Source organism: Spinacia oleracea, chromosome 6, assembly GCF_020520425.1.
Source record: "Spinacia oleracea cultivar Varoflay chromosome 6, BTI_SOV_V1, whole genome shotgun sequence".
Classification (NCBI taxonomy): Eukaryota; Viridiplantae; Streptophyta; class Magnoliopsida; order Caryophyllales; family Amaranthaceae; genus Spinacia; species Spinacia oleracea.
In genome coordinates this window covers 1,880,013-1,948,804 of record NC_079492.1, presented here as the reverse complement: position 1 = coordinate 1,948,804, position 68,792 = coordinate 1,880,013, and the positions used below count along the sequence as shown (strand labels likewise).

The window sequence follows — 68,792 nt, the reverse complement described above, 5'->3', positions numbered from 1 at the left end:
ACTTGCACGCACGAAGCAATGGACGCTTCGTGTTACCCTTAAGGGGTGTTGTATAATGCGGGCATGCGATGACGAGCAAGGGAGCTCGTCGCCCATGCGGCACGAATGCAATGAGCAAGGGCGTAGTGCACGAGCACAAGGCAGCAGCCCTGCCTTGTGTCGTGTGCCACGACCAATGGACGAATGGGCATGGGCGTAGGGCGAGCCAAGGCAGTCGCGTGTGGGCAGCAAGCGAGCTGCGCCACAAAGCGCGCTGCCTCGCACAAGAGCGCGCAGCCTCGCGCGCAGCGAGCGCAAGCTCGCGTGCCACGAGCGCTGCGCCTAGCATTGCTCGCGCGCACAGCGAGCGATGTCGCCCGCCCAGCGAGCGATGTCGCGCGCACAGCGAGCGATGTCGCCCGCCCAGCGAGCGATGTCGCGCGCCCAGCGAGCGATGGCTCGCGCGCCCAGCGAGCGATGTCGCGCGCGCACTGCGAGCGATAGCCCGCGTGCGATGAGCGCTGGCGCGCGCAGCGAGCACCAATGCGTGCGGAGGCTTGCGATAGGGATGCAGCAGCTATGCGACGAGCGCATGGGCTGCGCGCGCATGGCCAGCAATGGCTGTGTGCGTGCGGCCCATGGGCGTGCAACGCGTAGGGTGTTTGCGTTACGATTAGATCGTTTTGAATGTTTAATTTGAAAATTTCAGTTCACGTAATTTTAATTAATTTTAAAATTAACAATTTAAATTATTTTCTTGGATTTTAATTTTGAATATTATAATTATAATAAATGTTATTTATTCTAATTATTTTACTAAAATTAAAATCATGAATTAATTTAAATGCGACTGAAATTAAATTAAACTTTTTGGATTCAATTATAAATTTATATGAGCTTTAAATTTGTATGTTTCCGGTTAGACTAGAAATACATTTTTATGTTTAAAATTGGTAAAGCATATGAATTTATTGGTTTAAGTGGGAGCGCTTTTTAGTCATAAACTCTTGATTAGGTCTACAAATCCTTAAGGTTAAAACAACTTGATTAGAATTAATAAGGACTGAATAATTGGTAGATTATTGGTGCCCTTGATTAATTGCTGCAAATGTTTACGTGATGCATAATGTGTTTTACTAACCAGCTATGTGGGCCATTCATGATAATGAATGGGTGAATGGTATATATTGTATATGTACTGTTTTGCAGGTTATGAAGTGACTAGTATGGCCCAAATAGGATAGAAAATATGGTCTGCGTACCATTAATTTGAATGTAATTGGTCTAAAGTACCAAAGTTATTTTTCAATTCAAATATGGTCTGCGAACCATCAAATAGTTGTAATTAGTTATAGCTTATCCTATTTGAAGAAAATGGTGCCTCCCACGGAGATTTTCAAGACGGACTTTGAAGTCAAAGCTTCAAGATGAAGTCGGGCCATACTAGATCACAAATATCTTATGCATGTTTTAAGTTATTTATTGTTTTAAATATGTCTTAAAATGCATGAGATCAAAAGCTTGATTATGTTGCATGATTAAGGATTTTAGTTCACTTAAAATCTAACCAACATAGTAAGAGCCTTAAGTTCCAAACTTAAAAATTGAGTTAAAAGGTGCCATGCCAAAATATACACTTGCTTGGATATCCTTTACATCAATCTAGTAATAGTTTTCGCTCAGCGAGGTGTTACTTATTGGTCCTAAAGGGGCAAGGTACACAAATAATTGTGAGTACATGTTAGTTTTGGTGAAACTCAACGATATAAGTAAGGAGTCCTTTTATGTCGTGGCAAATTCGATAGGTTTACCTAATAAGTTCTTAGACGTACCTATCAACCAAGAATAGTTTTTAGACTATTAGAAAAAGGCTTTTGCTTTCCTAAGATGTTCTAGGATTAAGTCGACAAACTGTGCTTAGTTCTTCAATGATTTTAGGATCTTGGAATCATTTTATTCACACCTGCCGGAACACATAAATTGAATAAAATGCTTAATAAACATTGAATTATGCATGTATGCTAGAATTTAAGTTTATTAAGAGAAACTGTGAATGGTTATTTATTTGTTTATTCTTTTCAATTGTAGTTTTTAATATGGCAAACAACAATTCATTCAACATTCGATCAATTCTCGAAAAGGAGAAGTTGAACGGGAAAAACTTCCTTGACTGGCAAAGGAACTTGCAAATAGTTCTTATGCAGGAAGAAAAGGAGTATGTCCTAGATGAGGCGATGCCCGAAGCTGCAGGCGACGGGGTCACTCAGGCAGCCCTCAATCGTTGGATTGATGCCAACAAGGATGTGAAATGTCTAATGCTCGCCACCATGAGTGCGGATCTGCAGAAAACGTTCATCAACTCAGATGCTTTCACAATCATCAGTGAGTTGAAGAACATGTTCCAAGATCTGGCTCGAGTCGAAAGATTCGAGACTCATAGGCAAATTCTTGAGACCAAGCTTAAGAAAGGCGAGCCCGTAAGTCCACATGTTCTCAAAATGATTGGACTCATTGAGAATATGAGTCGGCTGGATCAGCAATTTTCTCAGGAATTGGCTATAGACACCATCCTCCATTCTCTTCATAGCGGGTATGATCAGTTCAAACTGAACTACAGTATGAATAGTCTGGACAAAACGCTCACTGAGCTTCACGGTATGCTGAAGACCGCTGAAAAAAACGCTCAAAAGTGATAAGCAGGATGTGCTTATGGTGCGTGGGGGCAAGTTCAAGAAATCTGGAAAGAAGAGGAATGCTAAGAAAGGTGGCAACAAGGCCAGCCCAACTAAGAAAACTGGCGCCAAATCTGCAAAGAGGAAGGTCAGTCAACCCACTTCTGAATCCGAATGCTTCTACTGCAAGAAGAAGGGGCATTGGAAGAGAGATTGCTTGAAGCTAAAGGAAGATCAGAAGAACGGAACAGTCGTTCCATCTTCAGGTATTTTCGTTATAGACTGTATACTTGCTAAATCAACTTCTTGGGTATTAGATACAGGTTGTGGCTCACACTTATGTTCCAATCCACAGGGACTAAGAAGAAGTAGAAAGTTAAGCAAGGGTGAAGTCGACCTACGAGTGGGAAATGGAGCACGGATTGCTGCATTAGCTGTAGGAACTTACTATTTGTCGTTGCCCTCCGGGCTAGTTTTGGAACTGGAAGAATGTTTCCATGTTCCAAGTCTTACTAAAAACATCATTTCAGTTTCTTGCTTAGATGCTAAGGGATTTTCCTTTATAATAAAAGACAATAGTTGTTCGTTTTATTTTAAAGAGATGTTTTATGGATCTGCTAGATTAGTCAATGGACTTTATTTATTAGATCACGACAAACAAGTATATAACATAAATACCAAAAAGGCCAAAAAGGATGATTCAGATCTCACCTATCTGTGGCATTGTCGATTAGGCCATATAAACTTGAAACGCTTAGAAAGACTTCAAAGGGAAGGAATTCTAGAACCATTTGACTTAGAGGATTATGGTAAGTGCGAATCATGACGAAGCAACCTTTCTCTAAAGTTGGAGAAAGAGCAAATGAACTATTGGGTTTAATCCATACAGATGTATGTGGACCAATGAGTACAAATGCTAGAGGTGGTTTCAGCTACTTTATCACTTTCACTGATGACTTCAGTAGGTATGGTTATGTCTACCTAATGAAGCATAAGTCTGAATCCTTTGACAAATTCAAGGAATTTCAGAGTGAAGTAGAGAATCAATTAGGCAAGAAGATTAAGGCACTGCGGTCTGATAGAGGCGGTGAATATCTGAGCTATGAATTTGATGACCATCTGAAAGAATGTGGAATTCTATCAGAATTGACTCCTCCTGGAACACCACAATGGAACGGTGTGTCAGAACGGAGGAACAGAACCTTGCTAGACATGGTCAGGTCAATGATGGGTCAGGCCGAACTTCCATTAGAATTTTGGGGACATGCACTAAATACAGCTGCACTCACTATAAATAGAGCTCCGTCTAAAGCTGTCGAAAAGACTCCATACGAATTATGGTTTGGAAAGCCTCCAAATGTGTCTTTTCTTAAGATTTGGGGAGGTGAAGTATACGTCAAACGATTAATTTCAGACAAACTTCATCCAAAATCTGACAAATGTATCCTTGTGGGCTATCCAAAGGAAACAAAGGGGTATTACTTCTACAATACATCTGAGAACAAAGTGTTTGTTGCTCGAGATGGTGTCTTTTTGGAGAAGGATCACATTTCCAAAATGACAAGTGGGAGAAAAGTAGACCTCGAAGAAATTCGAGTCGAACAACAAACTCTAGAGAATGCTCAGGATGACATTCAGGATGAAACTCAGAGATCTTTAGAAGAATCTGGTGAGAATCATGGTCAATCTAGAAATGTTACCCCGCGTAGATCGCAAAGATATAGATCTCAACCGGAAAGGTACTTAGGTATTTTGACGAACGAGAGCTATGACGTTCTATTACTTGAAAGTGATGAACCTGCGACTTACAAGCAAGCTATGACGAGCCCTAGCTCCAAGCAATGGCAAGAAGCCATGCAATCTGAATTAGACTCCATGTCTGAAAACCAAGTATGGGATTTGGTCGATTTGCCAGATGGCTACCAAGCCATTGGAAGCAAATGGGTTTTCAAACTGAAAAAGGACAAGGATGGGAAACTTGAAGTTTTCAAAGCTAGATTGGTTGCAAAAGGTTACAGGCAAGTCCACGGTGTGGATTACGATGAAACCTTTTCACCAGTTGCAATGCTAAAGTCTATTCGAATAATGTTAGCAATCGCTGCATATTACGATTACAAAATATGGCAGATGGATGTCAAAACTGCTTTCTTAAACGGTGTTTTAACAGAAACTGTGTTTATGACACAGCCTGAAGGTTTTGAGGATCCAAAGAATGCTAAAAAGGTATGCAAGCTAAAGAAGTCAATCTACGGATTGAAGCAGGCATCCAGGAGCTGGAATATACGTTTTGATGAAGCAGTCAGTGACTTTGGTTTCATCAAGAACGCGGATGAATCTTGTGTATACAAGAAGGTCAGTGGGAGCAAAATTGCTTTCCTAGTATTATATGTCGACGACATATTGCTTATCGGAAATGACATTCCTATGTTGAACTCTGTCAAGATTTGGCTTGGGAAATGTTTTTCGATGAAGGATCTAGGAGAAACACAGTACATATTGGGCATCAAGATTTACAGAGATAGATCTAAAAAGATGATTGGACTTAGTCAAAGCACTTATATCAATAAGGTGCTTGATAGGTTCAAGATGGCGGACTCCAAGCGAGGCTACCTACCCATGTCTCATGGAATGACTCTAAGCAAGACTCAGTGCCCAAATATTTATATTTATATTTCCGTTTCCGGCAACATCTACGACTTGGATAATATTTATATTTCCGATACGATCCATATTTCCGTTTCCGGCAATATTTCCGATTCTGGCAATATTTCCATTTCCGATAATATTTTCCGACACGTACCATGTTTCCGTTTCCGGCAACATCTACGACTTGGATAATATTTATATTTCCGATACGATCCATATTTCCGTTTCCGGCAATATCATCGTTTCCGGAGTATTCATTCCTTGCCTGTGACGATCTTAGCTCCCACTGAAACCAAGATCCGTCGGTTCCGAATATTCATAGATGGAGTATTTAATGCTATTAAATACTTGATCCGTTTACGTACTATTTGTGTGACCCTACGGGTTCAGTCAAGAGTAAGCTGTGGATTAATATCATTAATTCCACTTGAACTGAAGCGGCCTCTAGCTAGGCATTCAGCTCACTTGATCTCACTGAATTATTAACTTGTTAATTAATACTGAACCGCATTTATTAGACTTAACATAGAATGCATACTTGGACCAAGGGCATTTTTTCCTTCAGTCTCCCACTTGTCCTTAGGGACAAGTGTGCATTTCCTAATTCCTTTGTCGCTCGATGCTTGCTCTTGAACATAAGGTAAGAGTTGTCATCCTTATTATGTCCAGAGGTGTTCCTCGGTTTCAGAGTTCAACTGATCAAATAAACAGATAATCATAGCCTATGATTCATCCGAGCACGGCCATGCATTTCACAGTTTCTAGCTCTCCGAGTGGCCTTGTACAACTTTTAAGCATCTCATCCCGATTTATGGGAGGACAATCCCAATCTTGCGATCTTGAGATTAGACTTCGTTTGATAGGTGATTACCTGAGCGTTGCCTTTATAGCCTCCTTTTACGGTGCGACGGTTGGTCAACGTCAAAGCAACCAGTTCTCAAACAAGTAATCTCAAATCACTCAGGTATTGAGGATTTAGTGTCTAATAATTTAATGAAATTTACTTATGACAGACTTTCATCTCTTACAGTAAAGTTTCATAGGTCTCGTCCGATACTAGTCTTCCCAAAGTAAGTATCTATGCAAATGATTATGACATTGCCATGTCCACATAGTTCAAGAAACAGAACTACTAGTCATCTTGCATTCTAATCGTCTAACGTTTTCTATGCGTCCAATTTTATAGAAAACTCCGATTAGGGACCATTTTCAACCTTTGACATTCAAGTTCACTTGATAGACATTTCTTAGTCACAGGACTGGTCCTGACAGTCTATCTTGAATATATCGTCAAATTGAAGGGACTCATCATTTAATAAACCACAAATTAAATGGAAAAATAAATTCTTTTCATTTATTGTGAATGATTAACCAATAATGTTTTACAAAGATTTAAACTCTAAAACTTTAAAACATTAAACAGAGACATCAAAGCCATTCTCCAATATGCTTGATTCCCATAGCTGCAGTGTGCGAGTTGTGCTTCGCCTGCGGCAGAGGTTTAGTTAATGGATCTGATATGTTGTCATCAGTTCCAATTTTGCTTATCTCGACTTCTTTTCTTTCAACGAACTCTCGTAGAAGGTGAAATCTACGAAGTACATGCTTGACTCTCTGGTGGTGTCTAGGCTCTTTTGCCTGTGCAATAGCTCCGTTATTATCACAATACAGGGCTATTGGTCCTTTAATGGAGGGGACTACACCAAGTTCTCCTATGAACTTCCTTAGCCATATAGCTTCCTTTGCTGCTTCATGTGCAGCAATGTACTCCGCTTCAGTTGTAGAATCCGCAATGGTGCTTTGCTTAGCACTTTTCCAGCTTACTGCTCCTCCGTTGAGGCAGAAGACAAACCCAGACTGTGATCTGAAATCATCTTTGTCGGTTTGGAAACTTGCGTCCGTATAGCCTTTAACAATTAATTCATCATCTCCACCATAGACCAGGAAGTCATCTTTGTGCCTTTTCAGGTACTTCAGAATGTTCTTGGCAGCAGTCCAATGCGCCTCTCCTGGGTCTGACTGGTATCTGCTCGTAGCACTGAGTGCGTACGCAACATCCGGGCGTGTACATATCATAGCATACATTATTGAACCAATCAATGATGCATATGGAATCCCATTCAGTCGTCTACGCTCATCAAGTGTTTTTGGGCACTGAGTCTTGCTTAGAGTCATTCCATGAGACATGGGTAGGTAGCCTCGCTTGGAGTCCGCCATCTTGAACCTATCAAGCACCTTATTGATATAAGTGCTTTGACTAAGTCCAATCATCTTTTTAGATCTATCTCTGTAAATCTTGATGCCCAATATGTACTGTGCTTCTCCTAGATCCTTCATCGAAAAACATTTCCCAAGCCAAATCTTGACAGAGTTCAACATAGGAATGTCATTTCCGATAAGCAATATGTCGTCGACATATAATACTAGGAAAGCAATTTTGCTCCCACTGACCTTCTTGTATACACAAGATTCGTCCGCGTTCTTGATGAAACCAAAGTCACTGACTGCTTCATCAAAACGTATATTCCAGCTCCTGGATGCCTGCTTCAATCCGTAGATTGACTTCTTTAGCTTGCATACCTTTTTAGCATTCTTTGGATCCTCAAAACCTTCAGGCTGTGTCATAAACACAGTTTCTGTTAAAACGCCGTTTAAGAAAGCAGTTTTGACATCCATCTGCCATATTTCGTAATCGTAATATGCAGCGATTGCTAACATTATTCGAATAGACTTTAGCATTGCAACTGGTGAAAAGGTTTCATCGTAATCCACACCGTGGACTTGCCTGTAACCTTTTGCAACCAATCTAGCTTTGAAAACTTCAAGTTTCCCATCCTTGTCCTTTTTCAGTTTGAAAACCCATTTGCTTCCAATGGCTTGGTAGCCATCTGGCAAATCGACCAAATCCCATACTTGGTTTTCAGACATGGAGTCTAATTCAGATTGCATGGCTTCTTGCCATTGCTTGGAGCTAGGGCTCGTCATAGCTTGCTTGTAAGTCGCAGGTTCATCACTTTCAAGTAATAGAACGTCATAGCTCTCGTTCGTCAAAATACCTAAGTACCTTTCCGGTTGAGATCTATATCTTTGCGATCTACGCGGGGTAACATTTCTAGATTGACCATGATTCTCACCAGATTCTTCTAAAGATCTCTGAGTTTCATCCTGAATGTCATCCTGAGCATTCTCTAGAGTTTGTTGTTCGACTCGAATTTCTTCGAGGTCTACTTTTCTCCCACTTGTCATTTTGGAAATGTGATCCTTCTCCAAAAAGACACCATCTCGAGCAACAAACACTTTGTTCTCAGATGTATTGTAGAAGTAATACCCCTTTGTTTCCTTTGGATAGCCCACAAGGATACATTTGTCAGATTTTGGATGAAGTTTGTCTGAAATTAATTGTTTGACGTATACTTCACATCCCCAAATCTTAAGAAAAGACACATTTGGAGGCTTTCCAAACCATAATTCGTATGGAGTCTTTTCGACAGCTTTAGACGGAGCTCTATTTATAGTGAGTGCAGCTGTATTTAGTGCATGTCCCCAAAATTCTAATGGAAGTTCGGCCTGACCCATCATTGACCTGACCATGTCTAGCAAGGTTCTGTTCCTCCGTTCTGACACACCGTTCCATTGTGGTGTTCCAGGAGGAGTCAATTCTGATAGAATTCCACATTCTTTCAGATGGTCATCAAATTCATAGCTCAGATATTCACCGCCTCTATCAGACCGCAGTGCCTTAATCTTCTTGCCTAATTGATTCTCTACTTCACTCTGAAATTCCTTGAATTTGTCAAAGGATTCAGACTTATGCTTCATTAGGTAGACATAACCATACCTACTGAAGTCATCAGTGAAAGTGATAAAGTAGCTGAAACCACCTCTAGCATTTGTACTCATTGGTCCACATACATCTGTATGGATTAAACCCAATAGTTCATTTGCTCTTTCTCCAACTTTAGAGAAAGGTTGCTTCGTCATTTTGCCAAGTAAACATGATTCGCATTTACCATAATCCTCTAAGTCAAATGGTTCTAGAATTCCTTCCCTTTGAAGTCTTTCTAAGCGTTTCAAGTTTATATGGCCTAATCGACAATGCCACAGATAGGTGAGATCTGAATCATCCTTTTTGGCCTTTTTGGTATTTATGTTATATACTTGTTTGTCGTGATCTAATAAATAAAGTCCATTGACTAATCTAGCAGATCCATAAAACATCTCTTTAAAATAAAACGAACAACTATTGTCTTTTATTATAAAGGAAAATCCCTTAGCATCTAAGCAAAAAACTGAAATGATGTTTTTAATAAGACTTGGAACATGGAAACATTCTTCCAGTTCCAAAACTAGCCCGGAGGGCAACGACAAATAGTAAGTTCCTACAGCTAATGCAGCAATCCGTGCTCCATTTCCCACTCGTAGGTCGACTTCACCCTTGCTTAACTTTCTACTTCTTCTTAGTCCCTGTGGATTGGAACATAAGTGTGAGCCACAACCTGTATCTAATACCCAAGAAGTTGAATTAGCAAGTATACAGTCTATAACGAAAATACCTGAAGATGGAACGACTGTTCCGTTCTTCTGATATTCCTTTAGCTTTGGACATTCTCTTTTGTAATGGCCTATTCCATCACAATAAAGACAGCTTGATGTGGACTTGTCCTGCTTTGATTTAGCATTGCCCTTGGACTTTCCACCTTTCTTGAATGGTCTCTTTCTAGCCTTGAGTAAATCTTTGGCTTCACAGTCCAGTACTATTTCAGCCTTTCTGACAAGGTGAATAAATTCTGCAACTGTTTCTTCTCTTGGTTCACTTAGGTATAGTTGCTTGAAGCGACCAAACCCACTGTGTAGTGAATTGAGCAAGACAGAGACTGCCATCCTTTCGCTTATTGGTGTTCCTAGTAGACTTAGGCGATCAAAATATGAACACATAAGATCCACATGGAACCTCAGTGGGACGCCTACCCTTTGTTTAGTGCGAAGGAGCTGAACATGTGTTTCTTGGACCTCCATCCTATAACACCTGTTGGGAGAACTAACCTTTAGACCAGACATTGATTCAATCAACTCATGGACGTTCAGGTCCCTGTCCTCCGTACTTCCACGACAGATATCCCTCAGATTCTTGATGAGCGTAAAAGGTTCATAGGCTACAAACCTTCTAGCCCAATCATCAGGGATATTGTTCAGCATGAGACTCATAACCTTTTTGAGATCCGCATCCCAGGCGTAAAATCTCTCAGGGGTCATGTCTCTGGCATAGTAGCTTGGCATGGGATGTGACAGTACATACTCAAGTCCATTGAGTTTGACTATTTCAACTAGCTTAGCTTCCCATTCAAGAAAATTTGTCAGGTTCAGCTTGACCATAAGCTAGAACCCATGATGATGTTTTGATTGTTGTTTGCCATATTAAAAACTACAATTGAAAAGAATAAACAAATAAATAACCATTCACAGTTTCTCTTAATAAACTTAAATTCTAGCATACATGCATAATTCAATGTTTATTAAGCATTTTATTCAATTTATGTGTTCCGGCAGGTGTGAATAAAATGATTCCAAGATCCTAAAATCATTGAAGAACTAAGCACAGTTTGTCGACTTAATCCTAGAACATCTTAGGTAAGCAAAAGCCTTTTGCTAATAGTCTAAAAACTATTCTTGGTTGATAGGTACGTCTAAGAACTTATTAGGTAAACCTATCGAATTTGCCACGACATAAAAGGACTCCTTACTTATATCGTTGAGTTTCACCAAAACTAACATGTACTCACAATTATTTGTGTACCTTGCCCCTTTAGGACCAATAAGTAACACCTCGCTGAGCGAAAACTATTACTAGATTGATGTAAAGGATATCCAAGCAAGTGTATATTTTGGCATGGCACCTTTTAACTCAATTTTTAAGTTTGGAACTTAAGACTCTTACTATGTTGGTTAGATTTTAAGTGAACTAAAATCCTTAATCATGCAACATAATCAAGCTTTTGATCTCATGCATTTTAAGACATATTTAAAACAATAAATAACTTAAAACATGCATAAGATATTTGTGATCTAGTATGGCCCGACTTCATCTTGAAGCTTTGACTTCAAAGTCCGTCTTGAAAATCTCCGTGGGAGGCACCATTTTCTTCAAATAGGATAAGCTATAACTAATTACAACTATTTGATGGTTCGCAGACCATATTTGAATTGAAAAATAACTTTGGTACTTTAGACCAATTACATTCAAATTAATGGTACGCAGACCATATTTTCTATCCTATTTGGGCCATACTAGTCACTTCATAACCTGCAAAACAGTACATATACAATATATACCATTCACCCATTCATTATCATGAATGGCCCACATAGCTGGTTAGTAAAACACATTATGCATCACGTAAACATTTGCAGCAATTAATCAAGGGCACCAATAATCTACCAATTATTCAGTCCTTATTAATTCTAATCAAGTTGTTTTAACCTTAAGGATTTGTAGTCCTAATCAAGAGTTTATGACTAAAAAGCGCTCCCACTTAAACCAATAAATTCATATGCTTTACCAATTTTAAACATAAAAATGTATTTCTAGTCTAACCGGAAACATACAAATTTAATTAAAATTTAAAGCTCATATAAATTTATAATTGAATCCAAAAAGTTTAATTTAATTTCAGTCGCATTTAAATTAATTCATGATTTTAATTTTAGTAAAATAATTAGAATAAATAACATTTATTATAATTATAATATTCAAAATTAAAATCCAAGAAAATAATTTAAATTGTTAATTTTAAAATTAATTAAAATTACGTGAACTGAAATTTTCAAATTAAACATTCAAAACGATCTAATCGTAACGCAAACACCCTACGCGTTGCACGCCCATGGGCCGCACGCACACAGCCATTGCTGGCCATGCGCGCGCAGCCCATGCGCTCGTCGCATAGCTGCTGCATCCCTATCGCAAGCCTCCGCACGCATTGGTGCTCGCTGCGCGCGCCAGCGCTCATCGCACGCGAGCTATCGCTCGCAGTGCGCGCGCGACATCGCTCGCTGGGCGCGCGAGCCATCCCTCGCTGGGCGCGCGACATCGCTCGCTGGGCGGGCGACATCGCTCGCTGGGCGGGCGACATCGCTCGCTGGGCGGGCGACATCGCTCGCTGTGCGCGCGAGCAATGCTAGGCGCAGCGCTCGTGGCACGCGAGCTTGCGCTTGCTGCGCGCGAGGCTGCGCGCTCTTGTGCGAGGCAGCGCGCGTTGTGGCGCAGCTCGCTTGCTGCCCACACGCGACTGCCTTGGCTCGCCCTACGCCCATGCCCATTCGTCCTTTGGTCGTGGCACACGACACAAGGCAGGGCTGCTGCCTTGTGCTCGTGCACTACGCCCTTGCTCATTGCATTCGTGCCGCATGGGCGACGAGCTCCCTTGCTCGTCGTCGCATGCCCGCATTATACAACACCCCTTAAGGGTAACACGAAGCGTCCATTGCTTCGTGCGTGCAAGTTATATGAACGAATCGCATAAAAAATTTAAAATTTATATTTAAAATTAATGACAAATTAATAAATAATATTAATTTCATAATTTTAGGGCGAAAAAATCGAAAATTTATTATCCAATTGATTTCCGATTGTTATGGATTCAAGTCTAGGTCATAAAAATTTAAAATTTATCGTAAATTTACAATTTTGTGGTGGTTTTTAATCATAGGTTTCTAATTAAATTACAATTAATTATGAAAATCAAATTAATTCTAAATTATTCTAATTTTCAACAAATTAATCATAATTACAAATTAGATTGCATAATTAACAAGATTAGGCATTCAAACTTGTTAAACATATGCAGTAGGTCAATCAAAAATTCAAGATTTATCAACAAGAATCGCAAATATTTAATTTAACATCTTAAATTTACGAAATTTTGCATTCGAAAAACTAAAACCTTCGAAAAGTCATAGTTAGGCTTCGAATTTGAGAATTCTGGGTTCGGCAGAAAAAAATTATTTTTGTCAAAATTTTAGAATGCCTTTTACATGCGGAATTGACACAAAAATCACTCAATTCGGATGAGTAACGAAGAAACTGCCGAAAAACTGCGTACGTATAATTAAATAAACGCAATTTGCAATTAATTAACAATTACGAAAATTAATCACCCCTTTTAATTCTTGCAAATTTGTAATATTTAACCATGTTCATGCAATTTAGATTATGAAAATAATAAGGGGCTCGTGATACCACTGTTAGGTTATGATACATATTCATAAATCATGCGGAAAAACCCATAAACCCAGGAAAACATATTATTTACACATAATCATTTAGCATAGATTAGATGCATACTCTTTGTTGCGTGCCTTCCCTAGCTGCGCCCGAACCGAACAAGAACAAGTCTTTAGGACTCCAAGTGTCGTCCCTCCGTAGATAGTCCACAGCACGTCCGGATCCGCCTTAAGATTGACCAACTAGAATCGCCCTTAAGGTACTATTATTTTCGGCACTTTATAGGCAAATGTGTGACTGAATTTTTCTCTCAAAAACTCACTTTGAATACTTTGAAACTTGTGTTATAAATTGTGAGCCCTAGCCTCATATTTATAGCGGTATGGAAAGGGAATCGAAATCCTATTCAGATACAAATTAATTAAACCTAGAATCCTACAAGAACTCTAATTTAATTAATTTATCAAATAGAATTAGGAATTTAATCATTAACCGAACTCTGCATGTTTTAGGAAACGTGCACGAACACAAACACTTGCACACACACGCACGGCAGCCACGATGGGCCCCATGCGTGCGCGCGAGCAGCAGCCCACTCAGCGCCCGCGCGCGCTGCGCGCTGCGCGTGCTGTGCGCGCTGTGCGCGCTGCGCGCTGCGCGCAGCCTGCTGGGCCTGGCCTTGCGCTGGGCCTGGCGTTGCTGTTTGTGCGGCGCGCTTGGCTTGCTGGGCGATGGCCTGACTTCGTGCTGGGCCTCGTCCGGCAGGCCTCGTCCGATGCTTATTCGTACGATGCGCTTCCGATTAAATTTTCCGATTCCGGAATTCATTTCCGATACGAACAATATTTAATATTTCCGATTCCGGAATTAATTTCCGTTTCGAACAAATATTTAATATTTCCGTTTCCGGAATTATTTTCCGATTCCGGTAATATTTTCGATTCTGACAATATTTCCGTTTCCGGCAATATTTCCGATTCTGGCAATATTTCCATTTCCGATAATATTTTCCGACACGTACCATGTTTCCGTTTCCGGCAACATCTACGACTTGGAGAATATTTATATTTCCGATACGATCCATATTTTCGTTTCCGGCAATATCATCGTTTCCGGAGTATTCATTCCTTGCCTGTGACGATCTTAGCTCCCACTGAAACCAAGATCCGTCGGTTCCGAATATTCATAGATGGAGTATTTAATGCTATTAAATACTTGATCCGTTTACGTACTATTTGTGTGACCCTACGGGTTCAGTCAAGAGTAAGCTGTGGATTAATATCATTAATTCCACTTGAACTGAAGCGGCCTCTAGCTAGGCATTCAGCTCACTTGATCTCACTGAATTATTAACTTGTTAATTAATACTGAACCGCATTTATTAGACTTAACATAGAATGCATACTTGGACCAAGGGCATTATTTCCTTCAGTTTGAATATGAGCCTGTCATTAAGTTTCTTGGAATTAAGGAGTATACAATGACCGTATGGGTTTTGAACAAGAAGAATCGATCATGGTTTAAATTGATTCATCGTCTCTCACTCAAACAAGCTTTAGAAACTGAATTGAAACGTGAACGGACTTCGTCAACCTTATATAAATACTATCCGCCATCGCTGTGTGCTTATTCCGAGGATGAATCGGAAATCTTAATAGGGTTAGGTGATACGTGTCGTTTACCGTATTAAATTAAAAACCTATCACCTTCAAAAATATTAACAAGTAGTAAAAAGGGTAAGAAATAGTCGATCCCACGAGGAGACTCATTAACTACTAAACCTCAAAGCTTAGCCAATTGAACTAAATTGAACATTATTTACCTAAACTATATACATCTATTTACCTATTTACATAAAAAATGGGGATTTTGAGATCATACTAACCAAGACACACATTGGATAAACATTTAATACTACTAGTACTACTATTATATACAAGACTGACAACACAAATCGACCCATCCAATTTTCATGACTTTCACCAGATTGAGTTCTATAATAACTAATATAACCAATCGTGAGAAATTAACCAACATAATCCATTAGACTAATTGTAGAGACTTAAGTAACAAAGACTCCCTGTACTCCCTTAAATCGTAGTCAATTATGAACTAAGCCAAATTGACTCTAAACCACTCTAACTTACACAAATATGATCGCAACTTGTATAATTTAGAAAATGACAGCATTATAAACTAGGAGCCCTAATTAGTCCTAATTAATCTAATCACATAAATACTTAGACTAATTAGATTGAGTTTACTCATAATCTATACTATAACCATAATCGCAGGCTCCAATATAAATTAAGTGCTACTCATTATACGATCTAAACTAACCCAAATCATATAATTAGCAATAAAAAACAATCGTACATAATGAAAGATAACAACCAAAACATACGAATGTAATCTTGACAATGAATAAATAAGAAAACCCAAATAATAATTAAAATCGAATAAAACTCAAACAGATTATAAAATCCCAATCAATATTTCATACTGAAAACTCAACCAAAGCAATCTAATAAATAAGCAAGTATACAAAAAAGGTATGAAATTGGAGTAATTGAGTAAGAAAAGAACTCATGAATTTGCTCAAGAACACCCGAACGAACTTGGCTTCGACCCCGCGACTCGTTGTTGCTCTTGTTCGACCTTAGATTCGAGACTAAGCTTTCTTCTAATGGTTGTCTTCTCTCCTTAATTACCCAATTCAAAACCCAATTGCAACCCCTCAACTCACGAATTTATGGTTCGATCTCCTTTGTGTCGTATGCTTCTGTCTATCTTTTTGAGGGATTGAGCTGCAAATTTATATATGATAAACCCTAATTTTCTTGACCGGAAATATCGGAAGTAAAAGATTAATATGGTGTGATTCTGTTGTTGTTGCGCCGAGAAGGAAGGCGAATAGCTTGCTACTGGTATGAAGAAGTCATTCAAAACCCACCCACGTATTGAATATTTAGGTGATGGTTATCTCCACTTAATTTGGAATGTAGTGGGGTTTCTTCCCTTAATTCCACGTATTGATTGTGTGGGTTTAATGGGCTGTGCAATGACTTGAGTGGAGATTTGGTTGTGCTTCACAATTTCTTTTAACGTAGCCTTATACTTGACAACCTTGGACTCTTCTACACTTTCCTGTATTAGTTGTAACCGTTAATGTCTCGTTTGAATCCAATGGGCTTCGGTTTTCTTCTCGAGCAATTACTACCTGTAGCATAGACAAGTACTATTTAGGCTAATTTAACAATAAAATCTAAAAATAAGAAAAAATATACTTCTAATTATTAAAAACGGCTATATAACTAAAATAAGGAAATAAATATATGTTAAATAATGCACTTATCATTAGGTCATCATATTAGAGCTTTTGTTCGTTGTAATCTACTCACTAGGGAGTTAAAACGAGTCAGAGTAAATGGTGTACTAGATGATTGGCGTTATGGATATCAAGGGATGCCATGGACTGCTTCACTTGTTTCCATCTCAAACTCGAGTTCTTAATGAGACAGAATACTAAGGATATACTTGTTATTGTATTATTGCACGTACGTACCATTATTTGCTTTTTTTAGGCTATTTAATTAATCATGGTCTAATTTTTATTCACGTACAAATGCCATTAAAGTAATCGTCATGCTATTATTTGCTTCATCATTCATCCTCTTTCTATAGGTATAGTTATTATAGTACGTTATATATTCATCATATACGAAGTATGTCGGTATTTGACACCTTCCAACGGTTTAGCGTGTTAACTAAGCTAACCAACTTAGCCGTTCGACGACATAGAGCTAATCAAGTATTCAAGTCAGGCATGGGCCATTGTGATTTCTAATTTCTTGTCGGCAGACTTGTTAAAAATCGACCCGGCCAGAAAATCAACCCGAATCGAAAATAATGGATCTTGAATAAGATTTTTTGACCCGGATCTCGATTTTATCCGAACCCGAGCAACCCGAAAAGTAATGGGTCAAAACCCGATCGAACTCGTTTTGGACCTAACAGATTGAAAATCATAGTATTAATAGTAATAAATGAGATTATGAGAAAATTTATGCATAATAAACACGTTGTTTTACTATTGTTGTGTGTAATATAGTTTTAATTTGAATTATACGCCATTTTGTGGTTAAAATTTAACTAAATATACACTTGTGTAGGAAAATTTGTTAATTTGTGCCCATATTTTGTATAATTATCACCTAAATTAATGAAAATATAATGCGCGTTTTAAAATCTTTCAACCCGTTGGGTCGACCCGAACCCGAAAGTGACCTACCCGATTCAACTCAAACCCGAAAATAATTTTTTACAACCCGACCCGACCGATCCGTTTAACAGGTCTACTTGCCGGTAATCTTTTCTATACCCATTTTGTATTAGGCTCACACGACCAATCTAGCCTGATCTTAATTTTTCTGAGCGTGAGACGACTTCTGTATGTTTGGATGCGACCCAACCCTGATCAAATCTAGGTAGAGCGCAAAAATATAAAAAAAATAAACAAAATAGGGGATGGAAACAGATAAAACAAAATCACTCTATTTTAAATAAAAACAGATTAAAAAGTTTTGGCACAATATTAGGCTTTTTGTTAGCATGTACATTTGACTTGGTTTATTTCCCATAAAATTCAGATTTGTTGCCCTAAAAACAAAACAAAGTTTCGCATTAGATTTGGAATTACAACAAATCCAACAAAAAGCTTTTTGATTTCAAAAAATCTTGAAAACATGATAGGTAATTAATTGATCATATGATTGTTGAAATTCTGAAGGAAAGCATGGGACATCAAAAGAGAGGAGGGAATAGGATATTCAATTTGAGCCCAAGAGTTGTGAAAATGGCAACAGGAATTCTTGGAATGTGTGTAATTGGTTACATTGTGGGTCCCCCACTCTATTGGCATGGTCTTGCTGCTTTTACTCACTCTTCTTCTTCTTCTTCTTCTTCTTGCCCTCCTTGCCTTTGTGATTGCTCTTCCTCTTACCCTTTTCTCTCCCTCCCTCAAGGTAACTAATTAATCATGTTTACACTATAAGAAATTGTACCATTAACAACGGGAAATTTCGTCGCTAAAGGCCAAGAATCGTTGATTAACGACGGGATTTTCTGTCGCTAACCCGTCATAAAAGGGGCCGTCGTTAACTCATTGTAAAAGACATTTGCGACGGTTGTTCCCGTCTTTGTTTGGTTGTTAGCCCCGTCGCAAAAGCCTTTTGCGACGGGATTTTTGACCTGTCGTTATTAGGTTGTTATTAAAAATACATATTCTTGTAGTGTTATAATCCAAAAATTATTACTTTGATTGCATTATAATCTACTAATTAATCACATGATCCGGTTAGGCGTTATGATACGTAAATTTGTGTCTTAAATCGCGTCTATGGTAAGATCTACACATACCCTAGCTAGGTGTTTTTGGAAACACATTATTCTCCCAATTATCTTGGACAATTGATTAACAAGTTCTTCGATAGGATAATACTACTGAATGTCCGCATTGTTATAAGTTTATTAACAAGTTTTGGTATTTTAAGGAGAACAAAACTACTTGATAGATCTATTTTAGGGCATGGTATATTGGTATGTGACTTTTGTTACCTTAAATTTTATGGTTATCATCTTCGGTTGATAAGTTTTGGATGCTTTGATCTCAATGGCATCAACTATTTTGTTCTTTTTTAAAGCATATTTTCACATGCATCTTGCTTCATGTTTCATTATTGGCCTTAAACATGAATCTCTTGATCGTCTAGAATATGGAAAGCCACCGCTAATTTTCACTAATTTCGCAGTAATACTACTCCGATCCCACTACTAGAACTTGGATCATTAATGACAACCCAATAATGACGGGTCAAAAATTCTGTCGCAAAAGACTTTTGCGACGGGCAAACACCCTATAAAGAAGGGAACAACCGTCGTAAATGTCTTTTACGACAGGGTTTTCTTTCAATGATCCCCCCGTCATGACATGAAATCCCGCCACTATTGGCCTATAATGTCCGTAGTATCAGTCAAACTTGTACGTATGCTCGTGAAAACTGATAATCTGCTAATTACTTCAACTAATCTAGCTCCTGAAATATATGACATTCTTGGAATTCTTGTGTTCTTGACCTAGCTGATGCATTTGTATATTTTTCTTGCAGGACTGAACCAATCATTTACAGGTTAGGCTCTAAAGATCATTAAAATTCATGATTTCTTTCGAAATGGCTAACTGTCCAAGGAATTATTTTATGATATGCTACCACTACCTCCGTTTTAAAATGATATTTACGCTTTCTGTTTCATAATGTTCTTACATTGTACAGAGTACTTCATACTATTTTTCTTTGACATAGAAATTACTATTCTATCCTTCTCACCTCACGATATTTACAACTTTCTACTCAGTTTCTTTCACTTTATCCATTTTTCTATTCTTACACCCACTTTATACTAACTGTAAAGATCATTTTGAAACGGAGGTAGTATTATTGTTGATGTTTTTACACTGGATCGTTTCAGATTGTATGAAGCATGATCCAGATGTTAGTGAAGAGATGGAGAAGCACTTTGCAGAACTTGTTGCAGATGAGCTGAAACAAAAAGAGGCGGACGCCTTAGAAAACCAGAGAAGATCTGAAATGGGATTGTTAGAAGCTAAGAAGATCGCTTCTCAGTATCAAAAGGAAGCTGATAAATGCAACTCCGGCATGGAAACTTGTGAGGAAGCTAGAGAAAGATCCGAACAAGCTTTAGAAGCGCAGAGAAGGATAACCGTTATGTGGGAGCAAAGGGCGCGCCAGAAAGGATGGAATCAAACTGTTGCAATTAGAAGAAGAGCGAGCCAAAAGAAATGATCAGGGCACAATTTTGAAAGATCTGACGAGTTTGGTTCAATCAAGACGAGGATCATTTTCGTGTAAAATCCTGATCATGACACTAAGTTTAGGTTGGTGAGCGTGCATTTTAGAACATCATCTTCGTTGAAATGCAGGGCACAATTTTGATATTTTTAAGGGAAAAACCAATTCATGTATTCATCAATTACACAGAGTTTTTATTTAGTACACATATTCAGTTAGCTAATTAAGTTTTATTCATTAAATTCAAACAACAGAAGAAGAAGAAGAAGAAATCTGAATGAATGAGCTGTTTAAGCAGAAATCTGAGTATCATCCAACCTTGATTCTGTTTCTTAAGTTGCAGAAATCTCAGTATCATCCAACTCTATCTAAGTTATTTGATTAACGATTCAGTTAGCATAACTTAATTAGCAGTTTAGCACATAATTAACCCTTGATCTTCAGAAGGACAAAGTTGAAAAATAAATGCATAACAACATGCTTCACCTGTCCAACAAACTGACTAGACAGTTCTAACATACAAATTCATACATCGTCCGTGTCAGATTAGCTTTTACACTTTTCATTTCCATGCGTCCAAAATTAGTTTTTATACATTTTAGAAAAGACCCTATAATTATTTTAATATCTCTATTCGCACTACCCTGAAAAGTAAAAAAAGAAAAGTAAAAGGCCTACCCCCTATCGCATTCCATTCAAATAATACTCACTATCTCCTTTCGCATCTACTTTTCAGATATATTAAAGTTTGATAACCAAACAATAATTTATTTTCTAAAACTTTGTGTCATAATAAGTGTAAAAACTAATTTGAGACGGTAAGTAATAAGTTTTGCTGAATTTGGGGTGCTTTTGCTGTGTTCTAGTTTTGTTCACCAATAAATTTCCGACAAGTAAGATAACAATCTCGTTTTCAACTCTATCCCTAAGTCAGTCACTAACTCACTACGCTTCCAAATATTTCCAACTCCATCCTCTATTATTCCTCCACACAATAAACATTATGGTACGGCTACACATTTATTTACACGAAATCTCCGGAATTTCGGTTTCCGTTTCAATATGTTCAGATAAGTTAAAATGATGTATAATCACATCAATAAAGTCTAATAAATTTTAATAAGATCCATTAAATTTTCTCTCTTAAGTTTATTTCCATGCAATCAAGTCTGCAATAATAATTGGAAACTCGCCCCGAATTCGGATTAGCTCTAAGGGTGAACCGGGTGCTAACACCAAAAAAACATCAATAAAGTCCAATAAATTCTAATAAGTTCCATTAAAATTTCTCTCTTAAGTTTATTTCCATGCAATCAAGTCTGCCCACGTCCTATATGTTACAATCAAGTCAATCTAGTTTAATTAGTTCACTTCAACGGACTTCTTGGTCATATAGATCGCGATCAATCATTTTGACTCGTCGGGATATGGTATCGGAGGGACACTCGTAGTCGTCTCCCTTCCAATAAGTTTCAATATATTAAGTTTGGATAAGTTCAGATCCTAAATATATACTTCCTCCGTTCTTGTTTACATGACACAATTGAGTTTTTGACACTATTCATACAAGCTCCTTTGACTTCATTATGTGATTTATACATAAGAAAAAACATAGTCGTGTGGGGTATTATTAGATTATTCTCAATGAATAGTTTCTAAATATCAATTTTTTTATCATTTTTTCTTATCCATAATTGAAGATATTAATGTTTGAAATCGTGTATTGACAGACGTGCCTAAATAATTGTGTCATTTAAAAAAGAACAGAGGAAGTTTATTATTACGAGTGTATTTGAAATTTATTTTATCCCTACCTAGTCTCTTGAAATTGGCAAATACTAGCATGTACCAAGCCAAGTTGGAAAAAATAAAGGACATTTAACTCTCCCTTTAATTTTATAAAACTATAATAACAATAATAAAAAAGGAATTGGACTGCCACCAGTACCACTATATAAACAGACCTAAAAAAGTAACAGAAAGTCATAAACACATCCTCTCTGTAGTTCTGTTCTTCTTGTAATAGAAATTTCAAAGATAAAAAAAATGGAAAAATGGAGAATATATGTAATTACAGTGATTCTTGGATTATGTGGTGCAAGAAATAGTGAAGGCAATCAATTATCTTACAACTATTACGAATCTTCATGTCCATTTCTTGAAGACATTGTTAGGAAAGAGATGTTAACCATCTTTGCTACTGATGTTTCTGCACCTGCTGCCTTTCTTCGCCTGTTGTTCCATGACTGCCAAGTTCAGGTAATTTTCCTTTCGATTGTACAATGTCGTAAACGTTACGTATGTACGATGTCTAGTTTATAACCATGATATACTTAAAATTAAAACGTTACGTATGTACGATGTCTAGTTTATAACCATGATATAACGGATCTTGAACAATTTTTTGTAGAGGGGCCCGTAATTTTTCTTTACAATGTAATACAAAACATATACAATTATATTCAAAGTTAATTTAGGGGGCCGAAATCAAAGTTACGGTACGAAATATTTCGACAGGGAGGTCAGGCCCATCCCCACTATAGGGAAGATCCGCCCCTGACTGGGGTGCTTAATTAAGATATCTTGGAGATTTTTTGGTTGTAATAACTAATACTTCATCCGTTTTCTTTTAGTTACACCGTTTCTATTTTGGGAAGTTTTTTTAAGTCACAATTTTTGACAGCTTTACCCACTTGAGAAACATATTGAATATGGATGAGAGTTGCCAAAAACAGTAAAGATTGCAACTAAAACAGAACAAAAGAATTAAGGGGTACTCAATATTAGTTTGTTAGGGATTGCCATTTCTTGAATTGGATTTTGGGTTTCCATTTATTTTTGGTTTATTGGGGTTATGACATACATAATGTTATAAGTTTTCCATTTCCTTTCCTAGTTGGGAGTTTCATTTCCCACTCTATCACCTGATTTGATTACCCAAACTTATTATAATTAGTTTAGTTGTAAATTGAATTTAGATAACCTTTATTTCTCCTAAACTAATCTACATTTAACTAATCCAAACTTGTATTTTACCTGAAACACGTGTGGAATTAGGTGAACATAACATTGAAACTTAAATAATAACACATTTTTGGCTCCTCTTCTAACCTTTAGAAAAATGCTTTTAGACTTTAAGGTGCCAACTAACAACAACTACTACGTAAAAGTGAAAAATACAATGTATTAAGTAACTCCGTACTTGGTAGAATTAATGTCGAACTTCATAGGCTTATTATAGCTAGTCGGCTAAATATTAAATGGAGCTTAAAGTCAAGTGTAGCTTTGGTAGGTTATTAGTAGTATAATTTCAGGAGAAGTTTTATGGTTTACTAGCCTAGCCTAACCACATATAAGGAATCAATGCGTTGTAATAGACTTGGAAAAACTTACTCGCATCCGATTAATCGACCCAAATTCTACACGAAATTGTATACATAATCCAATTTATAACATGAACAAAGTAGTACTCGGCTCGGCTGAGCTCGCTTATACCCCTGTAAACAAAGAATTCACTTTTCCGAAATATTGATTAATTTATCATAATAAACTACTCGTACTTCCTAATTGACAATATATCCAAATCCAATTTGTCACACTCTGGCTATAACATATTAGGTGCACCTGGGTACACCTAATAATTTTTACGCTCCGGCTGGTTTAGACTTTTGAAAATTGAATCAAACCGAATAAAGAGTAATTTAAAACCTAAAAATAACCTTATCTAAAAAACTTACTACCTCCCTTTCAAGATGACTTTTACATTTTTTGTTTTAGTCCGTTTCATAATATTATTTACATTGTACTTTAATCAGTATTTGGACGTACATGCAGATTTACCATCTCACTTCTCTTACAGGTATACCCCAAAACATATATAACTTTTCACTAACTTTCTCATACTCTATTCATTTTTTTTCTTACACTCATCTACCTTCTTACACGTCTATTTTATTTTATCATGTTTTATTTTATTCACCCATATTTTTACATACTCTTACTCTTATGTGTTAATATTTGTGTAAATAGTAACTATAAAGATCATTGTGAAATGAAGGTGGCAATTGTTAATCGATAGAGAGTATCACTGTGTCATTGTACAATTTGGAACAGGATAATTGAAAAAGGTCAATATTTACAGAATGAATTTGCGGTCCTAAAACAACAAATTAAATGCTCAAGTTCTAATTGATTTATGTCCATACATTCAACTATTCAAGTGCATCCCGTGAAATAATACAACTAAAAATCAGTTGACCAAATTTACCATTTCACATTAACATATGATCCGGTGCATGTCAACTAGGTTAACTGATAAATTATTAAGGGTGGTACTTAATACCTGAGATTAAATTTTGTTTATATCATTTTCTTATTCTAGTGATAATAGTTTTATCACCATTTATCTTGTGGGTCCACAATTATAAATTATACTCCATATGAAGTAATTTTTTAAAGGGTGTGTTATAAAGTTTTTATTCGTACAATTACCCTTTTTAATGTTAAGATTAACAACTACTCGGTGATGGTTGATTAATTCCATTTCTATAGATAGTTTTTCAAGCCCTCGATGAATCAACTCAACAAAGTTATCTAATGCACAAACAAAAAGATGAAGTGTTTTCGGGCTAAGCAAAGCTTGACTCTTACTACATACGCCGGATTTCATCATATTAATTGTCTCGACTCATTGTCACCCATAATTGGATAATTGAAAAATTATATGAAATGCATTCGAATTAGAAACATGTCTTATGATTCATGAACAATGTAACAATTGTCTCAACTCATTATCACCCATAATAGTACGATTGAGGAGTTAGATATACGAAATGCATCCGGATTAAAACATGTCTCGTGATTCACGAACATTATAATATAATGCAGGGATGTGATGCATCGATTCTATTAAATTCGAAAGACTCGGAAATGAAATGTTCCAAGAACTTTGGAATTAGGAAACTTGAAGCAATTGCTAGACTAAAGTTCATCCTAGAAGTTGCATGTCCAAGACAAGTCTCATGTGCTGATATAATTGCCCTAGCAGCAAGGGACTCGGTTGCGCTCTCGGGTGGACCTTTAATCCAAGTTCCTCTTGGAAGAAAGGATTCCACCACTTGTAACACCCAACTAGCTGATGTTCATCTTCCTTCCACCACCATCGACGTCGACGGATTCCTCCGTATTTTCATGGGAAAAGGAATGAACCTTCAAGAGTCTGTGGCAATTCTAGGTATGTAATATCTATTCTTGACCCTCTAAAAATTGATTTTGGCACTCTCCCTGTGAGAGAGAGCAGTGCTCTATTCATAACTAAATATGGTTGTGGGCCGTGCCGGATCAGTCTTTGGGTCGAGCCCATCGGTCTTGGGCCTAAACGGGTCCGACCCACGCGGAACCCACTTAATACCGTGTTCGTTCGGGCCGGGAAGTTCAAAACAGGTCCGGGCCCACAGGTCGGGTCGAGCAGTCGTGCCTAAACCTAATTTTACTAGATTTAGCGTGTTTTGTCCTGTTGTGCTTTTCATAAAAATTGTGGCCCAGGCCCGGCCCACGGCTACGTGATGGCCCGGCCCGGCCCTCAACCATCTTTATTCTTAACGAGGAGTGGCAAAATTAGTTCCCGATAGTGTTATCAATTGGTGTTATTTCCGCATTTTTCGTTTACATTAATTAATGTTTTGTATCAATCATTTTGTGTAGGTGGACATACACTAGGGGCAGGGCATTGCATAAACATTGTGGATAGAATCTACAAACCAAATCCTATAGATCAAATGGATCCTAATTATCATCTTGCATTAAAACTTGGTTGCCCTAGTAAAATTCCCATCACAAACCTTACAATAATACCAAATGATATAACTCCATCAATATTTGATAACCAATATTATAGGGAAATTAGCTTGGGCAAAGGCTTGTTTAGCATCGACACCACCCTTTCGAGGGATCCTCGAACCGTCACCATTGTCAATCAATTTGCTGCTGATCAAGACTATTTCTTCGAGGCGTTTTCTTCGGCTTTTGTTAAGCTCTCTTCGGCTAATGTTCTTACTGGGAATATGGGTGAAGTTAGGTTACAATGTGACCAAGTAAATCGATAGACATTGTTATTATTACAACTAGGTGTATTCTTAATATTCTAACATTCTTTATACTTTGTATGCCTTTGTTAAAGATCTTCATGATACTAGTACAATATAGTTCTAACAATATGTAATTGTTTCTCTAACTTTTTTGGTAGAAACAAGTTAGTTGTTCGCCCATTGTGCCGGGTAGATCCGGTAGGAGGATCAAATGCATGCTGGGTAGTGCTGCGTGAGCTACCTATAGATGGTTGTGGGTCGGGCTAGGCCTGGCTATAGCCATCCTCGGCAAGAGCAAAAAGTCATGGGTCAGGTCTAGGCGGAATTTTTTTGGAAACGACTCGACCCGACACAACAAAGCACACTAAATTTAGCAAAATTAGGCTTAGGCACGAAGGCCTAAGCCAGGACCCTAGTTTGAAAATTTAGGCCCAACTCAGACCAGCCCACAACCATCTTTACGTGAGCTTCCGCTGTAGGCATACTTGAACATGTTTCTTTTACCAAATACTAACAAGGGTGGAAATGAAATCATTTATTTTTATTGTGCGCACAAGCCACCACATGGGCAATGTAAATTACAAATGGGGAAGGAGATTCGAACTTGAGACCTATCATACACCGATACACATGCCCTGAGTCTTAAGCACTAGGCCAAAACCTCATTGGTAGGATCAAATATAACAACTAGAAATCTTCGGTAACGCCTAAACAACACCAAACTTTCATGTAGAGATTTCATAACAAAAAACTTATAAATCCTTGTAAACTTTGTACATTATTCAACTATTCAACTAAGATTAATCTATTTATTATTTTGGAAAACAAAATTAAATCAATAAGAAAACAATAATCTACAACCTAATAATCCCTTGTCCAGCTTCTTTGTATTAGTTATCCCAATAGTTGGGTCACTACAGTATGCCCTCTAAATAAACTTCTCTACATAATCGTATGAGTATGGTCAGGTATCATCATTCTGTCCACAGCCTGCCACCATGATTGTGCATTGTTGGAGTTTATGGGTCAGACAAGTTATACTTACGATCTACATAATATGCAAAGGGATAATAATCACGAGCAAAAGAGGAGGATTATTGTAGCCACCTTTCACTTAAAAGCCGCATAGCAGCTCCTTGCGAGAATTTCCTAGCAAATAGAAAGCAAGGAACGGCTGTAGAATTAGTTCGGCACCACTCTGTTCTATACTCTGTTGCGTAATATACATTGTTGATATCCTGTCAAATGCCAAAAGGTAAAGCTTAAACAAGGGAGCTTATAATTCATTTGAGGATAAAGCACTGGCAAATAGTCAATTAGTCCCAGCTCAATTTGAAGTTTAGTGGGAAATGTTGGAGGGAATGGGAATTATTATCCCCATTTAGTACAATTCCCTCGTTTGTTTATGGGGAATGGGAAATGTTGTTGGTTGGTAATGGGAAATAAATCAATTAATCAATTCCCTTGGTTTTATTACCTAGGGGGAGGGTGGGAATTGTAAAAATTGTAATGAACTAATGACAATATTGCCATTAATGAAAAAGGAGGAGAAAATGAGTAAACAAGGATATTTTTGTAAATTTATTTTTTATTCCCAACTTATCCCTCCAACATACGGAGTAACAAACAAGGAATTATCAATATTTCTACGAAATCCCCATTAACAATTCCCAATCAATTTCCCACTCTTAATTCCCCTATTTCCCATTCCCACATACCAAACGCCCTGCTAGTTTCTCCTTGCAACAGCTTAATGTTAACAATATTAAACCTGAGCTGGATAGAGGGAGTAGAATTTACGCTTAAACATAGAATATAATACAAAATATTATGCACCTTTATTTCTTTAATACGTTGGGGATTTGCAGCCGAACGACTGAACGTGAAAGGATGCCAGCCTTTCCCTTCCATATTTGCGGGGGAGTCATTCCATAGAGTATAGGTCAATGTCCGACGTTCCAGTTCTTTCTCAAGCCCCGACATCTGTTAACAATCAACCAGTTTTAGACTTTTACCATGCATTTCATCAATTAAAAAGCAAAGCAGCACCCAGCACGGGTACATAAACTAAACATTGTTGACAGTAGAGGCTGCTGGAATATCACAGAGAAAATTGGAAGATAGGAGATGCTACTTACAGTAAGTAATGTCTGCAGATAATGCTCATCTGGAATGCAATTGTGCTGCTTCTGAAGTTTCTGCATTTGATTACAATAATAGTACAGAATAAGATAAACCACAAAAGATTTTAGAAACCAAACAATTCATAGGTGTTTGATGGGGAAAGAAAAAGGACACATGCTTTTTTGTTTCTCGGAATTGGGGAGTAAACATCAGGTCCCGCGCTCCAGCCATCCAGGAGAGCTTATATGGGTTTTTAATTTTGACAAGCTGCCTTTAGGCAGCTTTTGCAGTCAGAATAGGGGAGTAAATATCAGGGCCAGCGGTCCAGCAGTTCAGGCTCGACATAAAGATGGTTGTAAGCCGGGCCCGGCTGAGCCTGCTCTATAGGCCCGGCCCTCAACAAGCCCACTAGTTCCATGCCGTGCCAAAAAATTCAAAAGGGAGGCCCAAGCCCACGTGCCTTCGTGTCGTGTCGTGCTTACGTGCCTAAGCCTAATTTCACTCAATTTACCGTGCGTTGTCTTGTCAGACCTTATCGTGCTTTCCAAAAAAATGCGGTTCATGCACAGCCCATGACTTCGTCCCCGTGTCCGGCCGTGCTTTTCTGTGTCCATGCGTGTCATGCTTTTTTCGTGTTGGGTCGTGTCAGGCCAGCACGGCTGAGTGCCATCTTTAGGCGTGGTTATATGGGTTTTTACAAGCTGCCTTTAGACAGCTTTTGCAGTCAGAAATGTCCAAAAGTTCTATCATACCTTTGACGACGGGTTATTAAGTAGCTATTAGAGATTGGAGGAGAACGTGTAAACACACAATTGATACCCCAAATAAACATGCACTATGACCTCCACAGTCCACACATTGCTGACAACAGTGTGCAGGTGGGCTATACTAAATAAGTAAAAGAACTACAGGTACTTGGGATCCAAGTCAATTACGTTGGAAACAACATCCACATCATTCACTCATTACGTTACGGCGTTACCCCACTGCCTTCACAGTGGCTCCTGCAACAAGCGGGGTAGGGGGGGGGGGGGGTCTAACGTACGCAACCTTACCCTGCAATTGCAGAGAGGTTGTTTCCAATTAACCCATAAGCGATAACGGGATGACCATCTTCTATTTCATGGAAAGGAAACGAAGAAGTTTTGAGAGCCATTTAATTTAGTCCATTATATCCCAAAGCAAAAAGAACAAACAGATCTTTGGCTCCATCAGAAATGACCAACATTATACCTTTCAAAAAATTCAGAGGAAGAACATTGATAAATTTTCTCATACCACCTAGCCTATGGCAGTTTAGATGTGCAACTCGCCCTTAGAGAATATTCAAATTATACATAGGCTGATTAAATTCTTCTATAACATCCAACTACTAAATCAAAAATGGCAAGTAAGAAACCAATTACCATAGAATTTAAGGTAGCGCCTTGTAAATTTGACCAGCAAACCAGATAATAGTTTAGCTAGAAAGCATCAGAAATTAAAAGATTCAACAGAAACCACCCCTCTACAATCACAAGGGTAGACTTTCTTGCTCATTGGAACACCAGGTCCAATAAGAGTAAGAGAGCAACATGTTGATAACTCACCAATTATATCCCCGGAAGGAAATAGTCAAAGAATCTATAGAGAATTTCCATGAAGCAGAACTTTGAAAGAACTACTTCGTAGTTCCAAACATGGTTAACATAAAAGGTATACAGCTTAGACTGCTCCAAGTTCAAGATAACCAAAACAGTGTAAATATAACAGAAATGTTATCTTTATATAATGCTCAATCCAAATGTAGTGGGCAGAACAGCTCGGATTATTTGCAAAAAATGCAGTAGATCAGAAACTAAAATGGTGTTTGACCCTTCCAAAATATTATATTTTGACATGGCTTAGAACCCTATTCCGACACAAACTCCCTTCAGGTTAACTCTCTAGCCATTCTGTACTCAGTATTCTGAAATCCTAAAACCTAATAAAGTATTTCTCCCCGGTCCTTACGGCCATAGCAAACACATTGTTAGTGGATCATGTAAATCTTTGGGTCGTTCTTGATTGTTTGTTCTATTTTATACATCCATTTTATCATGATAGTGAGCTGAGAAGCTTTGTTAACATACCTCCTGCCTTCTCTCCCCCGCAACCTCCAAAATAAAAGACCGAATAGGGGGAAGACAGAACTCTACCATGCTTTGGAAGAATACATATCAAGCTATGCACCAAAGTCTACCGTGGCTTTCTAACTGCAGATTATTTAAAACTTATATCCTTGTATTGTGTTATAGAATGACCTGATTAGCTGTTCCAGGATGCAATCACCGGAGAAGGGTCTCTATAATCTGCTATGTGTTAACAGCTTGAGCACCATTAACGGCAGAAAATATGAAGAAAACATGAATGTATTCATAATGTGGAAATCACAGCCAAATGTAATGATATTCAAGCCTTCCAGAGGCTTGATTCTCTCCCAAATGAACTCTTGCAAGCTCACAAATCACTCAATCAATATTCAACATAATTTTCTCTCTAATGTGCTGTATAATCTTCCCTACCTAGCTCCCTAACTTATTCCAGCTAGCCATAACTAACTATACTACCTAAAGTGCACCCTAAATAATGTTGATTCTTAGCACAGTCTACATGCTGAGATGACTGAAGCATGTGTAAATAACCTCTTTAGGCTCGTTGCAGTATGCATTTATTAATCAAAACCATCTTACTACTCAACAAACTAGTTACGGCTGAAGCACCATGCATTAGATTTTACTCTGTTCATTTACATACCAGTAAAGATTACCCAAAAAAAAAGTCTCCAATTATATATGCTCATACACAAATGGCATTCAGTTCAATTCTTCTGAAAGACTGGAACCCATCCTACTTCGCACATTATCTCACTGGATACACCAAGGCCCAACCGCCTAAAACTCTACGGTAAAAGTGAAGTAGTTTCTCAAGGTTAAAGCAAAGAAGGGGCAAATGACTAATGCATGGACTAGAACTTCAAAATACCCAGAAAAGTTCTCAAATGGGAATCGTTAATAGTGGACTAACCAGATTCAGCTTTCCCTTTGAATCATCAACCGGTGGACGTCGCTGCAAATAAATAAAAACAGGACAAAAAAGAAGAGATTAAACCAATATGATTTATTTTCTAACAATGAAACAACAGAAATCTTGAGCGCATATCAAGAGACAAACCAAAAGCAGTACAGGCAATATACAGGGCAAGGCAATATACAGAGGAAAGAGAGGTAAAAGTACCAAGATAAGTAAAAGGTAATGCAAGAAAGATAGGCATTGTGTTGCATAAGGCATAAGAAATTAAAAAATATAAACAATCAGCATAAGTATGTACCTTACAATACTTTTTGAAGAGAGGAAAGACAAGACCATCATCAACCACAACTTCAGCATGTCTCCGTATCAAAGTGAACCACTGACATTTCCAAGTAAAATAAGTAACAGTATAAGTACAACCTCAAGTGAAGTAAGAATCATGATCAACACAACAATAATCATCCAGCAGAATCCCGCTGTAAGGTTCCCTAAGGACGCCCGTATGTGCGAGCTGGAAACCTTCAACATATACGATACAGAATCCAAACATGACATGAAGCTATGTTACGAACACGAATTATCTGAATTCAACACTATTTGATTAACTTATCACATCAAGTAAGTATCAACTATCTTAGATCATACTTGATAGAGTTTAACCAACATCATGAAATAAGAACAAATTCAAGCACAAAAGTTTTCTTTAGACAAATTGTAACATCACCAGGAAGCCAAACACTACTATTTTAGAGCATACACTTTGTCCCAGGCTCATCACGATTTTGTCAATAAATTTTAAGATAATGCCTCGGCATATAATTGAAGGAAAATCTCCGACAAAAATGGCACATGCATAACAAAGATACGGATGATGGTGTGCCCAATTGCCCCATTAAAATCTACGACTCACTCATTAGAGCATACACTTTGTCCCAGGCCCATCACGATTTTGTCAATAAATTTTAGGATAATGTCTCAGCATATAATTGAAGGAAATCTCCAATAGAAATGGCACATGCATAACAAAGATACGGAAGATGGTGTGCCCAATTGCCCCATTAAAATCTACGACACTCATTTTGATGTGAATTTGAGATTTTCAGGAGCTTTGGTCAACACTCAAAGTAAACATCCATTGTTTTTGTCGTGCAAGGAAACTGTTATGCTTAATCCTAGTCCCATTAGGATCCGTTCGATCAAATTGTTTAGTTTAGGTCTCTTCTACTCTAAATCAACACCCAGGTTTTGTGAAGTCTGTTTGACCGATCAAAATCATGTCACATTCAAAGGTTAAACACATAATGGAACAAAAGGTTTCCAAGTCACTCAAGGTATCCAAACGATTACCAAGACCATGGATAACATACCAAAATTGCTGGAAAGGAAACCCATAAACCATTATCAACAAAGCCAAAAGAGTCCCCAATAAAAATCTCTTTAACTTCATAATATAATTGACTTAAGTAATAGTCTAACCTATTGCCATTAGTTTTTATTTGCTTTGAAGTAATTGGTACATCACACATCTTTCAGATTAGGGTCTAATGGAACTTCCACTTTGGAACTTAGGATAAGGTTGTAAGCTCCGCAATAGTGCAGGTAAGGTTGCGTAAATCTGACCGCACTCTACCCGAGATATGCGTCTTGTTGGAGACTTTGAGGTGGTATGGTATTGCTAACTTATGGCTCCTGATTCCGGAATATCTTCCCAATGAACAGAAAAAAGCACGAGGGAGGTCTGCAGTGACCATAGGACCAAAGTTTTCCCACTGTAAACCAATACCAATAACAAAGAGAAGTAATATTTCAATCACACCGTTGAACCCATTCTGGTTAGAAAGGCTGCTTGGACGCCGTGGAACTTTTCAATTAAATCACAGGGAAGGCTGACATACACTAATACACCCCTGACAAAATACTAACCTGGGAAAGCTGTCTAGTACCTGGTTCGAAATACCCAGCCCAAAACCCGAACTCTACCCAAAATCACTTCACCCAATTTTGACCCGACCCAAACAAAACGGCCCCGGTTATCACATGTCCAACAATGATTTTTTTAAATCATGATAAACTGGCATGCTTTTGTCCCTTTGTTCCTGGCTGCTGCGCCCCCGCCTGCTGTTCTATATCTCCATGAATGTAGGAACTTTTGCTGGCATTGTATTATTTGGTCTACGTGTCGGAACCAATTCAAGGTAAAAGGAATTTCTGAGTAAAAATTTCATGGTTATCTCAAAGTCCCCTGATGATAAACAAAACATTAGATGACACTGCCTCTGCCACTCAAACTCATTCCCAAAGCTAATTCACCTTTAATCAACAAAAGGATTTACAAAAAAAAACCTCCCTTGAAAGACAGGGTTTACTCCTTCGAAAAAGACAAGCCGCCCCTCCGTTAACGACGCCAATTCCCGGCTAGATGGCTGACGAACTTGCATTACAATGCTCCTCTTTGAGGCTAGCAGATGATGATGGTGATCTCGTGGACCTAGGAAGTATTGAAAGTACTGAATCGAATGAGAAAATATCCTTGTTGATTGTTGGACAGTTGCTTACCGACCGCCCTTACAATGTAGAGGCGTTCAAAAGAACGATGGTGAAAGTGTGGTCTCCGACTCTCCGGCACACAACCTGATTGTTAAGGTCATTGGACCTAGCCTATACGCTTTCCAATTCTTCCATTGGAGGGATAAGGAAAAAGTTCTGAATGGTCATCCATGGTGCTGGGAGAATCATCTCTTGGTTCTCAATGAGGTGATTGGTGATGAACAACCGGAGAAGTGACGCTTAACCTATCCCCTTTCTGGATTAGGGTTGAGAAATTACCTTTTAACTGTCGATCGAATGAACACGTTAAGGCCTTAACTTCTGGTATGGGAGAGTTTATGGAGATTGAGGATGATGTCTTAGGGTTGGACCGGTATCGAAGAATTTGCAGAATGATTAATGTTAAAAAACCCCTACGTAGACACCAATGGATTAAAGATCGGAGGGGGAACGAGGTAAAGATCGGATACAAGTATGAGAGGCTGCCTTATTTTTGTTTTGCTTGTGGTATTATTGGTCACTCGGAGAGGGATTGTGTCAATGTATCGGAAGAAGACAAAAAGAAGTTGGGTTGGAGTCTGAACTTGAGGGCCTCACCTAGGAAGGGTTATGCCAAGGAGGCGGAAGAGGTAGCTGCTATAAACCTCCACTGGGAGAATGTTGTTTGTTACAAAGGAGAAAGATGTTGCTGCATCTGGTTTCGCGAAGGAACAAGCATCTCTCAAAGGGGTATTAGAGGGGACTGGTAAAGTTCTAAAGGAGATAGTGGAGGTAGAGAAGAGCGGAGTAGTAGCCAGGGAGTTGGAGCCAGTGAATTCAGTGGCAAGGGAAGAAGTGGAGCTGGGTGCGAAAAAAAAGAGTAGTAATGAAGTGCAGGCTGTTACAAACTCCACCCCCATTACACCCCTTTTTGTGTTTGGTGCCTCAGACCAACCTACAGTGGGAAAGAAATGGAAAAGAAGTGCACGAGAGACCAACCTACAGTGGGAAAGAAAGGATAAATTTGATGACCTGGGACAGCAGATAGAAAAGACAGAGAGAGCACTCAATTTGGCCCAACAAAAGACTATCTCTCAAGAGAGTTGTGAGGAATGTATGGAGCTTGAAAAAACCCTTGATGAGCTACATTTCAAACATGAAGCTTAGAGGTGAAAGATGGGGATCGGAACACTAGTTATTTCTAGCACAAGGCATCACAAAGGAAGAAAAGGAACACAATTGAGGGCCTCTACGATGGAGATGGAGTTTGGCAAGTTGATGAGGAGAAATTTGAAGGAATAGTTTCCCGTTACTACGAGGAGTTGTTTGCATCAAATAATCCCCATGACACAAACCTGTAGGAGGTACTAAGACACGTTAAAAGTTCAATCTCGGTGGAAGATAATGCTGATTTGTTAAGGCCATATACAAAGGAGGAGATACACTTAGCATTAAAACAAATGCACCCTTGCAAAGCTCCGGGCCAGATGGTATGCATGCCATTTTTTACTAGCGTTTTTGGCATATTGTGGGTGATGGCGTTACTGCCTTCGTTAGTAGTATTTTACATGGCTCTCTCTCTATTAGTCATGTTAATAAAACTAATGTGGCTTTGATCCCTAAAGTAAAAACCCCAAAAAAATGTCTGAATTTAGGCCTATTAGTCTGTGTAATGTATTGTATAAGATGGTTTCTAAAGCTCTTGTTCTCAGGCTAAAATCTATCCTACCTGGAAAATCAAAGTGCTTTTGTCCCAGGTAGGCTCATCACAGATAATGCTCTAATTGCTCTAGAACTTTTTCATACTATGAAAAGGAGGAGTAGGGGCAGACGAGGGACCATTGCTTTGAAGCTAGATATGAGTAAGGCCTATGATAGGGCGGAGTGAGGATTTCTGAGGAAATTACTTCTCACTATGGGTTTTGATGGAAGATGGGTTAATCTGGTCATGGACTGCGTGTCGTCTGTAACATACTCTTTCATTATCAATGGAAGAGCGTGTGGTTCGGTGTCTTCGACTAGGGGGCTCCGACAGGGAGATCCTTTATCTCCTTATTTATTTATTCTGGTAGCAGATGCATTTTCTCATATGTTGCAGAATAAAGTGGTGGAACGGAAATTACATGGGGCTAAGGCAAGTCGTAGTGGCCCGAAAATCTCACATCTTTTATTTGCAGATGACAGTTTACTCTTTGCTAGAGCTAACCGACAGGAGTGCGAAGTTATAGTTGATATACTCAACAAATATGAAGTAAATTAATTATGAAAAGCCGGAAGTTTCCTTTAACAGAGGGGTGAGTACTGAGCAGAAAGAAGAATTGATGGGAGTCCTTAATATGCGGCAAGTCGATAGACACGGTAAATATTTAGGGATCCCTACTGTTGTGGGGAGGTCTAAAAAATCCGGGTACGGAGCCCTACTTGACAGAATCTGGAAGAAACTAGGAAGGAGAAACTTCTCTCACGAGCCGGGAAAGAGATACTACTTAAATCTGTCATTCGAGCCATCCCGACTTATTTGATTGGTGTTTATAAATTTCCGTGTTCGGTGATCAATGACATTGGCTCGGCAATGTCACGCTTTTTCTGGGGCCAAAAAGGTACGCAACGTAAGATACATTGGAAAAGTTGGGAAGTAATGTGTACCCCCAAATGCCTAGGTGGGATGGGATTTAAAGATCTCTCGGTCTTTAACGGTGCACTTCTTGGTAGACATGCTTGGAGATTAGTACAAAAGTAGGAATCGTTGCTCGGAAAAGTCAGGAAAGCCAAGTACTATCCCAATAGCTCATTCATGGAGGCTTTCTTGGGCTATGCAGGTAGTTACTCATGGAGAAGTATATGGAGTACTAACTGCTAAGGCACTGGTCAAGGAAGGGGCGATATAGAGGATCGGTAATGGCCCAAAAGTGAACATATGGAAGGATCCGTGGCTAACCAACAGTGAAGGCGAGTTTGTTACAAGCACCGAAGTGGAGGATGTTGAGCATGTCAGTGACCTGGTGGATGTAGATAAGATGGAATGTGATGAAGATATTATTGATAAATATTTTAACGAGCGTGACAAAAAGTGCATCCTCTCTATTCCATTGAGTGAGAGAGCACCGTGTGACTCCCTTACATGGGCTTACTCAAACGATGGCCGATACTCAACTAAGACAGCTTATATGTTGGGGAAAGGGTGCAATTTTGATGCACTCCATCGTGCTTGGGTGGTGATTTGGGGTTTGGAGACCTCCCCAAAGGCTATGTATAAAAAGGCTCAAGGCGCAACAAGGCGATTTGGAGTTCCCAGCGCCTTAGGCGCACCTCATTGCGCCTCGGTGCGCCTCATTGAAGTGAGGCGCCCTAATAAAAAGTAAAAAAAAAAAAGTGAAAAAATGGTTTGTGCCTTGGTAAATGCGCCTTTTTGCGCTTTTTGCGCCTCAAAGTGCGCCTTTGCGCGCCTTTTTGCGCCTTAGGTGCGCCTCATCGAAATCGCCTCGCCTAGACAATAAAAGGCGTTGGCTCCAATCGCCTTGCGCCTCAGAGCCTAGGCGCGCCTTTTTATACACTTCCCAAAGGTGATACATTTCTTTTTGCGTCTATGCACAGGTACGTTACCAACTAGAGCACTGCTTAAGGCTCGACATTTGATAGACGAGGCAGCTTGTCCGTGGTGTGGAGTGGAAGAGGAATCAAGCTCTCATGCCATATTCGATTGTGTGTGAGTGAAGGAGTTGTGGGAAGATGTTATGTGTGTGGGTATAATCACAAACAAAGAGAATATGAGTGAGCTTGTAGCGAGCTGGGCAAAGACTGAAATGAAGATTAGACAAAAAGCAGCAGTTTTGGCTTGGTGTATATGGACTGATCGAAATATGATGGTTTTTAATGGGAAATCAACCCCTAATGGAGTACTTTTGAGCAAAGTACTAAGATTGGCAGCAAACAAATATATAAGCATCCTTCTTTAAGGAACAGTGCTAGCAGCAAGTGTTGGAAAGCACCACCCATTGGCGTGACAAAACTGAATGTTGATGCATCTCTCGCCGTCGAAGGATGGGTGGGATTGGGGGTCGTGGCCCGTGATCATACTGGGGCAGCGTTGTTCGCAGCCACGAGAAGAGTCAGAGCATGGTGGCCAGCTGAGATAGCAGAAGGAAAGGCCGTACTTATGGCTATCAAGCTCGCAAAGAGGTACAGGTACAAAGATGTCATAGTTGAGTCAGATTGCCAAGTTATTATTAATCGTCTTGCAAAGGAGGTAGTTTTTCTTTCAGATTTGGATAATGTCCTTGAGGATGTAATTGTTTCAAGTAGTGATTTCAATTCTATAGTTTGGTCTCATGTAAGAAGGGATGGCAATTTTGTTGCTCATCACTTAGCTAGGCTAATGTCGTTTGGTGTTCAACAAGTGTTGGAGAATTTCTGTCCTACGGAAATCTCGCCCTATGTACTCTCGAACATTTTGTCCCTAAATTAATGCATTAGCTCCGCTTTCCTCTTAAAAAAATAAAGCTTTAATCAACAAATCCCCACAACAATTGCTCTCCTAAATACGCATGCACAAGAGAAACGGAAACTTGAAATAGGACAGAGGGAGTATTAAACACTTTAAGAGACTGTTTTAAAGACCATTGGAATTTGTCAACACGTTGGAGGGAGTGTCTCCGTGGACCATGGTTGCCTGCCTTGAGTTTCCCTAACAGCTATAGCAACTATAATTGGACACTAGTCTCGAATTGCTCCTTCAACAGTTCTTCTAAGACCCTTAAGAAGGTATGACTCACAATCATGAGACTATCAGTGGCCCATTGAAATTCTTAGCATAATTTGGACAAGCACCCAGGTATACAATGGCCATATGACATGACCTATAATTGTCCCAAACATTTCAAGAGTGACAAGTCATACCCCTGAAATTTTTCTAGTAAGTGGGAAGAATTTCACAACAAAAATCAACAGCAATTCCCATTTCAATGGCTGAACACTGTGCTCAATTAATTTAAAAGACCAAAGGCTGTCAATGGAAATTGGAGAAAGGCCTCTTGAATCACCACACTCACCAGCATTCCCCTAATAGCATATTTGGCAACTAGGTCCTATGGAGGCAGAATTGATGCAAGTACTAATAAGAGAACGGCAATCCTAAAAATACAAGGAAGAATTCATTTTGGTTATAGGTAGAATTTACACATAAGAACTATCAAAATAATAAGCCCGCGAGAAAGGGATATCTGGTCACACATGGTCCTTAGAGTATCTCGAATCATAAATCACAAAACCGAGAATGTATTGACAGAGCATATCTCAAAACATTTGAGTGAAGTCTTGAGATCCTCTTCAGAGGCCAAGGATTCTCCTAAACAATAACAGAGGACATGTATACAAGTTTGCGTAAGTCACTCAATGGCTACTTTGATGAGAGATGCCTAAAGAACTCAAGTCAGGGAAATCTCAACCCAACAGAAATTGAAGGGAAGGCTCTTAGGTAGCTGGTTACCTATGATATACCATGATTTCTAATGACTATCAGACTCACACGACAACAAATAGGCTCACACCTCTTGAACCCTTTTTCTGGAAAATAGAATTTCTTTACCCAAATTTGAGCCAAGAAACCTAACCTGGAGTCACCCAACAAGATGTCGACAACCAAGATGGCAGATCGCATAGAACAGAAATTTGATCCCTTAGGAAATTTATAATTGGCGCAATTCAGAGCCTTTCATTAATTTTTAGACAAAAGACAAAGGGAAGACTCCAACGATTAGGCCCTAAGCCTTGCCAGAGGAGGCAGAACTCCTCAAAATTACTTACATGATCATCTAATCCTATAATGGCCACCAAGATAATAGATGAGATCAAAACCACTAAAGTAAACCCCACATTGAAAGCTACCACTCCTGGTAGTTAGATCACTTTGCACAAAACATACAACGTGGTTTGGGTTTAAGGTGGGAGACAAGAGGTGTACTGTGTACAAGACCAGAGAAACATCATTATTTGAGGAAACCTTAGGCAAAAGATTTTAAGGACCATACATATCAATATATCATCCCCATTAAAATAAGCCCCAAACTGCAAGCTACACTACCATTCAATACTCAACCAAATATCAATATGCAAATATAGAATTATAGAATGGTAGTTAATCAAATAAAAATGCAAGGAAAAAATTACCTGTGACCCTTTTCGCCATTTGTCCTCCGTTATACCCGGTGACATCTTTGGGTTAAAGCGACCTTGACCTTCCTTTTCCTTTTTGTCCAAAAAGCTAACACAAATGAAAAGCATGTCCATAGTCAGCCCAAGGAGCTCATATGATCTTTTCAACAGCAAATATCTTAAGAAACAAGGCAAGATAGATCAACAATTTGAGAAATTGCAAGGCATGAATTTGAGAATTCTAAATGAATCTACCAGACATTAGCTTCAAATTATTTACCTGTCTACAAAACTCTTAGGAGATTGCATAACATAACTGTATATGTAGCTAAAATTATACAAAGGGACACAGCTGCAATAAGAGAAATCAGCATATAAGAAAACCAATTAAATGATAGGAGTGACTAGCATTATATTCTTATTGTAAAGGGGCATAAAAAACATAAGTAGCATACTCACCTATCTGAAAGAAGAACAAATCTCTGATTGGCAGGGTCCTCGAGTGCTGCATCAAGCATTAACCTCTCTGCTTCAATCATACTCGATTCGCCCCACGCTACCTACCACCCACTGGTTCATTAAACCCAAACAAAAAAAAAAGAGCCAAACCACATGACAAGATCCACCAACATAACAATCTAAGACGCCATTTTGCAACCACAAACCTGAATGCTGTTGCTTAATTGCCGACCAAAAAACATAGGCGATCGGGTGTTTGATTCATCAAACACAAAACCTGGCTCGGAGTGAATGTAAATCGAATAACTTGCCACATCAACTTCCTGGAAATATCCCATTCATCAACTTATTAGCAAAACCCACTTCCAAAATTACCCGATACCAAAACGAGTAATTAGATATATGAAAATTTTAAAATCAAGTTCATGTGCATGCATAGTTTTTGTCTAATTCATAATCAATTCAAATCTTCTAGATTTTGAGTATAACATACAGCATTTTATGTTTGTATGCAGCTTGTATTTGAAGAAGTCTATATTTTCAGTAAAACACAAAAAATTGTGGAAAAAATTACTTCATTCTGTAGTTAATTGAATCAATTGACTGGAAATCTTTGAACAAGCTAATACAAAGAATCACAAATCCATGTCCTTTCTTTTTCTTCCTCATCGACTCCCAATCCCGAAACAATGTTGTTTGACCTTTCACAAACCTTTCACAAAGAATCACAAAGCTTTGTTCGTGTAATGAAAACTTTCACCTGCCGTACAACCGGCTGCACCTCCAAGGCTATTAGTAGAACACATGCATTAGGCACATGATAAAAGAAATAACCTTGGTTGTACCATGTCAAAGTATAATGGTCTAGATCGTTCATAATCAAAACAACTCACCAAAGTTTGATAAATATCAACCCGTGACATCCTGCCTAAGCAACTTGTATTAGAAAAAACATCATGTCTTTTGTCTCCTCTACTCTTAAGCATAATAACTTGAGCAATTGAGGCAGCTAGGCTGCGTGAGATGGATAATGAGCCAACATAATACAATGTAGTGCAGGGATGGCAGCCTGGCAGGCCCCTACACATGGAAGAAAAAAGCTAAACACCAAAGCTGCAGTAAGGGAAGGCATGGAAGGGCCGGGTATGGTAGTTAAAGATGATACAATGGTGTTTGAAGCTTTGTTCGTGTAATGAAAACTTTCACCTGCCGTTTTGCACCTCCAAAGCTATTTGTAGACACATGTGTTACGGCATGAATAAAAAATAACCTTGGTTGTACCATGTCAAAGTATAATGGTCCAGATCGTACATAATCAAACTAACTCGCCAAAATTTGATAAATATCACCCCATTACATCCTTCCTGAGCAACTTGTATTAGACAAAGCATCATTGCTTTCGTCTCCTTTACTCTTAAGCACAATAACTTAAGCAATTGAGGCAGCTAGGCTGTGTGAGATGGATAATGAGCCAACACACAACACATTAGAAAAAAGCAAAACACCGATGCTGCGGTAAGGGAAGACATGGCAGGCTGGGTATTGTAGTTAGAGATGATACTGGTGATGTTTTGATGACTGCAGGTGAAAGAATGAGGGCGAGCTTCACAGCCCTGCAAGCAGAGGCTACAGCAATTTTGTTTGGGCTGAAGTATGCATATAAGGCAGGCTACAGAAAGGTGGAAACGGAATCAGATTGCCTTCATCTTGTGGAGATGCTCACACGAAGGAAGAAGGAAAAGTCAAGAGTGCAGATTGATATTCTTAGTTTTGTTAAACAATTTGATACTTGCATTTTTAATTCTGCTAATCGTGCTGAGTTGCACATGCCATGACCAAGGCCTCGCTTAACTTTGAAGAGGTACTGGTATGGATGGAGGACTCCCCCCGATGTAGCCCCATTTGTCATTGAGGACAAAGCTTTAATTGAATGAGCACATAAATCTTTCCCGTCAAAAAAAAAACTTAAGCAATTGAGATACAAGACAAAAACCTCGAAAAAAGCATTTGCATTTCAATAAAGCTTGACAAATCAAATAGTTATATCCTCCTCATTCCTCCCTATGCAAACTTATATTAGAAAAACACTTCATTGTATAGATAATTTTATCCATAAGCAACAAAATCAAGAGTTTGGTCTCTACCTAGTCCTAAACTACTATTATTCTTTATGTACTATTTTAAATAATTTAATATTTTCAATGTTGATATACTACCAGTTGTCTGTACATGTTTTTTGAAATGCAAAGTTTAATGCAAGGAAGCAACGAAAGGGAAAAACTTCAAGAATTATGAAGTTATATAGGAAGCAATTCAGCAAAATTTCACAAATCATTAAAAATACTTCAAAAATTCGGAAACACCTTCTAAACTATACTGCACAAATTACGGAGTAGTTACCAAAAAATTAAACCTATGCAAATTCCTAAATTACCGTTCATAAATTTTATCAAGGATTTTTTTTTTTTAATTAAAACCATGGAATACAGCATTATACTGTACATTTATACATTCTTCCTATACAATTAGTATTAAGAAGAAAAGACAAAATTAATTGAGCAATTATACTAATTAACACAAAATTACTTGAAACTAATAAGAAAAAAAATGAAAAATAAGGGAGAAAGAACCTCGAAGAAGCTTCCCCATAGAAAATCGAGAGGGAGATGACGGCGAGTGAGGAACAAGAATGCGATCTTCGGAGGACCGACAAAGGATATAGGGCCTACGCGCCGAGATAAACGCGTCATTTTCGAGGGCGGAGATGAAATTAATTGCGACTGAAATTTCCAGAATCCGAAGATGCAGAGTATAATCGAGACTGTAATCACGAGCTTCAAATTTTGTCGGAAGATACAACAATGGCGAAACCTTTGCTTCCTTGCTGGCGTCATCATCATCGTTGTCGTTGCTGCTGGCGTCATCATCATCATCATCGTCTTCTTCGATGGGAGAAGACCTCCTCTTCCTGCCATTAATTAACAATTAATTGACTAATTAATTAATTAATTAATAATTGTCAGAGTAAGAAGGTGAAGGTGAAGGAGATGACGAGAGAGAAAGAGTACATTGAAGTGAAGGTTCATCAATGGAGGTGAAAAGGAGTGCATGTGAGTCTCTCTCTTACTTTCTCTCTCCTCTGAATTCGACGTGTTGTGGTGTGAAAGGAGAAGAGAATCGGAGAATTTGGAGGTTTTCGAAAATGGGCAAAATCTTGGGTGTTAATGATGTAATTAAATGACGATTAATTTAGAATGAATTATGAACAATTAGAACAAGGTTTTAATGTTTTATGTTCTAAAATGTTCGTTTTGTCCTTTTGGAAGACTTGGACCATGCTCCTTTCACCAAGTCACCACCAACTTATAATAATTTGTCAATTTTCAAACAAAAAGAATTGTCAATTTTTAACAAAACAAAGTCAATTTTCAACAAAAAAAAATAAAATAAAATTTGTCAATGGATTATTTAAATACTCTTACCTTTTTATTCGCGACGGATTTGGCTCGTTTGTTTAAAGAGATTTGATAATCAAATAGCGAGAGTAATGAAACAACGTATGTTGAATACGGAGTACTAATGAAATAAATAATAAGTACTACGTAGATGATAAGAATAAAGAAATCACTAGTAGAAAAAACCCCTGTTGCAGCCCCCTTGTTGCAGCGTACATGTATAAATACGCTTCAACAACCAGTCGGTCAACGCGGGTCAAACCCTTTAAAGGGTTATCGCAGCGTACATTTTAGTTGTTCGCAGCAAATGTGTTTGTTGCAGCGTACAAAATAAAAGCCCGCAGCAACAACCCGACTTTATTGCAGCGTACATGCTATTGCCCGCTGCAACAAGTCCGCGTTTCAAAATTTTTTACTTTCCTAGATTGCAACAAACCGCGCTCAAACGTACGTTGTTCCTTCTCTGCTCCAAGCTTTTTCCCTTAAACAAATATCCAAGCAAGCCGTCGAACTCAGCCCTGCGTCGCCGTCGAACTCAGCCCTGCGTCGCCGTCGAACCCAAGCGTTGTTCAGCCCTGCGTCGCTGTCTTCGCCGGTGTGTGGTGTTCTCGCCTCATCTCCCCCATCCCGTTCTGTTCTCGCGCGGCCTGTCACTGAAAGGTAATATTCTTGGTCGGCCGGGGGTTCAGCATCTCCCCGTCGCGTCGTGGTTCCGGTGGTTGCTCGGCGTCGTGGTCCCGGTGGTTTCGGTATGGTGTGTTCAATTTTTATTTTCGTTTTTTATTTTCGTTTTCAGATTAGGGTTCAATTTTAGTTTTTGATTTTCGTTTTGATTATTGTTTTTTATTTTCGTTTTTGATTTTCGTTTTGATTTTCGTTTTGATTTTCGTTTTGATTTTCGTTTTTGATTTTCGTTTTGATTTTCGTTTTTGATTTTCGTTTTGATTTTCGTTTTGATTTTCGTTTTGATTTTTGCCAGGGTGCTGATGGAAAGGTAATCAGGTCAAATTAAAATTAGATAAATTTCTTTGTCCAACTTGATTTATAAATTATGAGAGTTAGATTGACAATTGAGCTGACTAATCTGTTGTATCTGTCAAGATATGGAGAGCATGGTGCTTAACTGTGCATTCAATTAGCCAGGATTGCGGGGCCATTGCCCTAAATTATGAGACTGGTTTGTCATTTTTGAAGGCGAGTACTAATGGTCTGTTTATTGCTTGTTTTGTTTCTTTAGCTCTGTTAGTGGGGTTGCCAAGATATGGAGTATATGTTGCATTTTCTCCTGTAAGTGACAATGTAGCAACTGCCTCAGCTGATCGTACTGCAAAGTTGTGGAACACAGATGGCACTTTATTGAGAACATTTGAAGGTCATTTAGACCGCCTAGCTCGTATTGCCTTCCATCCATCTGGGAAGTACTTGGGCACTACAAGTTTTGACAAAACTTGGCGTTTGTGGGATATCGAAAGTGGTGCTGAGTTGCTTCTTCAAGAAGGCCATAGCAGGAGTGTTTATGCCATATCTTTCCATCCGGATGGATCATTGTTAGCATCATGTGGACTGGATTCTCTTACACGTGTCTGGGATCTTCGAACAGGGAGAAGTATTCTTGCTTTGGAAGGCCACATCAAACCTGTAAATTTCTTCTCTTGTCATTAACATTTATTTTTGTGATACTAACTCTGATTGTTGACTCATGTTTTTTCTTTTTCCTCTCAGGTTTATGGAGTTGATTTCTCTCCTAATGGCTATCATTTGGCCACTGGTTCTGAGGATAACACTTGTCGGATTTGGGACTTGAGAAAGAAAAAGTCATTGTACATAACTCCTGCCCATTCAAAGCTTATTTCACAGGTCAAATTTGAGCCTCAGGAGGGATATTATTTGGTCACTGCTTCATATGATACAACTGTTAAGGTATGAGACTTGGCACTCAATTACTCTCAGTAGTCTGTTTTGTTAAGTTACAAGGAGTGTTTTGTCTCATTTTGCCCTATTTCATCAGGTATGGTCATCTCGAGACTTCAAGCTTATCAGGACATTGTCAGGACATGAAGCAAGAGTTACACCCTTAGATGTCACAGGAGGTAAGATCTTTTCTCTTGGTAAACTGTAGTAAAAGTGATGCGTGCAAAATGGGAACTTATAGTAGCATCTCATTACAAGTTTATAACTGTCATCTTGGGATGGAATTATGGTAAAGTTTATGGAAGTTGCCACTCAAAAACTGAATTTGTTTAAATACGTTACATTCAACAACAGAGATAAAGTGAATGCAATTTGTCCCTTAAAATCCAAGGGGGCGTTTGGTTCACACAGGGTAAAGGGAACCGAAGAAAGGGAAGGAATAGAAATGAAACCCTTTGATATAAAATATTGTATGGGTAACCTATCTCTAAGATCTCACCTCTCTCACTAAGTCTCACTCCAGCGACAAATCTGAAATTTGACTACCTAAACAACCAAAATCCGCCGGGAAAACAGTAAATCCGGCGTGTCAAGGGAACAGGTGGCATGGTTGGGTCGTTATAGGTCATATATTGAGCTAAAATGACATTTTCGCTCCCAACTTTGAACTAAAGAACCTAAGGACTCATTTGATTCTTATTACATGACTAATATGCATAGTTTTAAGTTTCTAAAACCCATTCGAACCTATTTATGCACATTTATGGCTCGTTGGGTCGTTATAGGTCATATATAGAGCTAAAATGACATTTTCGCTCCCAACTTTGAACTAAAGAACCTAAGGACTCATTTGATTCTTATTACATGACTAATATGCATAGTTTTAAGTTTCTAAAACTCATTCGAACCTATTTATGCACATTTATGGCTCGTTGGGTCGTTATAGGTCATATATAGAGCTAAAATGACATTTTCGCTCCCAACTTTGAACTAAAGAACCTAAGGACTCATTTGATTCTTATTACATGACTAATATGCATAGTTTTAAGTTTCTAAAACTCATTCGAACCTATTTATGCACATTTATGGCTCGTTGGGTCGTTATAGGTCATATATAGAGCTAAAATGACATTTTCGCTCCCAACTTTGAACTAAAGAACCTAAGGACTCATTTGATTCTTGTTACATGACTAATATGCATAGTTTTAAGTTTCTAAATCTCATTCGAACCTATTTATGCACATTTAAGGTTCGTTGGGTTGTTATAGGTCATATATAAGCTAAAATGACATTTTCGCTCCCAACTTTGAACTAAAGAACCTAAGGACTCATTTGATTCTTATTACATGACTAATATGCATAGTTTTAAGTTTCTAAAACTCATTCGAACCTATTTATGCACATTTATGGCTCGTTGGGTCGTTATAGGTCATATATAGAGCTAAAATGACATTTTCGCTCCCAACTTTGAACTAAAGAACCTAAGGACTCATTTGATTCTTGTTACATGACTAATATGCATAGTTTTAAGTTTCTAAATCTCATTCGAACCTATTTATGCACATTTAAGGTTCGTTGGGTTGTTATAGGTCATATATAGAGCTAAAATGACATTTTCGCTCCCAACTTTGAACTAAAGAACCTAAGGACTCATTTGATTCTTATTACATGACTAATGTTAATTGACTATTGTTATAGGAATTTTCGCATCCAAAGAAGTCGAATTCTAAGCCTAAGTCCAACTTAGAGGTCGTGGGTAGTTGTGATCGTAAAACACAAGAATCAACCACCAAAAGCAAGAAAGCGGGACTTGTACACGATGCAATTCAAGGTCTTGGCCCACCAATTGGTTTTTAATCCCATATAATCAAGAGTAAGTGTGTTATATAAGTTTCATATAAAATATTAATTATTATTGTTATTAAATATTTAATATATCATTTATAAATTATACAGAAATCATTGGAATTTATACGTGATGGACCTACGTAGAGGTTATGTATATATTTTCGATTCTGCTAGAGATCCACGTCGAACAGATTATGCATGGGGAATCTTGAGTTTGTAAGTTCTTTTGCTTACAAATTACATTAGTCTTTAAGAAAGCTAAGCCAAAATCATATTCATGAGTACCCATGTTTCGTTAATTTTCTAGGGCATACCAAGTGTACAAGTGCAATGGTGGGAATTGTCCGAATAAAACGAGTTTTAAGTCGTGTAAACCCATTCATATAGAGGTATAACATGTTTCTTAATTAGCTTTTTGCTTTGTTTTTATTAACTATTGGCCTTGCAAGATAAAGTATTATGTTTCTTAATCAGTGTGCTCAACAAATCGGCGGAACTGAGTGTGGCTATTACGTTATGAAGTTCATGTTAGAGATAGTCACGTTACAACATGACTATGAAGGCCGGCTAGATGAGGTAAGTAACTAATTGATTCGTATTCTAGACTATTAATACATTGTCATTAGTTGCTTGAATGTTAAAATGTGACATTTCATTTGCATTTAATCGATCTAATGCTCCATCAAATTTTTGTTTTTGTAAGGTCTATACTCCGAGGACTGCGCCTTATGCTAGTGAGGAAATTGATGTGGTTCGTGAGCAATGGGCGAAGTTTTTTACCACCAAGTATTTATTATTGACCTGAGGGCGCTTGATCGTGTTGGTTTAGATGTTATAGAACAATCTTTTATGTTAAAATGTATGCGTACGTTGAAATTGGAACGTAAATATATTTAAATGTATCGGTATGTGCACTTTTGGTTTTGGGATATATACAAAACTCCAGTTGTTGTTTTTATATTTGTTATACAGGTTGCGTTATTCTATTATTGTTTTGACAGGTTTCTATATTTGGTGCAAGGCACTCTAGGTATCCCTAAACAAAATTAGAATTTTCCCGCCAAAAGTGCTTTGTTGCAGCGTACATATATGTTGTACGCTGCAACAAGGGAAAAAAATTTCGCAAAATTCCAGACTTGTTGCAGCGTACAAATAAATGTACGCTGCAAAAAGTTGAGTCTTTTGCAGCGTACATATATATGTACGCTGCAACAAGTCCAATTTTTTGCCAATTTTTTGGCACTTGTTGCAGCGTACATACATATGTACGCTGCAAAAAACACCTTTTAGCAGCGAACATTGTACGCTGCAACAAGTTCAGACTTGTTGCAGCCCCCCAGTTGCAGCATACGATGTACGCTGCAACAGGGGTCTAAAAGCCCGCTGCAATAAGGGTTTTTTCTACTAGTGAATACAGGAAAAATAGAGATAAAGATAAACTAGTTTATTTGTGTTCCTGAGTTCGGCGATTAGAAATGTATCAATTGAAACCAAGAACCGTTAACGAGTTAGATGGGAGAATTCATAAAACAATATTATTATTTGATGTTGAATGTGTTACAATTTAAGATGGAAAATTGCATTTATACTTACTAGTAATATATCTAATATAGGTAATAAACTAATAGTTGAATAATCTTTATCGATTTGGTAGGTTGATTGATATATATACCGTTTTGACAACATTGATTATTATTATTGCTCTTCTTGATTCACTCCTAAGATTAAGGGATACACTTGTGTTTGCTACTGGATTATTCTAACACATGTCAATGTCATTGACGAGTTTAGTATATGCCAGATTCATAACGGCGTTGGAGTTAGTAAAATCATAATGGCGTAGCTCATAAAAGCTTTGGCGTTAGTGGTCAAACTCATGTTTGTTTACACGAATATGCTAAAATCTAATTTCCACCAATCGAATGACATATTTCCTTTTATATATATTCTCCTTGATTTTTCTTCTTATTGATTCTTTCCCCTTTCCTATTAAATTGGTCATTTCAATCGTTCATCTAAATTTTGAATAAGGGTTAATGTCATACCTGACACGTTACATTTTTTCGGATATCCATTTTTTTTGTTCATACCACTACAAAGTAGTGATCCTTAAGTAGTACTTCCATGAGAAAGAAGAAAGGTATCAAGAATTGTCCAAAATGCCACCCCAAAAATTTGATAATCATATCAATTTCAAAGAAATGCCACCCCAAAAAAGTAGGCACATGCTCAAGAATTGTCCAAGTAAAAGGAATGGTGACATCCATGAGAAAGAAGAAAGGTATCAAGTATTCAAGTGTGAGGTGTACCTGTAAATCTGTAATGATAATAGATAATAAAAGGGTGCTGTCCCATGTGTAGATTACTAATTAAGACAGCTAATGAAAATAGAGTACAAGATTAACTAATTAACAACTAATCTAGAGTGTTTTGGTGTGTGTTTAACCTAATAATCTTAACCCATTTTTGACTTCTTTTTTTGGATACATTTTGAGAGTGTTACCAGAATTTCTCCTACTTCTGACTTGGTTACCCAAAATGTATACTAAGTGTGTTTCATTAGTCAAAATCAAAGCTGTGAAAATTATGATAGTCCATCCATCTACAAATATAGTCATATACTCACATATACCATTTTCGGATGACCTGAAACAGTTAGAAGCTGTTTCAGAAACAGAAAACGGCAATGCTCACTGTATGAATCAGTAGACAGAAAACGGAAAGGAAAAAAAACTCAAAAAACTACGGAGTATTTCTTTTGGGTGCGAATGAGCCACAAGCGCAACACATCAAGAAAACGATAATGCTTACTATATGAAGCAATAGACAGAAAATGGAAAGGCGAACCAAAAAACTCAAAAAAAACTTTTATTTTTTGTGTGAATGATTAACAAGGGCAATACATCAAAATGACAACTATTTCAGGACAAGTAAAAGAATCAGAGTCTTCATTTCAAGATCATAGTACATTAGTTTTATCTTCTCATCTTTGTTTACAGATAATAATTATACACAAAAGAATCAAAATTAGGCATGCTTCTAACAGCATTATTCGCGGTTAAAGAAGACGGCATGCTTCTACTCATTTGAGAAGGAGAAGTAACAACTCCCACTGACTAAACCAAGAATAAGGAAGTGAAGAGGATGAAGAGCTTGTTTACCATCATCAGACTGCATTTCAACGAGTTATTCAATTAGGCTTCGATTGACTTCATGAATTCTGGATTTTATTGCTGACCCACCTTGACTTTTTCAGGAACTACGATCACATTCAAGATCTTACCAGGGACGAAGATCTTCTTTTTGATGGTTTTCCCTTGTATATACTTTGACAGCTTTTCGTCCGTGGAGGCTAATGTGAAAGCTTCATCTTCTGTACATGTTTCTTCTACTTGAATGGTTCCCCGCGTCTTTCCATTAAACTGAACAGGAAGGACTATTTTCGAATCTTTCAAATATGCTGAATTTGCCTGAAATCATAAACTTTAAAGAGTAAGAATTCTGATGAACTAACATCTGTTTGCAGGTAGAACAAATATGGTCTTGTATACGTCTGAAGCACAAAAAACAGTTTTGAAACATGATATTTCACGAAGAAAAGTACCACATACTATAAAATCTATAGATATCATAAACAAACAAGGAGTATGCACCATGCAAACTGCAAAATGTACATTTTGAACAATAAGCTCTGTTCTGTTCACCTTATTTCCACTTATCTTAGGAAAAATAGGTGTTGGTCAAGTACAATTTATAGCTAAAATAAGTTCAGTTAAGTTCAGATAAGTTCAGGAAAAATAAGTGTTGGTCAAATACAATTTATAGCTAAAATAAGTTCATATAAGATAAGTTCAAATAAGTGAAAATCTGGTGAATAGAACGTATCCTAAGTTGCTACAAAGAAGAGAAGAGTATTCCCTCTATCCCTAAACAAAAGACTATTATTGATAGAGGATTGGTGTTAAGGAATTACGTTAAGATACAAGACTGTCCTTTCTCTGTTTAAATTTACGCATCTTCACTATAACAATATAGAAAATTTCCAAGATTAACTAACCAGATTCAATAAACATGTGGTCTATTACTTAGGAGTTAGGATGAAGAGGGGACTGATCATTCCGTGACCCAAAGAGACAACTAACAACAGACAAAGTACTACACCCTCCGTATTGTCACATGTTGACCGACACAAGTATTAATGAAGCATAACTTGATATAATAATGACGCGAGTGGAGTAGTGGACAATAAAGAAATATAAGAAAAAACAAGTGGGGTGTACAAGTTACCAGAAATAAAATTATTTATGATTTTAGGAAAGTAAAAAATAAATAAACAATTGGAGAGTGAGTGTAAAAGTTATCAAAAATGGAATTGTGACTCCTAAAAAAATACAGCCGGAAATAGTAATTGTGACTCCTAAGAAAAATATGGAGGGAGTAGTATATAGTTTTGAGAACTGAGAAAAAGGGGAACACTTGAATCCTACCTTTGGGAAAGGCTCATATGCAAGTGAATTTGAATTTCCAAGGCGAAACCAGAGCTCCTCAGCCATATGAGGTGCATATGGTGATAGCAGCAGAACAAATGCCTCAAAGATTGACCTCGGATGTTGATCCCACTAACAAAAAACCAACAAAGTCAAGAAAAAGGCAATAACAGTCACAACATTTTAAACTCAATTAATACAAGTAAAAAAGCTTCAGATTATACTTTTTGACATTGGATGGAACTTCACAACAGAACCACCTTTTTAGGGTTAGGTAAGACAAATTTGGGGTTCAAAACAATAAGCTCAAAGGTAAAACTCAAAGATGTTTCAAAGGTCAAACCTTATATGCTGCATTAATAAACTCCATCATTGCTGAGATACCAGTGTTAAACCGTGTTGCTTCGATTTCCTCGGTGACCTGCATGAATTCCAATCAACGTTGCTGTCAATTTTATAAGAATGTACAAGTCTACTAACCATTGTCGTATAAGCACTCATCAAATCAGCAAACAGTGGAAGCTACACATATAGAGTAAACAGTATTCTTTTCATTTGAGAAATCTCGTTTTTAGGTACGAAGAATATTCTTGCAACATTTTGTTATTTGGGAGTATTTTATTTTCGTGATTTCAACATGATTTGTCTGCACATTTCCACCAAAAGTAAACAAATATGTACAACAGAGAATAATGATACTAAGAACATGTTACCTTTACAATGCATTTATGAAGCGAACGAAGTTGATCTACTGTGGGCTCTACATCAATAGCAACTGTTCCATCTTTAAATGAACCATCAGATAGAGGTGAGCCCACAATAAGTCTCCATACTCTTCCCATAAACCGATAAACACCTTCAATTCCACTGGTATTCCATGGTTTTACGTCTCTGAAACCCCAAAATAAATCATCATGAATTTGCTTGTTATTATACTAAACTTTCTATTGTGAAAATTTTCAATGCTCACACTAAATTAAGGCGGGAGTACAATAAATATTGTGAGGCGGGTATAAAGTTAATACAAATGTTTAGATGTTAAGTCTTACATGATAAAATAGTCGTTTACTCCCTCCGTCCTTAAATGTTTTTTCCGTTTGTCATTTTACGCGGTTATTAAGGAGAAGGGAACATTACAAGATTAACTATCATTGTTGTACTTTTTTGGGGAATTGTTGTTTTTTAATTCCTTTTTCACAAGAAAAATAATTGTAAGGGTTGTGACTTGTGAGCCAATAGAATTTAAGAAATAAAAGTGTCAACTCATTAATTCATCCAAACTTAAGCCAACCTATGAGGTTACAAGGTCTTTTATTGATAAACCAATAGAATTACAAGGATTATAAGCACACTGATTACAAAGAGGAAAGAAAAAATAAGGGGGAAGATCATTTTGGGACACCCTAAAAGGAAACGGAAAAAATATTTAGGGACGCAGGGAGTATTTTTTTAGTGATAAAATTTATCTTTAAGAAAATTACCCCTTCAAAATCACCCATAATATATAAAGGTTATCATATAACCCTTGAAAAAACTTACCCATAAGAAATCACTTCCTAATAAAAGAAAATCAAAATATGTTAAAAGTTACCCCAATATACAATAAATTTATTATACACCCGGTGCCTGCAAGACCTTTTGCTCTGAAAAATGAAACAGGTGACAAATGATAAAAAAGAAAAAAGACAAAAGACAAAATCAACTTCGGTGACTGAAACCAACCTCAATGGTCCCATGAACATCTCATACAAGCGGAGTGAGTCAGCACCATATTCAGCAACCACATCCTCCGGGTTAACGACATTGCCTTTACTTTTACTCATTTTATAAGTCCGAGCAATCAGCCGAATAGTAGGGTTCTCTTTTAACACAAAGAATTCTCCTGATTTCACAACCTTCACACAGACAATGAGTTTCTCTCAAATTCTAAATTTGGAGAAATCAAATATAAAAGAAAATGACAACTAAATTTTGAAGAAGTACTAGACTGGTTAAAGGATGACTTAGGTTTATAAATACAAAAGTAACATACTTTTTCCTCAGGAATTTGTTCTTGATAAAGATCACCAGACATAGTAGCTGAATCTGCAGATACATAATTACCATTTGTGTCTTTATGTGCCATATACTGGACCTGGAAAAATAGACATGGAAAAGTGAAAAACTGGAGCAACATTATGTAATTTAACCACTGAAGTTACATTACCTTGCCCAAGATAATCCCTTGGTTTATGACACACTTGAATGGTTCCTTTGTTGACACAGCACCAATATCATAGAGAACCTGACAAAGGAAGAAAAGAAAGTGTTGCAATCAAATGGCGTAAGGACAAAAAAGTACTTTCAACATACAAAAACAGAACATCAAATGCTCTATATCTTTATAACGTCTTGAATAAGAAAATCATGAATTTATCCAAAGAAAACCTTGTGCCAAAACCTCGCATAAAGTAAGTGAAGGACTGCATGTTCAGCACCACCAACATATACATCAACTGGGCCCCAATACCTGCATGATGATATCTGTTAGAAGGTAAGCCACAGCGTACAATCATGAAATTAACATACATTTTAGAAAAGAAAATATTTGATAATGTGGATGTTATGAACACCTGACCTTTCTTTTTCCTTGTTGACTAATTCCTTTGAATTTTGTGGATCCATAAATCTCAAATAATACCTGTACATAGTACAAAAGTTTATACCAAAGAGTGATATACCATTGAATAAGTCAAACTAGAATTTGACATTCCAACTGTACTACAATTGAAAGTCCTTCCATTGTTCACTGGAAATCAATTGTATGTCAAATTGTCAAGTTGTCAACCAACCAAGAAGAGAAAACAAAGTACAAAAAAAGACGTTACCAACACGAGCCAGCCCACTGAGGCATGGTGTTTGTTTCTCTTCTGGCTGGCTTTCCTGATAGTGGATCGACTGTTTGTACCTGTTATTAATAAAGAGAGTGAATACATCAGCAATATAAAAGCAACAAAAAGGCTCAAATATTTTCATTTTATGCGGAGAAAAATCCTAAAAGAGAAATGGTACTGAATTAAAGCCAATGCCAAAGACTATAATGTGCTATAACAGATTCATGGAATCAAAAGAATTATACTCCTACATAGATAATATTATACAAACCGATTAGCTTAAAACCGAAGTCAAGTGATTAAAAATACAGAGGAAAGTGAACACATACCCAAGACAAAGCTTTGGATAAAGGTGGTTCACCCGTCCCAGTAGGAGTAAAATCATCCAACTCAGGAAGTGTCAACGGTAATTCACTATCAGGAAGCGGAACACTATCACCATTGTCATCCATAATAACTACAGGTATAGGCTCCCCCCAATAGCGCTGCCTAGCAAAAAGCCAGTCCCTCAACTTATAGTTCACCTGAAAACAAGAACCAATAAAAAAATTAACATTAAAACTGCCCATTTCAGCTTTTTTTTACCAGCTTTCTCCTGTTAACTGCATAATTGACTCAGTAATCAGCTTTTAAGTAAAGGGAAAAAACCTTTTTCTTTCCAGTTCCAGTTTCTTCAGCCCACTGAATTACTTTTGGAATGGCTTCTTTGCTAGACAAACCATTGATATCAAGCCCTGTTGCAGAGCTATATGAGTTCATGATAACACCACCACCAGAATAAGCCTTGCCTATACAGCTGCCATCTTCGTCATCTGGCTTCACAACCCAATGAATTGGAATATCATACTTTGAAGCAAATTCATGGTCACGTGTATCATGTGCAGGAACAGCCATAATTGCTCCGGTACCATAGCTGCAAAAAAACAATTTATGGCAGTCAACAGCTTAGATTACAGATATAGCAACAAGATGCCCAACAATCGCAGTTATAACCGAAATACTTTGCATAATTCAGCCCTAGATAATACAGAATCGAAGGAAATCTCAATCACACCTTCCTAGAACATAATCTGCCACCCATATGGGAACGGCTGCTCCATTGGCGGGGTTCTTTGCGTAGCAACCAGTAAAGACTCCAGTTTTCTCTTTTTGGAGCTCAGTCCTCTCAAGGTCACTCTTTCTTGAGGCGAGCTCTTTATACTCCTCAACCTATTTTAAGAGCAGTACAGTCAAACTTTAGATACAAGAATCTATCTCCCGTGACCATCCACAGCTCAAACTTTGGATAGTAAATAGATATTCTATTCAGATAAACAATCGAACAGACGTACATATTTTGTTTGGTCTGTGAATACTAGCGACTCTAACAAAGGATGCTCCGGGGCCAACACAAGATAGCTGCAACACAAAATAGAACAAACCAACCAGTGAATATAAATGCTTTAAGAGTTGTAGTATATCATTAGAGCACTGCTAAGAGGGATAACTGCCGGGTACATACGTTGCTCCGAAAATAGTATCTGGCCTGGTTGTATAAACAGTAATTCCGACCCCTCTTTCTTGTCCACCAGCATCAAGCACTGGAAATTCCAGTTCGGCCCCTTCTGACTTACCTATCCAATTTCTTTGCATGTCCTTTAAACTTTCGGGCCAGTCAAGCTCTTCCAGATCCTCTAGAAGGCGGTCTGCATACTCAGTGATCCTGAGCATCCACTGCCTCATTGGCTGCTTGTAATAAACAACGATACTGAAATTATGAAAAACATTCAAAGGAAGTAGAAGTAAGACAACATACAAAGTAGACACAAGGGAAACTCGAGTCGACATACTAGAATTAGCATTCCACTATACCTTTCTTATCACTGGATGACCCCCACGTTCACTGACACCATCTATAACTTCCTCATTTGCCAATACTGTGCCAAGGGCAGGACACCAATTGACTGGAACTTCTGCCTATGAATCAAAGTTATCCCATTAAAATCGATATATGGGGACTTGGGAAAGGGGACTTGCGTGTTATATGAAGTTGTGGAATAACGCTCACCTGATAAGCCAGCCCTCTTTTCAAAAGCTGAAGAAATATCCACTGTGTCCATCTATAATATTCTGGTTCTGTTGTAGAGATTTCACGATCCCAATCGTATGAGAAGCCCAATGATTTAAGCTAAAAGGCAGCATGCGTAAAATAAAGGAAGAATTACAAAGAGCTATAGACAATTCATATAATCTGACATACGTATTCTGGACTTTGCAATGCTAGGCATTGAAATATTGATTTCAACATTAGGACCTAGGAGTAGCAATATTTTTGTTTTCTTCAGAAACAAATGATAAATTTTTAGGAGACAATACAACGAACAGGTGTAGTTTCCACGGTATTGACAACAAGGTAAGTAACTGACCTGTGATCGAAAACGTCCGATGTTCCTCATTGTTGTGATTTTAGGATGGGTACCTGTCTGTCACGCATCCAAGCTAATGACCATAGTTTGTGAAAAGAAAAAAAAGGCAATGTGTGTAAAGTAAAATTAGATGAACCGTTTTCCATACATCGATAGCGTACTGCTCTGCCGGCAACCCAAATGCATCCCATCCCATTGGGTGCAGAACATTGAAACCCTGCATCCTTTTGAATCTAGCAAGAATATCAGTAGCTGTATACCCGAGTGGATGACCAACATGTAACCCAGCTCCACTGTAAAAAGCAACATTGCTCCATGTAAAACTCGGGCAGAAAAACAGATGTAATACTATACATAACACAATAATTATGCAACTAAAAAACAAAAGAAGTTATCATGGTCTAAAATGAACATGGCAAGAGGGAGGTTCAAACAGCAGGCAGACTTTCAAAGCAAGAAATTTAGAATCTAAATTACAAGCGGGTTATCAAATGTTTTCTTCTTTCAATTCAAATGTGAAATTACGCATTTTAAACAAAGATCGAGTGAGAGGATCATTATAAAAATCTACTGCTCCTTCGGCTATAACCTGACCACTTGACTAACTTTTCCCATTCCTTATTAACACTCATTCAAAATATGTATCCTATCATTGGTTGGTTGACAATAACAATGTACTATTAGCCCCTAATTTCCACATATTCCTACCCTCCTAGGGCCAAAGCAAGGTTCATACAGGTGATACAGCCAGTCGAACTCGAAGGATGGTACCATAATGGAAATTAATAATTGAAAACACTTGGTAAAAAAAAACATTTAATCACTACCCAAAATAACTCGAATACCAGCTAAAATTGACAACTGTTGCACCAGAAATATCATCAGCAATTCAGCATCAATTTTTTCCAATTTGTGTCCACATTATCCCAAAAGTGAATTGGAATTATCAAAAGGTCGTCTAACCCCCATTTCAAATGACAAACAGGCAGCAAATGTGAAACAATATAGTAAAAGCTCAACCCATTCTAATTAACAGTCCGAATCCCCAATTACAACCTCCAAACAATCGATTAGAACAGTTTACATTATACATGATCATTGCAGTTACCAAAGCATTTATAATTTTATATAGTACTCCAAAAACTGAAAAAAAATACATAAAATTCTGGAAAAAATCAATCAGAAGAGAAAGTAAAGGGAAAAACCTGGGGTAAGGAAACATGTCAAGAACGTAGAACTTAGGTTTAGAAGTATCAACATCATCTGGGGTTCGGAAAGTTTTGTTAACCTCCCAAAATGTTTGCCATTTGGGTTCAATTTGATGAAATGGGTATGCCCTTTTTACTGGTTTCTCCTTCTTTTCTTCTTCTCTCTCCTCTAATTTTCCCAATTCACCTCTAATTTCACTTACTCTTCTTCTAGTTTTACTTCTAAGTTTTAAATTGATGCTGTTAAAACTACAAGAACGGAAATTTGAAGAAAAATTGATGGTGGGTTTGTGAAAGATTTGATTTTTAGGTGAGAAAAATGGCGGGCATTTTAGAGAAGAAGGTTTAAGGTGCTGAATTTGTAAAGGTAGTTGGAGATTTGTCTCCATTTTCAGTGAGAGTGTTGAATTGTTGATGGAGGAGAAGGGTGGAGTTTCAAAGTGAGAAGATAATGCCTTTTCCTACATAATTTACTTTTATTGGCGGGCTTAAACTGGAAGTGTGTGTGACTCCATCACACGGAGTATGGGCTTCAGACTTTAACATGAATAGAAAGGCACTGTCAAATCGGGTCATCGATCTGTTACAGTTTGGGGTATAATCTGTTCGATTAATGTAGTTGTGAGGAGTCATTGTGCTTATGCGGATTGAATGTATGCATTTTTTTACGGGTCACTTCAATTTTTGTCAAAAATCGGTTGGATCAGATCAGTTTTTAACATCCCTTTATGGTATAGTTGGTCATGGACTTATGAGAACGGCCGGCATGGCATGAGTGCATGACTATTGTTTAGGGTCGTCACGGTGCATGTCAAATCGGATCATCGATCGGTTACGGTTTGGGGTATAATCCGTTCGATCAATGTAGTTGTGAGGAGTCATTGTGCTTATGCGGATTGAATGTATGCTTTTTATTTACGGATCACTTCGGTTTTTATCAGAAATCGATTGGATCGGGTCAGTTTTTAACATCCCTTTATGGTATAGTTGGTCATGGACTCATGGGAACGGTCGGCATGGCATGAGTGCATGACTATTGTTTAGGGTCGTCACGGTGCATGAGGCGCGCAGCCGCCCAGCGGCATAGGTGATCTCTTTTAGCTAAAGAACTTCTGATAAATTTAGATATGTTCAAAGAAGACAAACAAAATAAGTCAAATACAAAAGAGAATAAGCTATCAAAAGTTCAAAACCACCCTTTTATTCAATTAATTGATTAATAACAATGGCACCAAAAACTGTATTTTTTGTGTTCATTGTTGTCTCTTTCTTGATCATGGCAAATTCTAAGTTACATACGCAATTATTTTGGTATTTGTTTGTTTGAGTATCAATCTATGTTTATATTCTTTCTCCAATTGAATTATTTCTTAATCCTTAGTATGCATGTGTATGCAGGTGAAGTTTTCGAAGGTGAAAGAATGAAGACTGTGGATCAAAGTGAGAAAATGTTGAATGAAGTTGGAATGATGAGATTGAGCAAGAAAGTATCAATAAAGCGTGCCCACCATCCACACAACATGGATCTATAGTATATTGTTGTGGTGAATTTACTTGTTATCCTTCCAAAGAAACTTGCTTGCTAGATTGGAATGCGCACGGTCAAAGATGTGAATAAGCCTTGTTAGTTGTAATACAAATATCCTGTTATCACATATAAAATAATCTATCTATTAAAATAAAATACATTTTTTGTCAAGTACTTAGTTTTTCCGTATGATTTGATTTACTACATAATTGTTGGGCTTTTTATCTGCCCCGGGTCATATATTATAGCCAAATACATGACAGAATTTGGTCTTCTATCCAAAAGACCCAAGCCTAGCTTGATTTTTTCACTCTAATAATACCTATTTACTAAGAATAAATGACAAAATAGCCCAGTAAAGAGTTCTAACAAAAGTCCAAATTACTGTTTAATAGGGATCTTGACAATGGACTGGCTCAACTTGTCTAATAGATTGGACATGAGTTGATTAGAGTTGACCCAATTGGAGCCTGATTGCTTTACATATAGAGCTCAGTGTTTTGAGGGTCACAAAATAGATTTTAGAATATTTCGCTTTATTAAAATATGTATTTTACTGAATTGAATTACCTTGACCGGGTTCATGTGCTTAATGTTCTAAGAACTTCATAGTCACTTTTTAGTTGGTGATTTTTGAATTTTGAGGGATGGAGCGACAGTGGGTAAAACATGATATTAAAGTATTAAACTATACTAATGGTTCATGATCGTATTGTTTGAAAATGAAAAATATCTTATGATGTACTTATGTGATCTGTATTAAACTCCATATGGTTTAGTGAATCAATTTCATAACCAGATTTCATAATTATGATGTAATTTGGGGGTGTATGGTTTTATCTAAACTCATACGATGTGTTTGGTTGGAAAATTTAAGAGTTTAAAACTCATACCATGTGTTTGGTTGGAAATTTTAAGAGTTTAAAACTCATATCTCAAACCCCCAAGTCATGGGATTTAGAAACATTTGTGGGTGAGTTTGGCTCATATCTTTACTCCAAGTATCAAATAAAAGGAAAAAAAAAATTAAAAAAAATCCCTAAAGTAAACCAAACACATTAAATTAAGAATCAAGTTTCAAACTCATAGTTGAAGGAAATAATGCCCTTGGTCCAAGTATGCATATAATGTTAAGTCTAATAAATGCGGTTCAGTATTAATTAACAAGTTAATAATTCAGTGAGATCAAGTGAGCTGAATGCCTAGCTAGAGGCCGCTTCAGTTCAAGTGGAATTAATGATATTAATCCACAGCTTACTCTTGACTGAACCCGTAGGGTCACACAAATAGTACGTAAACGGATCAAGTATTTAATGGCATTAAATACTCCATCTATGGATATTCGGAACCGACGGATCTTGGTTTCAGTGGGAGCTAAGATCGTCAAAGGCAAGCAAGTGAATACTCCGGAAACGATGATATTGCCGAAAACGGAAATATGGATCGTATCGGAAATATAAATATTATCCAAGTCGTAGATGTTGCCGGAAACGGAAACATGGTACGTATCGGAAAATATTACTGGAAATGCAATTATCGGAATCGGAAATATTGCCGGAAACGGAAATATTGTCAGAATCGGAAATATTATCGAAATCAGAAAATAATTCCGGAAACGGAAATATTAAATATTTGTTCGAAACGGAAATTAATTCCGGAATCGGAAATATTAATTATTGTTCGTATCGGAAATGAATTCCGGAATCGAGAATTTAATCGGAAGCGCATCGTACGAATTAGCATCGGACGAGACTTGCTAGACGAAGGCCCAGCACGAAGCCAGGCCCGCGTCCAGCAAGCCAAGCGCCCAACACAACGCAGCCAAGGCCACGCCAGGCCCAGCGCAAGGCCAGGCCCAACAAGGCCAAGGCGCGCGCGCGCGGACTGACCCTCTGCTCGTGTGGGCCGCAAGGCCTGCGCGGGCTGTGCGGTACGCTCGTGGTCGTGCAACATTTATGTTCGATACGAATCCTAAAGCTGATGGAATTCGTTCATTGATTAAATCCTAATCCTAATAAAGATAGAATTAGTTTAAAAGATTTTTAATGAAATTCTAATTAAACTAATTAGTATCCTAATAGGATTATAATTCCTTTCCATAAACTCTATAAATAGGTGCCTAGGGTCACATATTTACATCGAGGATTGAAGTATTCAAAGGTAAGATTTTGGAACAAAATTAGCCAAACACTTGTAGCCTATTAGCCGAAAATTCTTAGAACCTTAAGGGCGATTCTAGTTGGTCAAGCTTAAGGCGGATCCGGACGTGCTGTGGACTATCTACGGAGGGACGACACTTGGAGTCCTAAAGACTTGTTCTTGTTCGGTTCGGGCGCAGCTAGGGAGGGCACGCTACAAAGTGTATGCATCTGAATTATGCTAAATGATTATGTGTAAATAATATGTTTCCTGGCTTTATGGTTTTTCCGCATGATTTATGTTTATTCATATGCATCATAACCTAACAGTGGTATCACGAGCCTCTTATTATTTTCATAATCTAAATTGCATGAACATGGTTAAATTTTACAAATTTGCAAGGAATTAAAGGGGTGATTAGTTTTCGTAATTAATTGCAAATTGCGTTTATTTAATTATATGTACGCAGTTTTTCGGCAGAATATTCGTTACTCAACCAAATCGAGTGATTTTTGTGTCAATTTCGCATGTAAAAGGCATTCTTAAATTTTGACAAAAACAGAGTTTTTCGGCCGAACCCAGAATTCCCAAATTCGAAGCTTAACTATGACTTTTCGGAGGTTTTAGTTTTTCGAACGCAAAAGTTTGTAAATTTAAGATGTTAAATTGAATATTTGCGATTCTTGTTGATAAATCTTGAGTTTTTTTTATTGACCTACAGTATATGTTTAACAATTATGAATGCCTAGACTTGTTAATTATACAACCTAATTTGTAATTATGATTAATTTGTTGAAATTCGAATAGTTTAGAATTGATTTGTTTTTCATAATTAATTAATAATTTAATTAGGTATCCATGATTAAAATCCACCATAAAAATTGTTAATTTATGTTAAATTTTAAATTTTTATCACCTAGATTTGAATCCATGTTAATCGGAAATTAATTAATTAATAAATTTTCGATTTTTGGCCCTAAAATTATGAAATTAATATGATTTATTAATTTGTCGTTAATTTTAAATTAAAAATTTTAAATTTTTATGAAAACGCTCATGAATGTTGCACGCACAAAGCAAAGGAAGCTACGTGTTACCCTTAAGGGGTGTTGTATGGTGCGGGCACGCGACGACGAGCAAGGGAGCTCGTCGCTCGTGCGGTACAAATGCAGCGAGCAGTATAGCATGGCGCGCGCGCGAAGCAAAGATGATGGTCGTGTGTGCTATGCGATGGGCGTGGGCGAGGGGCAGGGTAAGCGAGCAGTCGCGTGTGGGCAGCAAGCGAGCTGCGCCACAGCGCGCACTGCCTCGCGCCAGCGAGCGCTGGCTCGCGTGCAGCGAGCGACACCTCGCGACAGAAAGCAGCAGCAGATGCGACACAGCACGAGGCTGCGCGCAGCGTGGCCAGCGATGGCTGCGTGTGCGTGTGGCCTGTGGCTGCGTGTTGCGTGGAGCTATGCGTGCCTTGTGCATCGACCAGTTGTGCACACGATGGGACTTGGGCGCAAGCTCAAGTGCTCGTCGTGTTACGATTGAATCGTTTTGAATTTTAATTTGAGATTTTCAGTTCGGAAATAATTTTAATTGATTTTAAAATTAATAATTTAAATTGTTTTCTCGAATTTTAATTTTGAATATTATAATTATTATAAATTTTATTTATACTAATTATTTTACTAAAATTAAACCTTGAATTAATTTAAATTCATTTAATTCAACTGAAAAATAAATTAAATAAATGGATTCAATTATAATTTTATATGAGCTTTAAATTTTAATTAAAATTGTATGTTTTTGGTTAGACTAGAAATACATTTTTATGTTTAAAATTAGTAAAACATATAAAGTTATTGGTTTAAGTGGGAGCAATTTTAGTCATAAACTCTTGATTAGGTCTACAAATCCTTTAAGGCTAAACAACTTGATTAGAATTAATAAGGACTGAATAATTGGTAGATTATTGGTGCCCTTGATTAATTGCTGCAAATATTTATGTGATGCATAACGTGTTTTACTAACCAGCTATGTGGGCCATTCATGATAATGAATATATGGGTGAATGGTATATATTGTATATGTACTGTTTTGCAGGTTATGAAGTGACTAGTATGGCCCAAATAGGATAGAAAATATGGTCCGCGTACCATTAATTTGAATTTAATTGGTCTATTGCACCAAATTTGTTTTTCAATTCAAATATGGTCTGCGTACCATCAAATAGTTGTAATTAGTTTAATTATAGCTGATCCTGTTTGAAGAAAATGGAGCCTCCCACGTTGAAATTCAAGACGAAGTTTCCAATCCATTTTCAAGACGGACTTTGAAGTTGAAGCTTCAAGATGAAGTCGGGCCATACTAGATCACATTTATCTTATGCATGCTTTAAGTTATTTATTGCTTTTAAATATGTCTTAAATATGCATGAGATCGAAGCTAGATTATGTTGCATGATTAAGGATTTTAGTTCACTTAAAATCTAACCAACATAGTAAGAGCCTTAAGTTCCAAACTTAAAAATTGAGTTAAAAGGTGCCATGCCAAAATAACACTTACTTGGATAACCTTTACATCAATCTAGTAATAGATTACGCTCAGCGAGGTGTTACTTATTGATCCTAAAGGGGTAAGGTACACAAATAATTGTGAGTACATGTTAGTTTTGGTGAAACTCAACTATATAAGTAAGGAGTCCTTTTATGTCGTGGCAAAATCGATAGGTTTACCTAATAAGTTCTTAGACGTACCTATCAACCAAGAGTAGTTTCTAGACTATTAGCAAAAGGCTTTTGCTTACCTAAAAGATTTTAGAATGGAGTCTAAATACATAATGTGCTTAATTCTTCAATGGGTTTTAGGATCTTGGAATCATTTTATTCACACCTGCCGGAACAATAAAATTGAATAAAATGCTAATGACTTGTTTAAATTGCATGATTGCTTTAATTTTCAAGTCATTACTCATGATAAATGTTTAGACTTTGCATGCTTCATTGTATGTTTTAATTATTGTGTATAATTAAATATCTTGCACCGCAGTAAATCCTTTTAGAAAGGTAACAGTAAATTTCCTCGATTGGTAATGAATCCAAGAACGATTCACGGAAATAAGAGAAAATGAGCAATTTAAATGTACGTTTCTTATAGCGACTTTTATGGTTGTTTTCGAACATCAAAGTCGAATGGCAAACCGATTGGTGCTTGTGAATTCAAAATACAATGTAGTTTTGAGATCATAAAGCATTGAGTTTAAACGCTCAGCTTTACCAATGGTTAACAACCTAACATCTTTTATCCATTTAATTCTCGAATGAGTCTAGTCCCTATACATTCGAATAGATCGATGCTTAGAGAACTTTAGAGGCTTCTGGTAAGATCATCTAGTTGAAACAAAATATTCAACATAAATTAAAATGGTAAAGAACCTTGTTGGTGACATTGGACATGTCTAACAAAGTATAAAAGTCAACACTAAAGAATTCAATTATTAAGACTATAAGAAAGGGTACAAGAAATAGAAAAACAAGGAACAAATGAAAAGAATTTACGATTCCGTTTCTACCTATAAATTTATGTTTAAAGAGAAGTGACCTAGCAATCAAACTTCCTTGGTATCATATACCGCTTGAGGTTCTTACTGTTAGGTTATTATACATATGACAAAACATAAATCATGCGGAAAACCTTAATGCCAGGAAACATATTATTTACACATAATCATTTAGCATAATTTAGGAGCATACACTTTGTAGCGTGCCCTCCCTAGCTGCGCCCGAACCGAACAAGAACAAGTCTTTAGGACTCCAAATGTCGTCCCTCCGTAGATAGTCCACAGTACGTCCAGATCCGCCTCAAGTTAGACCAACTAGAATCGCCCTTAAGGTTACTAGGAATTTCGGCTATTGTGTTTGCAAGTGTATGGCTGATTTTTCTTTCAAAAACTTACCCTTTGAATACTTCAATTGTATCTATAAATTATGACCCTAGGCACTTATTGAAGGAAATAATGCCCTTGGTCCAAGTATGCATTCTATGTTAAGTCTAATAAATGCGGTTCAGTATTAATTAACAAGTTAATAATTCAGTGAGATCAAGTGAGCTGAATGCCTAGCTAGAGGCCGCTTTAGTTCAAGTGGAATTAATGATATTAATCCACAGCTTACTCTTGACTGAACCCGTAGGGTCACACAAATAGTACGTAAACGGATCAAGTATTTAATAGCATTAAATACTCCATCTATGAATATTCGGAACCGACGGATCTTGGTTTCAGTGGGAGCTAAGATCGTCACAGGCAAGGAATGAATACTCCGGAAACGATGATATTGCCGGAAACGGAAATATGGATCGTATCGGAAATATAAATATTATCCAAGTCGTAGATGTTGCCGGAAACGGAAACATGGTACGTGTCGGAAAATATTATCGGAAATGGAAATATTGCCAGAATCGGAAATATTGCCGGAAACGGAAATATTGTCAGAATCGGAAATATTACCGGAATCGGAAAATAATTCCGGAAACGGAAATATTAAATATTTGTTCGAAACGGAAATTAATTCCGGAATCGGAAATATTAAATATTGTTCGTATCGGAAATGAATTCCGGAATCGGAAAATTTAATCGGAAGCGCATCGTACGAATAAGCATCGGACGAGGCCTGCCGGACGAGGCCCAGCACGAAGCCAGGCCATCGCCCAGCAAGCCAAGCGCGCCGCACAAACAGCCACGCCAGGCCCAGCGCAAGGCCAGGCCCAGCAGGCTGCGCGCAGCGCGCAGCGCGCACATCGCGCACAAGCACGCGCAGCGCACAGCGCGCACAGCGCGCACAGCACGCGCAGCGCGCAGCGCGCGCGGGCGCTGAGTGGGCTGCTGCTCGCGCGCACGCATGGGGCCCATCGTGGCTGCCGTGCGTGTGTGTGCAAGTGTTTGTGTTCATGCACGTTTCCTAAAACATGCAGAGTTCGGTTAATGATTAAATTCCTAATTCTATTTGATAAATTAATTAAATTAGAGTTCTTGTAGGATTCTAGGTTTAATTAATTTGTATCTGAATAGGATTTCGATTCCCTTTCCATACCGCTATAAATATGAGGCTAGGGCTCACAATTTATAACACAAGTTTCAAAGTATTCAAAGTGAGTTTTTGAGAGAAAAATTCAGTCACACATTTGCCTATAAAGTGCCGAAAATAATAGTACCTTAAGGGCGATTCTAGTTGGTCAATCTTAAGGCGGATCCGGACGTGCTGTGGACTATCTACGGAGGGACGACACTTGGAGTCCTAAAGACTTGTTCTTGTTCGGTTCGGGCGCAGCTAGGGAAGGCACGCAACAAAGAGTATGCATCTAATCTATGCTAAATGATTATGTGTAAATAATATGTTTTCCTGGGTTTATGGTTTTTCCGCATGATTTATGAATTGTCATAAGTATCATAACCTAACAGTGGTATCACGAGCCCCTTATTATTTTCATAATCTAAATTGCATAAACATGGTTAAATATTACAAATTTGCAAGAATTAAAAGGGGTGATTAATTTTCGTAATTGTTAATTAATTGCAAATTGCGTTTATTTAATTATACGTACGCAGTTTTTCGGCAGTTTCTTCGTTACTCATCCGAATTGAGTGATTTTTGTGTCAATTCCGCATGTAAAAGGCATTCTAAAATTTTGACAAAAAGAGTATTTTTCTGCCGAACCCAGAATTCTCAAATTCGAAGCCTAACTATGACTTTTCGAAGGTTTTAGTTTTTCGAATGCAAAATTTCGTAAATTTAAGATGTTAAATTAAATGTTTGCGATTCTTGTTGATAAATCTTGAATTTTTGATTGACCTACTGCATATGTTTAACAAGTTTGAATGCCTAGTCTTGTTAATTATGCAATCTAATTTGTAATTATGATTAATTTGTTGAAAATTAGAATAATTTAGAATTAATTTGATTTTCATAATTAATTGTAATTTAATTAGAAACCTATGATTAAAAACCACCATAAAAATTGTAAATTTATGATAAATTTTAAATTTTTATGACCTAGACTTGAATCCATAACAATCGGAAATCAATTGGATAATAAATTTTCGATTTTTCGCCCTAAAATTATGAAATTAATATTATTTATTAATTTGTCATTAATTTTAAATATAAATT

At 37.6% G+C, this 68,792-nt stretch overlaps 5 protein-coding genes across 7 annotated transcripts; 3 read left to right on the top strand and 2 right to left on the bottom strand.

Annotated features, from left to right (window-relative positions):
• The first annotated feature begins 18,124 nt into the window (after positions 1 to 18,124).
• LOC110777359 (uncharacterized) lies at positions 18,125 to 20,688 on the top strand. The gene is made up of 3 exons (XM_021981961.2): positions 18,125 to 18,542; positions 19,686 to 19,706; positions 20,047 to 20,688. The coding sequence occupies exons 1-3, from the start codon at positions 18,287 to 18,289 to the stop codon at positions 20,379 to 20,381; spliced, it is 612 nt and encodes a 203-aa protein (XP_021837653.2). The 5' UTR covers positions 18,125 to 18,286; the 3' UTR covers positions 20,382 to 20,688.
• A 1,652-nt stretch (positions 20,689 to 22,340) lies between these two features.
• Positions 22,341 to 26,600, top strand: LOC110777365 (peroxidase 29). 2 transcript variants are annotated; one of them, XM_056830710.1, is made up of 4 exons: positions 22,533 to 22,646; positions 24,222 to 24,246; positions 25,275 to 25,620; positions 26,091 to 26,600. In XM_056830710.1, exons 1-4 carry the CDS (start codon positions 22,591 to 22,593, stop codon positions 26,489 to 26,491), a joined length of 828 nt encoding a protein of 275 aa, XP_056686688.1. In that variant the 5' UTR covers positions 22,533 to 22,590; the 3' UTR covers positions 26,492 to 26,600. The 2 variants fall into 2 exon arrangements, with proteins under 2 accessions (XP_021837658.1, XP_056686688.1); XM_021981966.2 differs by lacking the exon at positions 24,222 to 24,246 and having other exon boundaries at positions 22,341 to 22,646.
• Positions 26,601 to 27,186: 586 nt separating this feature from the next.
• Positions 27,187 to 44,079, bottom strand: LOC110777361 (glycosyltransferase BC10). The gene is made up of 12 exons (XM_021981963.2): positions 43,852 to 44,079; positions 43,414 to 43,751; positions 40,990 to 41,106; positions 40,784 to 40,884; positions 40,605 to 40,676; positions 40,340 to 40,433; positions 31,947 to 32,027; positions 31,643 to 31,684; positions 28,612 to 28,671; positions 28,310 to 28,456; positions 27,581 to 27,711; positions 27,187 to 27,463 (listed from the first exon to the last, which is right to left on the bottom strand). Exons 2-12 carry the CDS (start codon positions 43,717 to 43,719, stop codon positions 27,448 to 27,450), a joined length of 1,167 nt encoding a protein of 388 aa, XP_021837655.1. The 5' UTR covers positions 43,720 to 43,751; positions 43,852 to 44,079; the 3' UTR covers positions 27,187 to 27,447.
• Positions 43,872 to 46,729, top strand: LOC130462515 (U4/U6 small nuclear ribonucleoprotein PRP4-like protein). Its single transcript, XM_056830911.1, has 5 exons — positions 43,872 to 44,012; positions 45,218 to 45,232; positions 45,322 to 45,876; positions 45,961 to 46,158; positions 46,247 to 46,729. The coding sequence occupies exons 1-5, from the start codon at positions 43,872 to 43,874 to the stop codon at positions 46,355 to 46,357; spliced, it is 1,020 nt and encodes a 339-aa protein (XP_056686889.1). The 3' UTR covers positions 46,358 to 46,729.
• A 4,111-nt stretch (positions 46,730 to 50,840) lies between these two features.
• Positions 50,841 to 59,481, bottom strand: LOC110777367 (leucine--tRNA ligase, chloroplastic/mitochondrial). Of its 2 annotated transcripts, none has more exons than XM_021981967.2 (20): positions 58,968 to 59,481; positions 57,911 to 58,055; positions 57,763 to 57,819; positions 57,405 to 57,524; positions 57,209 to 57,313; positions 56,859 to 57,082; positions 56,689 to 56,755; positions 56,412 to 56,566; positions 56,006 to 56,270; positions 55,687 to 55,881; positions 55,352 to 55,431; positions 55,102 to 55,164; positions 54,912 to 54,993; positions 54,691 to 54,768; positions 54,517 to 54,618; positions 54,207 to 54,379; positions 53,198 to 53,375; positions 52,828 to 52,905; positions 52,485 to 52,616; positions 50,841 to 51,467 (listed from the first exon to the last, which is right to left on the bottom strand). In XM_021981967.2, the coding sequence occupies exons 1-20, from the start codon at positions 59,357 to 59,359 to the stop codon at positions 51,225 to 51,227; spliced, it is 2,934 nt and encodes a 977-aa protein (XP_021837659.2). In that variant the 5' UTR covers positions 59,360 to 59,481; the 3' UTR covers positions 50,841 to 51,224. The 2 variants fall into 2 exon arrangements, with proteins under 2 accessions (XP_021837659.2, XP_021837660.1); XM_021981968.2 differs by having other exon boundaries at positions 57,763 to 57,815; positions 58,968 to 59,108.
• Positions 59,482 to 68,792: the final 9,311 nt, after the last annotated feature.

Excerpts from the sequence above, each read along its gene's own strand:
- LOC130462515 (XM_056830911.1), top strand. The coding sequence starts at position 43,872 with ATGGAGGTGAAAAGGAGTGCATGTGAGTCTCTCTCTTACTTTCTCTCT. Across the intron at positions 45,877-45,960 it reads TGGAAGGCCACATCAAACCT|GTTTATGGAGTTGATTTCTC; the intron begins GTAAATTTCTTC and ends TTTTCCTCTCAG. Across the intron at positions 46,159-46,246 it reads CATATGATACAACTGTTAAG|GTATGGTCATCTCGAGACTT; the intron begins GTATGAGACTTG and ends CTATTTCATCAG.
- LOC110777361 (XM_021981963.2), bottom strand. The coding sequence starts at position 43,719 with ATGATGATGATGATGACGCCAGCAGCAACGACAACGATGATGATGACG. Across the intron at positions 40,677-40,783 it reads TTTGTTCTTCTTTCAGATAG|CTGTGTCCCTTTGTATAATT; the intron begins GTGAGTATGCTA and ends CTCTTATTGCAG. Across the intron at positions 28,672-31,642 it reads CAAAGGGAAAGCTGAATCTG|AAACTTCAGAAGCAGCACAA; the intron begins GTTAGTCCACTA and ends AATCAAATGCAG.
- LOC110777367 (XM_021981967.2), bottom strand. The coding sequence starts at position 59,359 with ATGGAGACAAATCTCCAACTACCTTTACAAATTCAGCACCTTAAACCT. Across the intron at positions 56,756-56,858 it reads GATACTATTTTCGGAGCAAC|CTATCTTGTGTTGGCCCCGG; the intron begins GTATGTACCCGG and ends TTTGTGTTGCAG. Across the intron at positions 52,617-52,827 it reads TTATTAATGCAGCATATAAG|TGGGATCAACATCCGAGGTC; the intron begins GTTTGACCTTTG and ends GTTTTTTGTTAG.
- LOC110777359 (XM_021981961.2), top strand. The coding sequence starts at position 18,287 with ATGATTGTTGAAATTCTGAAGGAAAGCATGGGACATCAAAAGAGAGGA. Across the intron at positions 18,543-19,685 it reads TTTTCTCTCCCTCCCTCAAG|GACTGAACCAATCATTTACA; the intron begins GTAACTAATTAA and ends TTTTTCTTGCAG. Across the intron at positions 19,707-20,046 it reads ACTGAACCAATCATTTACAG|ATTGTATGAAGCATGATCCA; the intron begins GTTAGGCTCTAA and ends GGATCGTTTCAG.
- LOC110777365 (XM_021981966.2), top strand. The coding sequence starts at position 22,434 with ATGGAAAAATGGAGAATATATGTAATTACAGTGATTCTTGGATTATGT. Across the intron at positions 22,647-25,274 it reads TCCATGACTGCCAAGTTCAG|GGATGTGATGCATCGATTCT; the intron begins GTAATTTTCCTT and ends AATATAATGCAG. Across the intron at positions 25,621-26,090 it reads AGAGTCTGTGGCAATTCTAG|GTGGACATACACTAGGGGCA; the intron begins GTATGTAATATC and ends CATTTTGTGTAG.